This window comes from Onychostruthus taczanowskii, unplaced genomic scaffold (genome assembly GCF_017590055.1).
Source record: "Onychostruthus taczanowskii isolate IOZ18803 unplaced genomic scaffold, ASM1759005v1 scaffold23, whole genome shotgun sequence".
NCBI lineage: Eukaryota > Metazoa > Chordata > Aves > Passeriformes > Passeridae > Onychostruthus > Onychostruthus taczanowskii.
This window is the reverse complement of record NW_024499573.1, coordinates 8,576,673-8,648,761: the sequence shown is the minus strand read 5'-3', so window position 1 is coordinate 8,648,761 and position 72,089 is coordinate 8,576,673. Positions and strand designations below refer to the sequence as shown.

General features: G+C 39.2%; 1 long non-coding RNA gene across 2 annotated transcripts; it reads left to right on the top strand.

Annotated features, from left to right (window-relative positions):
- The first annotated feature begins 39,437 nt into the window (after window positions 1–39,437).
- On the top strand, window positions 39,438–66,651 carry LOC121336370. Of its 2 annotated transcripts, none has more exons than XR_005952734.1 (4): window positions 39,438–39,568; window positions 48,962–49,188; window positions 50,767–50,879; window positions 65,580–66,651. It is a non-coding gene; the product is annotated as an uncharacterized LOC121336370 (long non-coding RNA). The 2 variants fall into 2 exon arrangements; XR_005952733.1 differs by lacking the exon at window positions 65,580–66,651 and adding an exon at window positions 62,009–65,569.
- Window positions 66,652–72,089: the final 5,438 nt, after the last annotated feature.

The following is a 72,089-nucleotide window of genomic DNA, read 5'->3' as shown; positions in this document are numbered from 1 at the left end:
TTTCCCCAGTTGTTCTGCAGTGATTTATCAGGAGGACAAATGGGAATGCTGATTCTGCCCCAGAAGCTGCGCTTTGCACACCTGCTTATTCATAAAATATTCTGCTTGCTTTTCAGGCAGACACAATATAAAAGTATTGGCTGGAGCTGGAAATCCCTGCAAAACCACACTCTTCCCTTCATATTTAAACTCAAGGCAGGCAAAGCCTGTGAATGATAGAGACTGTCTGAGGGTATAACTTTGCTTACAATGGAGGGAGTATGAATCAGCAAAGGACAGGTACCTACTTATGTTTGAGACTGATTTACACAAGCCCATAAATCGTCCAAATGAGGAAAGCTAGAAGTGGAAGTCAGGAATGCCACATGTGCCATGACACATGGAGCAATACTTAAAAAGCGTCTTACAGAATGATTCCAAGCATCAGCACAGCTATCCAGAATAGGAACCTGAGTCAATTAGGGCCACTGAACCCATGCTTACAAACACTGCAAATTGCTCACCATCACACCATGGTGATTATGGAGCTTCAGAAGTAGGTTATTAGCAAGGTTTTCTGACTTAATCCTTCATTTACAAAGTAATGTGTTTGCCTATTGTGAGCTCACCCTCACAGTCTTGGGGCAATAATTAATACTGCCTCTTCCTGAAACACTCACTGGAGGTCAAAGCTCTTGGGGAACCTTCCAAAAATTCCTCTGCCTGGACACTGCTGCCACCCACAGTTTAAGAGACAAAAGATTATAAACCCATATTTTTTTTTCAGCGGCTTTCAGAGCTCTTCCAAGTCTTGATAATTTTTCTGAGCACAGTAATTGCTTCTCCCAGCAGAATTCCTTGGCATTCAGGTTTTTGCACAGGCAATGGGCACACAAGAGTAACCTTCCTAACCCTGATGCTGATGTGGAGTGTAAGTCCATCTTAGCAGCTCAATGCAAATTGTATTTACAGAGCCAGCTGATACACAGCCTATGAAAACACCTTGCTTAAGTTGACATCACATCAATGAGGGAAATTATAGATCAAAAATTAAGAAGTGTGGTTGTATTTAACATAGATTAATATCTGCTGTAGATGAGAAGTTATCTGTACTCCCAGTACAATTTCAAAGCAAATTGAATTCAAGTAGCAGAGGTTTTGCTACTTGAATTCCAGTAAAATTGTTGGAATTTTTGCCACTAGAGCCTTTCAAGACTTCCTCTGTTTTCCTTAAAAGCTTTATAACAAACAGTGTATGAGCTGTTCTCTGGGATATTTCAGTCCCCACGAGGAAACAGTGAACTTTTAAAAACTGTTTGTATCCATTGAAAAATGAGTGCCTTGCACAAGCTGCTACCCATGGGTCTCTGATACAACTGCAGGGACCCTCAGCTGTGGGACAGAGCACACGAGGAAGGGGGAGGAATATTTCTTCCTGAAAGCCTGAGTATGGGAAGAAGTCACAGGAGGCAGATTACACAAGGTCTCAAGGGAAGCTGTAAACCCATGCAGGCAAGTGCCTAAATGCTGTTATTTTGCACAGAAAGTTGAATTCTATTTATTTTTCTTATTCCCATTTTATTGGAGCAAAGTTAAACCTGAAAATGATCAATTGCAGAACAGATCTGCAAGTACAAATAGACAATCCTACTGTTTGTTATTTGTCACAGCATTTGGGCTTCTGTTTTACTTCTCTGAAGTGCTGGAGAAAATGATCTGAAGATGACATGAATCTGTGAAGCATCTTAATAACTGTCACCTTTGCAACATTTTTTCCCGTGTTGCCTCAACAATAATATTGGTGTCATTATTATTGTTGCTTTTAAAAGATTTTTAATATTAATTCTTTGACAGATATTTTGGAATTAAGAAATACAGAAATGCACAAACCAGTATAAAATTTCTTAAAAATTAAGGATTGTAGATGTTGAGTATTATGAGGTCCATTACTGTACCAGTAAGGCTTTTCAGATTTCTTGCCTTCTATATGTTTAATCTTCAATCCTATAAAATCTTTGTATAATGTATAATTATTTTACCTGTGCCTCAGCGTTCTAGGCTGAAAACACGCATCATTATGTGCTTCTTCAATTTCATCTAGATTTAGAATTAAAACAGATTCTTGCTCTAAAGAGCTGCATGCTAAGAGTCTGACCTTATGAGGGTTTTTTTAACTGGATTGTTTAACAATCCAGTAAACAACCAAAAATTGTGAGGTATTGAGTCTACTGTTGCAGGACACTCAGCATAATTTAAAATTATTTTGCATTAATCTTTGGCTTTTCTGCCAGAGATAGGCAAAAACTTGATACTCTTTGTAATTTACCCTATATCATACTTTGCACAGAAGAAATGGAGACTGGGCTGGAAGTGAAACATTTATCCACCTTCCTCCTGGAAATGATCAGTAGGACTATTTTCCTTGTACAGTGAAAAAGTCTGCAAAACTGCTATGTGGAAAAGAGATTGTGACCTACTCCACTGCATGTTTTTGAACTGAATGCAAGCCAGTGATTTCAATAATAAATCATTCAAGAAGGAAAAAAACCCCACAGGGCCTAAACCAAACTGCTGTGTTTGAAGAAAACTTACTCAACATTATGGGTTAGTCAAACACATAATGTGTAAACAGCACAAGGAGTTCCACACATGCTTTACTTCAGAGTCTGCAGACCCCACACTGGCAGCTCACTGCATGTGCAATTCTGCACAGCTGTGGTTCCAGCTCAGAGACCCTCAGAGGATTAGAGCTGGATCCAGCTGATGCAAAGGCACTCTTCACATAAAGGAAGTGAAAAGAGCTGAAGAGCAGTGTGGAATTCACTCAGTATTAGGAGGGAAGAAATCCCAAGAACACAAATTCTGTATTTTTTTTTTTTCACAGAAGATGAAATCCCATAAATTAACTATATAATTCAGATTTATGTTAGTTTAATGTGATATTTGAGATTTTTCATCATGTTTTCTTGCAAAAATACACATGCCTGCTCATTAAGACTTGAATGCTATAACATCATGTCTGTACTAAATAAAATTGCTTATTTTATCTTATTGGCCATCAGAGTTATGTATCAGCATCAAGATCCTAACTTGTGGGAAATCAATTTGCACAATAAATTTCTTGTTTCATAGCAAAGAAAAGAAATTTTTCATGCTTCTAGGAGCTGTCTGTTAGCTGGCAGAAGCAATTCTGCCAGTATTCTTTGTGTTCCTGTGTGGTGTGTTGACCTTGACTAGATACCAGGTGGACACTAGATACCACTGTGGACACTCCCTTCCTCAGCTGGACAGAGGAGAGAAAATATAATGAGAGGCTTGTGAGTTGAAATGAGGACAGGGAGAGATCCCACACCAGTTACTGTCATGGGCACAACAAACTCAGATTGTGGAAATTAGCTTAATTTATTAACAAGCAAATCAGAGCAATGCAATGAGAATGAAAAATAAAACTTAAAACACCTTCCTCTGTGCTTCCCTTCTTCCTGAGCTCAAATTCATTCCCAATTTCTCCACTGCTTCCTCTCCATTGGAAAAGCTCAGCTTTGGCCAGCAGCAGGTCTGTCTTTTTTCTGGCTGACATTGGCCCCTTTGGACAAACGGGAAGCTTCTGGAATCTTCTAACAGAAGCTGCTCCTATAGCCCCTCCATGCTACCAAAACATGGCAAACCCAAGATGTACTACATTTCGTAGTGAAATGCCACTTGAACATATTTATTAAAACAAGACAGCTAAAATTTTTAAATTAAAAAATGAAAGAACATTTTGGTGAACAGAGAGTGAAGAGCTGCTCTTTAAACCAGGATTAGGCCTTGTGAGTGTAGCCTGGTGTTTTGGGGCACTTGTTAGGCAATGTAAATAATCCCAATCCTTGTTATGAAATTGCTGTGTCATTAAACACTTCAATACACAGCCAGCCATCAGAAGATTTTCCAACGCCCCTCCCCACCCTTTTGGAAAGTGTTACAGCACAAACAAAAATGTCATTAGCAGTGGATGAACAGCGCTTGAACTAAAGAGAAAGCCCAATGGAAGACCTGTTTTTTCTCTGGGGAGGTACACACTCATACACAATAGGAAAATCCCTAAACCAAAGAACAGAGAAGCTGTCTTTTTTTGTCAGAGGGGTTCTTTTTGCTGAGATTACAGTACAACAAAGAGAAAGAAAGACCATAGAAAAGGATTCAGGAAAAGACTTCGTGTGAGGAGGGCACCTTGACCCACTCTTACAGAGCAACAAAGAAGAACAAGTGTTTGGACCCCAAATCATCCTGCCATAGCTACAGCAAGGAAACAGAAGTGGAAACAACCTTCAGAGGTTTCTCTACTCTTTGACAGTATGCCTCCAGCTGAGTAAACACTTTAAAGAGTTCCAAGCACAGGGATTTGCTCCTCTGCATTTTGCTATACTACCAGAATTGTAGTATAGCAATTGTACCAGTCCCTGGGATGGATCCCTCTACCAAACAGTAGGCTGTCTGGCATGGGGGTGGCCTTTCTAGCGGGTGGTTTGGATGGAGATTTTTATTTTAGTAATCTTTTATATTGCTATATATTCTGTTTACTCAGGCTGCAGGGTTTAAGAACACCAGAATTTATAATTTTATTAGTAGACGTGTAGTCTTTTCTTTTGAGGGTCCTGAGTGCTTCCCCTAGCTCCCCTCGACATTGTAATGAAGAAGAAGGTTTGTTTAACATGACATGCCAGACGTTCATGAGCAAGTACTTCTTACAAGCAAACTGATCTTCACCTCATTTTTTTCAATATCAACTTAGTATCAATAAAAAATATAGTTAAATCAGAAATATGTGCTCCCACTGATTGTCTCTCTTGATCCCTGTGAGGGTAGCCTTGTAAAGCTTTCAGTGGAAGAAATAATGCAAAGATCTATTTGCACCCTGGGCTAGATGGATGCTCCTGTAAAGAAAAGGCAACATATGATCAATGAATGGCCTCTCTGTATCTTAACAACAGTTTGGATACTGTGTTTTAATAACCCAGCTTGGCCTCTTTCATTCCATATAGTTATTTGTCTAGACTTTGAAGATTCATAGTACTCTTGAGCACTTTTATATAATTTCTAATTATGAAATAAATGACTTCCAGGAGAGTTACCAAAATGGTCATGCCTATTTAAATATGCAAGAAACTTAACTCAGGCATCCCAACACAGCAGGGTCCCTGTGATCAGCTTCAGGAATAATGTGTTCTTGATACCTTACTGGAAATGTTCTCCACCATTATCCAACACCACAGTAAACTTTGCTTGTGGTCCAATGCTGATCTTCCAAAGCTGGTGGACAACCCTTTCACCTCCCACTATCCCACTGTCACTTAGGATCCTGCTGTTCTCCTGCTTCCCCCTAACCACAACCACCCCTTCAACCACTGTCCAAAGTCAGAGTCTGAGGGGAATTTTCCTGGTGGCTCACTGGCAGCATTCTTCTTATCTGTGCTTGAAAAAGTTGCCTTTCATACGGGAAGACTTTGCAGCTTCTGTTGTTTGCTTTAGATCCACAAATACATGGAAATTTCTTCAGAAGAGCCAAATCAGTTAATAAAATTCAGGTGGTAAATGAACAGCTTCACAAATTACTTCAAGTCTCACATCTTTGTTTTAGAACCCTTTCTCTTCCTTGCCAAGCAATTCCTCCTCCATAAGTTTCATTATTTCAGCAGGCCAGAACATAATTAAAAATTGGTTCACCACCAGGATGGATGTTCTTTTACTGGGCAGCTCTTTGAAATCCAAGCTAGAGGCATGTCCATTGACACAGGTACCACCAGAGACTTAAGCCCACAGATGTGACAAATGAAAGAGAAGAGAATGTGTCAGAATGACACACTGGGAAGGAGATTGTCCATTTCTCACAATTTCCCCTATGTTTTATGTTCTAAATTCCTCATTTGCACCACACAGAAAAACTGAAAACTCTACTGTGCCTGTGGTGGGACCTGCTTTCCTTGTGATACATCACTTCACATCCCATAGTGCATTGCATCAAAAGGTGACAAAAGACCTGCACGGTCCTTTACCAGCAAAAGTGCAAATTGTGAGGACATGCAGTGCTGGTACAGACTCTTTGGCCTGTGGTGCTCCCGCAGCTCAATTTTGTTATCGCAGGTGATGAATCACAGAAGCATGCGTGCCAAATTCTATAACACAGAGGAAGCTTAAATTAAATTCAGTTCTCATAATACAAATTAGCTGGAAAGCAATGGCACAGATAATATTTTAAATATTAGTCTGAATCACACCCCAAAACTGACAACAGTTAATTTTAAGGGGACAAACATTTTGTACCTCTGGGAATATGCACAGTGGAGCTAGTGCAATGTCCTTTATTTAAGACTGGTTTCTCACAGCTCACAGCCTGCTATCCTGTTATTTAGATAACTAAATCACAAATGCATGCTCAAAACTCCAATTTAGAACTGACATGGCTGTCTCTGTACACACTGTATCTGTCATGTTTAGCTACTGCTAATGTTTTGCTATCAATATAAATGAATCATCTTCTGAATCACTTCAGATTTTCTCTCAGAGATCTTTTAAGAGCCATTATAATACTGTTATTCTGAATGTCAGCTCTCAATGAACCAGAAGGTCTGATGTTAGTGGTAAGACTCACCAACAGCTGGAACAGACCCCAGATATTACATGGTAATTCAGATTTCCAACAGTCCTCTTTTTATTGCTTTCTCCTTCCTCTGTGACTTCATCTCTTTGCTTTTTCTCCCCAGTATGTCAGATTCATAACACTTTGGGATGGCAAATTTCTCTAGTTAGTGAATCTGCAAAACACTATAGATGCCCACTTTAACATAGATATTGTAATAAGTCTGAAGAGCAAATGTAGCTTCCAATCCCACCTGGATCAGGCACCTTCAGGTTCTTTGAAAACACATCCCAGACGCACTAAAATATTGAAGTTTACCAGTTTAATAGAAACTGGTCAAGAAGCATTTTCATTTGAACTTGCATTCATGTTTTAAGATCATCTCTGATTCCTAACTGTGTCATTCATCAGCATTGATTTCTTACTAGATTCTTCTGAAAGACTGGACCTTTGTCTAATGCTGTTCCTAAGAGAGACATTTAGCATGAAAGAACAAGATTAAATACTTGACAGAATTAATTTCTATCAAAGTATGCATTCTTCCTAGAGTCATATATGTCAAGTACATTTATTTCAATTATACTTTTAAATCCTAACAGAAAATAATGTGAAGTGATTAATTAGTTATATTAGTATTAGAATTAATATAGCAACAGTTTGTGGCTTTTTCAATTTCCAAGGTAGAACAGTACTGCTTTTAGAACACTAGAATTTCCTTTGGGATTAAAAAAATGCTTTTTTTCAACTAATTCCACACTAAAAAAAAAATAAAATGGTGGAGCTCCATCCCAGTGAAGCGCCTTTGATTTTATGCAAAACATAGAAGAAATCTTGCCTAAGGCAACAATCTATGGCATAAATGCAGAATTGCTCAGAAATACAAGACTGCAGCCAAAGAAAGTTAGTGTTTCTAGGATGGTTATGCCCATATGGATTATGTCCAAAGGCCAACCAGGACCAAGGAGTGCCGTGAGCTGCAACCTGCAGCTATCAGGGTTGCTGCTCCTTGGACAGCACTTGACAGCCCGCAGGGCGGCTGGAGGGAGCCAGTGTGGCACACGGTGTGACCCACATCAGTCCCTCCCACTGTGATGGATTCTGTGTCTTTGTCACTGTCTGTGAGGTATCTTTTCAAATGACCGGCTACTCAGACCTCAGCCAGGAACAAAGAGAAAGAGCTCACCAGCTGGTAATGCTCTTTATCCCATCCCTCAGTTCTAAATTTCAGTTTCTGCAAGCTTTACACAGCACATGGTTAGAGGTTTCACTGTGCCTTCCATCACTTTGAATTAACAGTGATAATAATAACGTTTAACCTTGGTAGAGTCCTCTCTGTCTCTGCAATGCTTAACTAACATTAGCTAATCATATTGCAACGGCTGGGCTTATCATTCCTACTCTTTACAGCGCCATGAATAATCTAATAATTATTTCTTTAGCCGATATAAACAGTTTGTCCACTCTTCTGTATTTTCTGTTTTGCTTAAGCTATAAATACCTGATATTAACTAAAGAAATTATGAAGCTTTTCAGGATCACCCTAAACTAAAGCAGATAATTATGTTAATATAATAGATCTGAGAATGAATATAAGCATTTTACTGTATTTTTAAAATACCTATGTCCCTAATTATGAGCATCTGATAAGGATTATATTGTTCAAGAATGAAAATGTGTAAACTACTTTGTCTGGAATCTGTTCATATCAATTATTTAAAAGCACTCTGTATTTATTGCTTCAAACATTAAGTACTGACATACTATGCCAACAGCACCATACTGTAGCATGTATATGTTATGTACATGTAAGAGTAGGCAGAGACTGTGGTTTAAGCAGCTTACAGTTAGTATTCAAACTCTGTTTTATTGTTGAGAAGCACCAGACTGTGTCTTTCCCACACCCTTCTCAATAAATTTATAACTTCATGCCTCAGATAATCAGCAGAGGGTTAGGTTCAAGAAATAAGAATTGCAAACTTATCATGTTTTATCCAAACTTAACTACATATGTAGAATCATCTCTCAGTAGCAAAGAAATTAATTTCCACATTCAGGAGTGATATTAATTTTTTTGACAGATAACTGTTTTTATGTGCTCTCCTTATTCAGTGGAATAGCACTATTGCATTATCTTATGATATCTACCATGTTTTAGGCCATGATTGATTGCCAGTCATATTGAGAATCTCAGCTGAATATAATGCAAACTGCTTGCATTGATGGTGCATCTTCTTTAGGGTCCTGACCTCTGATTTCTATTTTAAGACCCAATTGCTCTGAGTCTGCATCCACAGGCCTCTGTACTTTATAGTCCTTGTATTATCAGTACCCAGCTTTATCCAAGATACAACACAAACTAGACTTCAACCTTATTGGCATCTGACACAGAATCAGTCATCTCTGGCCAGTCTGTAAGAGGTGAGCAGATCCCATCATTATTCCTTTTATTAACACTGTTCTGCGTGCATGGTTCTTTATTTGGGAAAGATGAATCGCTGTTCCAAGAGATCTTACCCTACAAATAAGATGTGCCACATGGAATGATGACAGTAGAATCACTGAGGAAAGAATACATTTTAATATATGAATTTTTTGAAAGATTTTGTGAAGAATTCCCTTTACATTTGTATCTTTTTTTGTCCAACAAATACTATTCAAAAACAAAAGACAAGGTGCTATGGTCAAAATGGGACTAGACCCATTCCTCTTGCAAGCTCTTCTGTAAGAGCAGAAAGGACAGAACTTGCTCAGAAGAAGGTCCTGTAGCACTCTGTCAACAAAATTTTTCTTACCCACCGAAAGAGATACTAAAATGAATAATGACTCATCTCACTAGGCACCAAACTTCTACCCTAGTGGGAGAAGAGTAACATTCACAATGCTACAAGTTGGAAACAGATACTTTGACACAATTACAGGTACTCCAAAAACATAAGTGAACATTTCTCTTGCTTTAGTCTGTGAAAGAGCATCCTCCCTCTGCACCATGGAACAGGGATCTGACAGAAAACCTATTCCAGCCCTACAGGTGCTCCTTGCAGATGTTCCCCTCAGCCACCCCAGTACCTGAGCAGCATCTACTGATACAAACCCTACCTGCAGAAGTCAGACAGATAATTTTTACTTTGAAAGGCAAATCTAGCAATTATCCACCAGGGGAAATGGCAGTTTTGACTGTCCAGCCTGTACATCGTTAATATTTTGCACACCTGTAATCATGGACAACAGGAAGTACTTATTTTCCTAGGTATTCCTAGCTATTATGGTAAAGATGTAGTTTAATCCTTCCAGCCAAAATAGCACAAAGCAAAGTATTTCAGTCCTTGTTACCTGAGTTATCACACTGAGATAATTCAGCACAGCACAAAACCGAGAATATTTTGTTAAAAACAAGTTTTTGTTGAAAACAAAAGCCTAGTAACCGTGAGGGTCAGGAGAAAGCGGCTTCCTGGGAACACCTGGAGGCTGGGAGCACAGGGACCATACGTGACTGCACAGATAGTCGGAGGAGAGGGGGGTTTTTAGTTATGAGCAAAGGAAGAAAGGGTGGCTTTAGAAGGAGTCACCAGCACTCTTGGACAGCTTCTGCCTTGCTGTGTTACAATAGACCTGCAAGTCCTGCAGCTCCTCGCAGAGCCATCCAGGAGCTCCTGACAGGGACGGCAGGCTCTGAGGAACGCAGGGCGGGATGGCAGCCGGGCGGCTCCGGGGCGCGTCACGGCTCTGCCCGCTCCATTTCCTCAGGCTGTCTGGAAGGAATTCCGACTGGCTCAGGGCACGGCTGAACTGTAACTCAGAGGAGCGTGTTCGTCTGTCTGGAAGGGTTTCTGCAGCCGAGGCAGCCCCACACGAGGCGCGGTGTTCCCTCGGCACTACCCTGCCCTGCTTTGCGTGGTGCCCGCGGGAGCCGCGTGTGACGGCGGCGAACAAAGGGATGACTGTGGCAGTGCCGGGAAAGCCGCCTGCTCCCAGCCGGGAGCAGCTACCGCGAATTGGCCCTGGGCTTATTTTGTGTTCTTACATTGCCACCCTCTGACAGCCCGGTGGATTAAATCCCTGCCCTTCCACCGACTGCTGGGGCTTGAGCCTGAACGCAGCGCAGTGAAATGCATTGTTACTGCCACGCTTTGACTTGAATCTTTTAGGTTCTTTAGTAAGTCTTTCTGCATATTTGTCATCTATTGGCATATGAGAAAGATTTGTTTAAAAGCTGATTTGGGGATGTGTAGCAGAGAGGTAATTCAGCTCAGCGCACAAACCTATATCAGACTCCGTGAGTGTCCCAGAGGAATCAGAGATGCGGAATGGTGTTATCCTGTGCCTGATAAATGAAACTAAGGCATTGGCTATGTACATGTCATGCTTTGACTCCAGCCAGCAATGATCAGGCAGCCATTTGATCACTATCCTTGTGCAGAATGTGGGAGAGAATCAGAAGAGTAAAATATGAGAGAACTTGTGGGTTGAGATATAGTTTAGTAGATAAAGAAAAACAAGAACTTCATTCACCACTGTCCATGGGCTGGCAGGTGTTCAGCCATCCCCAGGAAAGCAGGGCTTTATCACGTGGAACAGTTACTTGGGAAGATAAACACCATCACTCTGAGCTCCCTCCTCCCTTCTTCCCTCAGCTTTATATATAATGAACATAATGCCATATGGTCTGGAATATCACTTAAGTCAGTTGGGGTCAGCTGCCCTCGCTGTGTCCCCTCTCAAATTCTTGCACATCCCCAGACTATTCACTGGTGGGGCAATATAAGAAGCAGAAAAGGCCTTGGCCCTGTTCAGCAACAGCAAAAATATCCCTCTGTTGTCACTCTTGTTTTCAGCACAAATCCAAAATACAGCCCTATAGTAGCTACTGTGAAGAAAATTGACTCTATCCCAGCCAAAACCAGCACAACAGAAGAAGCATTTATTGAGGAGCCACAGAAGTGGGAACAACAAAACCTTAAAACAAAACTGCTCAAGTGCATTGTACACAGACACTTTGAACACTAATCCACCTGCAAGAATAGCATCCGCTGCTGCTGTTGAAATTGTTTACCATGTCTTGGGGGATACATTTTGCCATCCTGACCTACCTTCCCACCAAGAGCTTGTCTGTGAAAACATAACATTTGTATCTGTGTGAATGTCAAATTATATAACACCTAAAGGGCACAAAATGCAGGGCACAAAGTAAACACTTACATCTGCTCATATGAAATGTGAAAGGTAATTTTACATAATGATTACTTTCAGCCAGAATTGCTTACATCTGAGAGAGCACTGCATGAAGGATAACTGAAAAGCAAAAAAGCTATGCATATGTTTTTGAAATAGGAAGGATTATGTATGCTGTGTATGGCATCTTACTTGGTACCTTCTTAAATCATTGTATCAGTAGAAGAGAGGCATGGATAAACTGAAAAGAGCACAGCAGAGGTTTACCAAAACAGTTAGAGGCACAGAACATGGTGTACAATGAGAAGCTGGAGGAACTGGTTGGACAATGCCCCAAGCAATCTGGTCTAGTTTTGATGTTAGCCCTTCTACCTTTCAAAGTTAGACCAGACAACTTACAGAGGTTCTTGCCAACTTACATGTTTCTGTGGCTAGGGTGTACTTTCATGGGCATGTGGACCATGTTGTTCCACCTTGTGCATCTTGGGTTTACTTCACAGTTTAAGTCCCTCCCTATCTCAGACAAAAGTGGTGCTGTGAGGCAGGTCCCTGTTTCAGCACCAGGAAAAAAGAGGAGCATAAAACCCACCAAAAAATACTTACTGCAAATAGGGAGTGTTGGTCATAAGACAGAGGGCTCTTTGCTAGTTTTTCTGTCAGGTTATTTCACCAAAATGGGAAGTTTTACATGCACATTCTTCTGTCTAGAAAAGAGAAATTATGCAACTTTTTTAGTGGCCACAGAAAAAGGCAACAAAAATACCTCTTTTTAAAGAGACATTTTTAATAATCTATTCCTTATCACAATACAAGGCTAAGGTCCACAAAATACATTACATATTACAACTTTCACTTGGATGTTTCCTTAACTTTGAGGTGAATTTTTGCACAGTACCCATAACGGATACAACAAAGAAATAAATATTCTCCCAAATAACTGTTGAGGTTTGGGGGTTGTGGGATTTTTTAAAAATTTGTTTGTTGTGTTTGCGTTTTTTTCTTTAATTGTTCCTCTTCTGTGGCTTTGTTATACCTTTGGAAAGAACACCTGAAGCATTAAAAAAGCATTCCTGGACAGAGTTTATATGAAACTTGAAAATAAATGGCAACCTTTTAAAAAAGTATAGAATATGATTGTGAGAATGAATAGGAAGTGGAACCGTCCAGTAATAAAGGATAAATAAATGAAACTACTAAAAATAGCTTGATTTTCTTTGTTTATAAGAACAGGTGTTTCTGTTTATTCAAGGGAATAATGACTAGATTTTTTACACAATGTTTATTGCCACAATATTTAACTACAGCTCAGAAAATCCTCAATAACAGTTCCATTTATTTACGCATCTAACTTTACATTTCTTTCTAAAAATTTTTGTATACTGCAAAGCTTTTTAAGCATATTGTCAGAAAAAAACAGATGCTGAGACACCAAAATTGCAATAAATTCTATAGTTAATAAGAAAAGTTTTGACTGAAATGAGAAATAAATTTTACATCTTGAAGCACCTATTAAGGGAATAAAATAACCCTTCTAATTAAGAAATGCCAATGAATGAGAAAAATTCAAATAATAACAGAATAATTCAGTATAATCATATTAAACATTTTAATGAATAATTTTCAAGAAAAATCAAAATTAATTTATTTGAAAACTATGTAGAATTAGAAAATACTAGTAAGAAAGTTCTTAGTGACTATCTTAAACATTAGAATATGAAATATTATTCACATATCATATCCAAAATGCTTAGCTTCAGTATCAGCTTTCTTTGTAGCTAAAACTCAGCATCTGATTTTCTGCCACCTGTAGCTGAAAGATTAAATAGTTCTCCATTTCTCAGCTTGAAATAAACATAGATGTATGAGGAAGAGCATATTATTCAGCAAAAAGTAGTGCAAAGGATATTTGTGTTATGGTAAACATGGCTGAAGGAAAACCTAGTGAGGTTAGAGAGCATTATGCTGAACTGATAGTCATGAATTAAGATACTTCTCTCTCTTGCGTTGTCTACAGCTGACAAGACACAAGAAGAGAGGAGACAAGGAGTGATTTAGCTTCTTCTCCTCTAAAAAAGTCAACAGTGAAGAAGAAAAGCTTGAGAAAACACAGGGAGGTGGGAGGAAATAGTTTCACTTTGCTTTTGTTTCTGACTACCCAAACCTATTTTAATTTGGACGAAATTAAATTCATTTTCCCCAGGCTGATTTCATTTTGTCCATGATGATAACTGCCAACTGGTCTTCCTGTCCTTGCCTTGCCACATGCTTTTCATCCTCTTCTCTGCTCTTGTCCTGTTGCAGATGGAAATAAGAGGGTGGATGAGTGGGTGTCTGACCACCATTCAAGGTCAACCCCTTGCAATTACAGAGGACAGCAAAGTAGTACAAGAATAGTAAGCAATAAAAGACACTGATCTAATCAGGACTAGGGTGCTAGTGACACATTCATTCAAATAACATCTTCTGATATTAGTCTTTAGTACTAAAGAAATTACTTCTGAGTACAATAAATATAATAAATGCATCATTTAAGTATTATAAAATGCAGCATTCTGGAGACACAAAGAGAAAATAAAAGGTTTCTAGATCAATAGCAAAATGATACTCATAACCAGAACAGAAAAAGTTGCATGTCCAATGTGATTATTTGTATTATTGTTTTCTGACATCCTATGATTTTTACTGTATAGTTTTAATGATGTATTGACTAGAGAAGTGAGAACTATATTTGCCATGTTCCATCATGGAATTATTTTTTTCCTTTTTTGTTTTGTGAAACAAAGTTGTCTAATTTTGTTGTCTTTCCTAAGCATTCATCCAGAAAGCATTCATCATAGCAAAAATTTCTCTTGTCCAAAATTTCTCTTGCTTTGGAAAGCTATGAGCTCAGGAAAGCAGAAGGTAACAGTGGAAACTGTTTTGCAACTGTAACTACAGTGGCCTAAATGAATGCCTGCTCTTATGTGCAATGATGTCCCAGGTGAATACTTGTGCTTTAGAAAGTATCATTGTGCTCAAATCCCAGGCAGCTGAACAAAATGTCCTCGGTGTTTTCATGGCAGACAGCACATAGTCTCTGTGTTGTTCTGAAATGAGAGTGAGTAGGTGTACACCAGGGTGCTCACATGGTTTCCTGTTTGGGGAGGTATTTGTCTGATGTTCATTTTAACATTCTGCTTTGGGTAATTTTTCTTCTAAATTCTCCAAAGCACATAATTAAGGAAGAGGGTTAACTGGTTCATTTAATTGAGTTTAAAACTCTTTATAAAGTGAGTGCCAGCTACCAAGAAAACATTTGGAAAAGCTTCAGTTTTATCCTTACTTTCCGGAGTGGGCATTCTTCCAGCCACTGAATCAAGAGGCAGAAAAACCTTCTTAGAAAACCTTATCAAGTGAACACACATTCTTCTGTTCCCACATCAGTGTCTCCCAGATGCCTTGAAGCACCAGTTTCAACAGCTTCCAACATTGCCCCCAAAACTGTCAGTCTTTTGATGATGTTAGGAGGAGGAGCACTGTTATCGAACCTATGGTGTTCCAGCCAGGGCTACAGGATCCCGCCACATCATGCCCTACACAAGCACAAGAAGAAGGTCCTGCTCTACAAGAGCTACAATCCAAGAATGATAAGAGCAAAATTATTTCCCTCAGAGGGCTTAACTGAAACAATGTTTAAAAAACTGGAAGGACAGACGTATATTTTTTCTGTGTTGTACATCACCTTAGGAAAGCACATGCAACTCTTCCCCTCTAACGGGTGGAAGGGGTTCACAGCCTCCAGCTGTGACATGAGGACATGTCCTGTAGGTGTGCTGATCTCCTTCCACTGAGCACACTCTTGGTAAATTCACAGATGATACTAAATTGGGCACTGATCTGCTGGAGACTCTGCAGAGGGATTTGAACAGGGTGGGTTGGTGAGCCAAGGCCAATGGTATGAGGTTCAACAAGACCAAGTGTGAGGTTCTGCACTTCAATCACAATAACCCCATGCAGAGCTACAACCTGGGGGAAGAGTGGCTGGAAATCGTCCCACTGGAAAAGGACTTGGGGGTGCTGGTTGACAGTAGCTGAAGATGAGTCAGCATCTGCCCAGGTGGCCAACAAGGCCAATGGCATCCTGGCTTTTTTCAAAAATAGTGTGGCCAGCAGAACTAAGGAAATTATTGGCTACCTGTACTCAGCACCAGTGAGGCTTCACTTTGAGTGCCGTGCTTAGTTCCAGGCCCCTCAATTCAGGAAGGAAATTGAGGTGCTGGAGCAAGTCTAGAGAAGGGCAACAGAGCTGGTGAAGGGTCTGGAGTACAAGCCTGATGAGGAGTGGCTGAGGAAGTTGGGATTGATTAGCCTGGAGAAAAGGAGGCTCAGTGAGAGTTTATCACTCTCTATGAGTATCTGAAAGAAGGTTGTAGCCAGGTGGTGGTAGGTCTCTTCTCCCAAGAAACAAGTGATAGGGTGAGGGGAAAGGGCCTCAAGCTGCATCAGTGTAGTTTAATGTCGCATATAAGGAAGAATTTCTTCACTGAAAGTGTTGTCAGGCATTGGAACAGGCTGTCTGGGGAGGTGGTGGAGTCACCATCCCTGGGTATGTCCAACAACTGGATGTGGCACTTAGTGCTCTGGTCAAGTTGTCTGGGTGGTGGTTGGTCAAAGTTTGGACTCAATGACCTTGGAGAACTTTTGCAGCCTAGATGATTCTGTGATTCTGTGTGATTCGGTGATTCCATTATGTTTTTTCTCACAATTACCAATTTCTTACACCATCCCAGCTGAACCCATGTCCAATCTGGGGCAAGTTTTGAATGGCACGTCTGCCTGAGAACGTGCAGCAGCATAGGCAGTGGACTTCAGGAGCAGGAATGGCAGCGCTGACCTTACGTAACCTGAGCAGACCTTCACTTCTTGTGTTCTCTGCTGGAATGAGTAAGCGTGGCATTGGCATGAGCAATCCTCAGAGTTAACCAATGGCACACATGGAAGGAGAGGGAGGATTCAGAAGTAAACAAATATTTAGGCAATGGAGCTTTTTAAAGTTCAAGATGCTTTGCTTATACTATGTCTCAATGGGAAAGGAGAATTCAGCTGAGACTTGAAGGAGATTAGACAGATAAAAGTTGAAAAAGGAACAGGAAAATTATGTCAAATCCAAGCAAATAGGACAAAGCAACAAACTGTCAGACAGAAACAGAAGACCAGCAATTATCAGCATAAAAAATAACAAATAGGTAGTCAAAAACCAGAAACAAGGGAAAAAAAAACAACATTCACACAGGCAGACTGAGTTCAACTTCCATTATTTTTATCTAATTCTAGTGTCCCTATTAATCGGATTACAGCTAAACCACTGTTCGAAGAAACACCATGAGGAGCATCAGGGCTCAGCTCACTCCAGGTTGTTCTATCACAAAGTTTGTTCCAGGGTGGGAAATGTGCAAACTCATTTCCCATGAAAACATAGCAATTCCACTCTGTGTGAAAATATCAGGAATCTATCTGGATGCATAAGTCTCTTTCCTCCAGCAAAATTTTCCATGAGAGAGAGTAAACCAGCTCCACATTTTTCAGCAGTATACCCACTAGGTTCTTCCTATTGATACACATATTTTGAACATCATATAGAATGTGAGAAATTATATTTATTTCACTTACAGTATCAAAATGTAATTCCTCTGACCTGTTCAAGTTTCATAAAGGGATTTGTGTGACCTATATCTAACATCTGTTTTGGGCTTCAAATGGACATTTTTATCCTTGGAAACCTCTAGCTTAAAGACTTGTGTTTCAACACCAGCTGGAAAAATAGCAAGCTCAAATACTGAAACACACAGTTCAGTTTGGAAATTAAATTACTGATACTGGTCACAGTGTGGATGGAGAACTATGAATATGCACCCATTCATGTTAGGATTGCCTACAATACAAAAATTTATGGGCAATGATGACAATAATTTTCCTACTAGTTGGTTTATGTTGCAAAAGTTCTAGAAAAAGGGTTTGGTTTTTTTTTCCAAAATATTGTCTGAAAACCAACTTATTTTTTTGGCTACATCCATGTGCTCCTTAATGCAATCTTTATTAGTGAAGAGAAATATATTTTACCTCTCCCAGTGTGGGGGAAACAGAAAAATTAAAGTAAGAAGCAGCTTCCTCCCCCAAAAGGCTGTAAAATAATTATTTTGCAGAACAAGTTCCTTGCAGAACAAGAACAGTGCTGTTCAGATGAGACATCAGAGCCAACACAGCAGACTTTCCTGGCATGAGCAAGGGGAGGGTACACATGGTGCTTGCACAGTCCATAAAGTGGTTGCATAGCAATTCCTTTGGTTATTGGGGTGATAATGTTAACTAGAAATATCAAATGGCATTTTTAACTGGCAAAACAGTTTTCAGTCCAAACCATGGCTAACAGCTTGCACTATTTCTACCTTCTAGGTAACCTCCTTTTTCTTATCATCTTTTTTTCTTTTTTTTGTCGTCTCAAAACTTGTCCAGAAAGTCAGGGAGAAACACACCATTTAACATGAGAGAGGTCCATGCCTGTAGAGTTACACTCTCTTGAATAAAAATTAAAAAAAAAGGTATTGAGTCATTCCCAATGGAAAAAATGGTGCAAACTTTGTGCCATGGTAGTGTGTTCAATTTTTAAGGGTTTCTACAAGCATTGCAATAGGGCTTTTGTGAACATCGTTAGAAACTTGAATAACAGTCTTACACCCATAATTCAGCAATTGACATTTCCCTATGTTTAATAATGATTTAAGCCAACAGAGTTTATTGGGGACAAAAGGAGAACATGATAACATAGTGGCTCCAGGAAAGAACAAGATGACAGCACGCAAGATTGCCATTTTCTACCCCAATATCTCAGTTTGCTCCCCACAGCCACAGCCAAGGTAGCTAACTGCTATCTTCCCCTCATTCCGTGTCTAGGTTGACAAGATTCCCTGTGGATCATTTTATAGGGCTCCATGGGTGATTTCTGCAGAAGTGGCACAAATTCAGTGATACAACAGTGCAGTGGCTGCATCGCAGTTGCTCTGCTCTGGCCTGCTGCTGTTCCCGTTCAGGCCCTGAACTTCTGGACACATCTCCCACACATCTCCCACCAAGGTGTCAGATGTTTTTCAGAATAGAATTAAAGGTCCTTAGTAAGCCCTCTGCCTCCAGCAGAAACACTTCCTAGTCACATGTCATTTTCTTCCTCATAAGCCATCTCCAGCCACCCAGGGCCTCCCATACCCTGGGTATGTTTGCCTGTACACTTTTAAACATGAATACCAACCTTATATTCACTTCAACAGTAACATTTCATAGCTTATTTTTAAACAGAAAATTTATAAACTGTTACATAACTGACATGTAGCAGAGGCCTGGCCCATCCAGTAATTCCCTCTTTTACAAAAGCAGATACATTCATCAGCTTGGCAGGAAGCTTTGTACCTCTCCAGGCATTCTGGGCTGCTTTCTCCTACTTCAATGTTGGGTATTAAGAGTAAGCTCATCCTCTTTATGGCTTCAGACCACCGGGTCTACAGACATGGCAGCTTTAGCCCTCCAAGATAAATTTTAGGAAGTAACATAAACAAGTGATTCCATTCATACCTATGTGCTCTGCAAGTGACAGGGGTGAAGGCTGTCCAGAGGCAGAGAAAGTACATGGATGACAGTCTTGCTCCCACGCAGGAGCAAACCAAACTTTGTCCCCTGTAAAGTAGCTGCTAACATGAGAAAAAATCCAGCAGTTTCAGAAACTGTTACTGAAACTGATTAGTACTTCTTAACCTCCTTTACATGGTGAGGGCAGAAAATAAGGACTAAAGTAGTAAACAGTCCTACCTTCCACCCCGCCCCCAGCCTGCAGCAGAGTGAACAGAGGGATTACAAGGGAGAAATGGAAAGTCCAGGTCTCCCCGGGCCACTGACTTAGCGGTTGTCTGTGTGATTGTGGTTTCCAATACAGAATCAAAACAGTTTCTAGTAGCAACTAGTTGTAAACATTTGAGAACCTGATGGTAATGAACTCACTCTCCAACTAACAAACAATAGAGTCATCAAGTACTACAATTTCAGTCCTGTAAATATAACACCAGTGAATATTGGTGAGCTGCTTCAATCTAAACACCTCACTCTGGGCTAATACCATTCTTTAGAAAACAAACACATGCAGATGGGATTTGTTGTCAGAATAGGATCAGGATTATAAATGAGTGAGGTCATTCCCAATAATGCTGCTGTTGTAGGAGCAGGTCCTTGGTAGTTGCTGGGAACAGCATGTTGTTTATTATCAGATAAACAGATAACATTGGTCTCCCTGTGTTTCAAGAAAAGAGGGCACACAGCATTTAGTGAAAGAGTTATGTAGATTACTTTTCAAACCTATAAGGGAAATGTCTCTCCTTTTACAATGAATTTGCATAATAAGCACAATTCTTTGCCAAAGAGTGACAAATACAAATCTGTTGTGACACAGGGCTTCTGCTTCATTCACCTTGTTATAATTTCAGGAAACTGAGCCTTGTTACACATGGAAGCAGTGGAGCACAGCAAGGCAAAGTTACCTCCCAAGGAAACACATCTGTCAGGATCAGTGGCAAAAGCAGACTCCCACTTGTCCAGAGTCTTGTGGCACACTCCCTCTATTTATTACATTACAGTGTGGAAATTCTTTGATAACATTTAAAGATAACAGGAAGAAGCAAGAATACTTGCTTTTTTTCTTAGCTAATGATGTACAATGAAATATTTTCCTTTTTTCAAGACAAATATAAAAGTAGAAAAACACCTCATAGAAAATATCAGAACTAGGTTTTCAACTAGATCAAGAGGAATCATGTTCTCTGAGCCCAGGAGTGCATACAAGTTTCATATTTACCTCTTCATCCAGTTCACTTGACCAATTTTTCTTATTTCTTAAATACATTTCATAATAAGAAGGTATGTTTTCAAACAGAAGGGTTAAGCTGAAACCAAAAGAAGTTTGTGTCCATGATAAAAATGTGCTGTATAAATATGGGGAACAAAAGACCCTGTCCCAAAACATATGGTAGATCACAAGTCTGTGCTGAGACCTGTATCCTTTGTGATCAGTAACCCAGGCAGATACTTTATTATATACCTATCTGTTGGGAGCTTCGAAAATTAGCCCAATTATTCCTGGGTTCACCTGACCTGATTTAATGAATGAGTCAATCAAAGCCAGGTGATATAGGGGAGCAAATGTTTTCATTGTGTGCCTCTCTTCCCACCTGCTGTTGAGGGAGCCAAGGTGATTCTGTTTCTAACTTTATGTCCCATACTGTACCCAGATGTTTTTGAGATGTAACTGTGCCCAAATGTCCAAATTACACATACTGGATTCTGACTCCAGCAGATTGTCATACAGGAAACTTCAGCAGAAACAAGATTGCATCAAGATTTTAAGGGAGGGTGTAAAATGTATTTGGATTCACTGGGGAGAGGAGCTTTAGCTGAGTTTTCCCATTAACAGGATCCTCCAGATACTCAATTTCTTTCTCACAATTTACCTGGAGACATCTATGATAAAAAGATGTATTGGCTAGTAGCATCATGCACATCAAAGGGTCAAACTGCCTGTTTTTGTGCCTGTCCAGGCTTTCTGCTGCAAAGGACTGTAAAAAAGCTAGTTTTTTCTAGGAGGTACAGTGATGAACTCTGCCCAGGCCTCTTGAAAACTCATACAACATACTTCAAATGGGTGCAGCACATTCTCCCATCCCATTCCATGTCTGGCTGTATCTGCTACAGAATGTCTTCATCTTTCCTCACATCCAAATATGTCCAAGAGTGGCTTCAGTGGATGCAGCTATCAGCTCTCTTTAAAGAATGATGGAAAATGAAGGTTTCTGAACAATCCTGTTGCTTCCAAAATTGTACAAGGGCACACTGTAAAGCTGGCTGATCTTGATATTACGAATGCCAGTGGAGCATAAAGATTTTTCTGCTACCTTCAAGGGGAGTAATTGTTGAACTCAGACTGAGAGAGGGAGGCAAAGCCAGAGAGACACAGAGACAAGAGCTCATTTAAGGAATGACTGACAAAGAGATTGAAGGGAAGCTGGGAAGTTCTGTCAAAAGATTCTTCTGTGAAATAGGACCTTACCTGCTTTTAACTCATAATGCCAACAGATTTACAGATCATATATAAATTCTCTCCTGGATAGGTGCAGAGCCAATTCCATGCTAACTATCTTGAGAAATTAGTATTCTGACCCTTTGATAGGCATGAGTTCTGGCTGGGGGAGGAAAAGAAAAGGCAGGACAGACAGACAGCTGTCAGGACATCAACAAAAGTGGGCTTACTGCCTTGGAAGAGGACAGACAGCCTTATTTCCCATCACTAGCCCACAGCTAACAAAAGCCTGCACCTTCTAAGACTAGTGTGAGTCAATGGGGATTTTGAGGTTTGGCTGCCAGCACAGCATGTAGCCAGCACTCAGGTTGTTTTGCTGTTCTCTGGAAATGCATCACTCTCCGAAATTCCATCCTTTGACCAAGGCTAGTCTCAGCCTTGGTGCTGTGTACTCTGTCTCCGTACATATCTTTTTTTAGTAACATTTAACTTAAGCTGTTTGATTTGTTAAAGTGAAATCAGATCTATCTTGTTACAGCCCATAGAAGTGAGAAGGGACCTAGAAGAAAATCCAGTCTAGATCTGCAGAAAGAAGTCATTCTGCACTGCTATAAAAGGTATGGTGAACACAGGGCATGCAAAAATAAAGTGATCTTAGAAAGGTTTTTGTTGGAAGGGACGTTACAGAATATCCAGTTCTAATCCTCCTGCCATGGACAGGGAGGTAGACCAGGTAAAAATATCAAAGAATTATATTATTATATATTTTGACAAACGCTTTAAGTGGTTGGGTGTCATGGTGATCAATTTGAACATTAAAAAATATTCATTCTCTGGTGTCAAGATTATTCAACCACTGGCTGAAAAAGTCTTCTACTACTAAAATTAATTTAGTTCAAAATTAGTGCAGGGGTTTTAGAGCCACCACAATAAAAAACAAACATCAGTTAATAACACCTGCAAAATGAGGATTTGTCCTGCAGAAAGACTGAAAAAGAGAATTCCTTTTACATGGGGAATTAAGCACAACTATATTAAATCATAAATTCACCAATAAAAGGCAATTTAGGCAGAATTATTGAGGAGGAATGGGGAGAGAGGAATGCCCAAAGCTGCTGAGAGCAGGAATTCCCTTCCATTTTATCTGCTGCACACTATCCCATGCAGCAGAATTCATCTGCTACACAGATGACATGTCCTGCATGGATTCCTGTATTCCAGTGGCCATAGATGCACCCAGCCAGCAGAGCTCAGAGGTGACTTTCTCTGTCCCAGCCACAGCTAGGATATATAGATCTCTAGAATTTTTTTTTCTGATGTAATAAAAGACGATGTAACGAATGAAGATAAAACTAGATGTTATATTTACTTTAAATATGACATACATAAGGCCAATGAAACCATAATTCATTAAATACAAATTCTGCAGTGATCTGTAATGGTAAATGCCTCAAGCTATGCCCTGGATATTATGTGCAATTCCTGAGTAATCCACTTCTAGAATCCAACCATTTACTCATAGAGTGTAGGGAAAATTCAGACCTGGAGGACAGGTGTGTGGGGTAAGAAGAATTAAATGCTGGAACTTTGCTGTTAAAGGTCAAGAGTGTTAGCAATGTAGTACTAATGCATCTTACACCTTTGTCTGAATTTTTTTATCATCTAATTTTCTATTGTATTTTACAGTGACAAATTTCTTTTATTTGTAAGATTTCGGTGCTGTCATATGTGCATGTTTTCCTGTGTATGTGTGATTGTTAACTTGAAGTCAGCTTGTAGGAAAACAGGAGTGGTCACTCAGTTCTGAGCTCCATGATAGGTTCAAACCCCACAGAAAATTACTACCTTGCAAGATGAGGCACATTTATGCAACAACAGCACCATTGTCTCATCACGTATTATTTTAACTCACTAGAAAAGGGTCATATGCTTGCTCTCTGGCTGACCCTTTGGATAAAGATTATGCACTGTGGACAAAAATTATATACAAATACATGCGTATATATATGTGTGTATGTGTATATATATACAAATTTTTATTATTATTTTCATATGTACTACACATTCAGAAGAAACTTAGGCCATAGTGGTTTTATAGCAGGTCTGTTACTGGATTATCCCCTGATTCAGTGCATTTGAAATAATATAAATGTCACAGTATTGTCAGAAGTCCTGACAAAAGCATCAATTTTAAATTATGGAAATTATTGGAGGTCAAACTATTTAAAATGGACACAGTGAATCATTCAAATATATTGAATTGTGTGACAGGATGGGGAGAAAGGAATATGATCACAGATTTTTTTTTCCAAGTATTTTGCCAGACTGATCTTCTTGCAATACAGGCAAAGGTTAATATGGCTTTATCTCAAATCTTGTTTCAAAATTGGGAAATTTCATGAGTTTTTTGCCTGAGGACACACTTAGAAGTGTCCTCCTAACTGTTTAACTAACAGCTTAGAGTTGAGTCAGTTTTGTCACAAATGTAAGTTTGCAAGACCAAAACATTGAAAAAGAAAATACAAATGACATTTGATGACTCTGGATAACACACCAACCTTTCCTCACACAGGGTTTCCTAGCATTTACTTCAGTGGCCCATTTTTTCTGTCAGAAATATATGAGATTTACTGGTACATTTAAATTTCTTTCAATTTCTCTGCAAAAGAAATGCAATTCTATGAGATGCTGAGAAAGTTATAATTCTGATGAAAAGATTTCCCTCCCTTACCTTTCTTTTAACTTTTTATATTTGACAGCCAAGTTGTGAAAGATCAATTGTAGACCTTTGGGCTCAATTATGCCATCAGATAAGGATTATATCTCTAAGATTCTCTAGCTAATTTATACACAAGAGATGCTTAAATTGGTTCTCTTGTGTAACTTAACATGCACTGAAAGTTCTGCCATTGGGAAGAACGTCAATCAAATCAAGAAGATCCACGCAGAAAGCAAGAACAGATGGTAGGTGATGAGTGCTGATTTTGGAAAACAGAGGAAATAATATAAAAGAGAGGGTTTTTTCCTACTAAGCAAGCTACTTTTTTCTGTTTGTCAGTGTTTGATATGTAAGCACTTTTCCCTGTTAGATATATCCTTTAAAACTGAGGGGTTAAATGCAGTTTCTTAATCAATCATTCAGCAGTAACTAGATTACAGATTAAAATGACTATGACAATTGTACATATGGGGAAGTATGTGTTACTGAAATCTGCAAGAACAGAGGTAGCTTTCCCATGTCATTCTCAGGGCATTACTGCCAGTAATCCTCAAAATTGGGAGTGTCAAGTATTATTCAAGCAAAATACAATATAAATCAATTTGAAGTGAGAAGTGCATTCTGTAAACAGTTTCTACTTCTCTAGAACTTCACATGATTTTCAGTTTTAGGATTATAGATTTGTGAATTTTCTTCAGACACTGCAATAATTATGAAAAATCTCAAAATTTTGTATAGATCATGATGTGTGGATATTACATGATAATACTCTGCTATGAATGAGAGATATCAGAAAGAAATGCTCTTTATTGTCCAACAAGTCTTTTTTTTCAGTCTCTTCCTCTTTCTTCTCCAAACAACAAAGGAGAGAGTCCTAGGGCCAATAATAAAGCTGGAAGCTACATGATCTGATCTCCATTCTTAATTGCTATGCAAATTTTTTCTTGATTATTTGTACATGTTGCTTGCTATGGCCCAAATTTCCTTTAAGCCAATATCTGCCATACTGACTTTCACTCTAAATCTCTCCTTGACAGTGGCACACCTTGTGAGGAAGGTGTTGCAGAAGTGTAAAGACAGCCCAAGAACCCCAGAGTGAAGCTTCAGGTGTCAGCTCCTACAGGCTAACAGATCAACACTGTGCTGCCAGACAGATTGCTTAAATCTCAGGAAAGAGTCGTATGAATGTTTCAATATTACTTACCCATAAGATGTAGGAAAAGAAGAAGCTGTTATGAATAGCCATAATGTCATGGATATTTCAAACTTCACACTGCCCGTGGAAAAAAATCTCAACTATTTCTGAAAACGAGATATCATAAAAGCATCCTCTCAGTAGAAAGTTTGTCTTTGAAAAATAATAGGCTGTGAACAAACATTTAAGGAGTTTTGGAACATTGTGTTTGTATTTCTACCAAATATTTAGAAAATGTCTGAGAAGCACTACAAACTGGCTTAAACAAATTCAGGCAAATTTTGACAGAGTCAGAAATCAATAATGTTCTTCCAATATTTGAAAAGAATACGGAGGGTGTATTAGCCGTGGATTGATTTGAAGTGGAATTGTTAAGTGGTTAATTGGAGATTCAGCAAAGAATTTAAGGTTAGAAATGTAAGCAAGAACAGTTAGTGCATTTGTTTCTGTGTCTGCCTGACCCAAAAGTCTTGTTATATTTTCTGGAAACATTTTAAATCTAGCTAGAAAAAGTAACTGAGTTCTTACTGTAACTCTGGATTCTTCTGAGCTAATTGACTTAGTACCTGAACATCTGACTTAAAAAACCATTTGCTGTACATGGCACTGGCAAGGTCTGTGCTTGAGAGACTAAAAGCATTGGCTAACTGAGAAATCTTAGAACAGTCAGTGTGAAGTTATTGATGAGTAGGAAATTTTCTAGCAAAATCCTCCAGATATTACTTTTTGGTCCTGTGCCCTTTTACCAGTGATGTAAACAGGGATCAATTGCCTTTTCTGGCCTATCTAGAAGACACAATATTTGAAAGGGTAATATATAATTAGGATGACAAATCACTTAAAAGAATAGTTTCAATCACGTGCCGTGAAAGTCACAAACAAGCAAAATGTGTTTTAATTTGACCTGTAATCAGTTCATTATGGGAAGGGGTGGTCTCACCATGTCTTGAAGTGGTCACTTTAAGCATTTTTATGGATTTCATTTGGTTTTTTCAGAAAATCTTTAAGGACTGTGAATTCAAACATTTATGCAGCAAGGTCATGACAATTTGCCTTGGAAATATCTAATTATGGGAAACTGTGAGTCCATCTTTTTGGGGAGAAAGCAAAACCTGCAGTGCTTTTCAGGTTCTCATAATTCCTGAAGCTCTGTAGTATGAAAATGCCTGTGACACATCTATGCTAAAACATCCTGGAGAAATTGTGTTTCCTAAGATAGTTAGAGGTACTGTGGTTTTGCCACTTGATGGATGAGCAGCAGCTGGCCTTGCCAGCCACAGAGGAAAAGCTGAGGAAGAAAGATCCATAAAGGATGTGATGCAATCAGAATAAGTTCACTCTCAGATGTCAGGTTTTGCAGCCTCATGGAACTCTGCAGAACAAACTATTCACCTCATTTCAGGTTAGGAGCTGATTTCCACAGTTTAGGTTTGCAAGGCTGTAACAGAAAGGGTCTGTGGGAACAGCAGAAATGCTGTGGGTAATGTGAGAGGCCAGCAGACACCTCTGGCATGGTGTGGGATGCAGCCTCCAGGAGCACTGGGAGATTGTCCCTCGGTGCCAGGGCTGAGGGCAGCACTGCCTTCTCATGGAATCAGACAAAGAGCAGACACGGTTCTGTCTGGCCTCCAGCTCTGTACAACCATTCCACAGCCTGCCATAGCCGTTCTGGGTTCCAGGCTTTCTTCTGGTCTTTCCTGCTTTCCCCCCTAAAGACGATAACTGGTGGATTGTGTAAAGCACATCCAGACAAAAATTAGCTAAAAATAGCATTGGATCCAACCTGTTTTCAGAAACCCAGGTACTTGGTTGAAACGAGAGAAAAAAAGTAAAAGCAACTGGAAAAATATTTTCCTCCTGAAGTCTCTTTCAGCTAATTTGTTTGCATGTAGTAATAGCAGATAAAAATTCAGGCTGAAGTGTAGCTTTGAAGCTGGCAGCATCTCTCAGGTTTATTTTTTTTCCCCTAGCAGTATCAGAGACTTTGATTTGGAATGTACACAACAAAGGTATAATCTTTCAGATTCAGATTAAAGAAAAACAAAACCACGATTCTTGTCATGTGAAGCCGTAATATTGTCCAGGCTTTTGCTTTTGTATCATCCAGAGCTGGTCACCCGGGATACAAATTATAAAGCTCCGAATCCTACAGCCAATCACTGTGCCTTTTAGGGGGGTGTTGCTTTCACGTGCTGAAGTGTGTGCACCAGTTCATAGCAGCTAAGAAAAGCTCCTTTCTGCTTGCCATAAACTGAGCTGACTCAAGTCACTACAGTAAGGTGGTTGTTTAAAGTGGGTTTCTCCAAATGTGGCATCTTGCTCAACATCTGCTTCTAGTTAACTTCTCAGGTTTATGTGTAAATTGTTGTGTTGAATCCATATTAAATTTCAAAACAGGACTGACTATAAAGCTAGAAGTTCACCTTATTTGTGCAAAGAAAATGACTACAGAACAAATGTTATCGGCCAGTTCATGCTTGGAGAATTAGGTGCGATCACATGGCAATTTTTGTTCTAAATCTGATGCTTGTAATTTTTGCTAGAAATGCTCATTTAAGCATCCTTTGTAACCATGCCTAAGGGTGCATTGGGATCAGCTTTCCCTGAGATCTGTTATGCACCATGTTATACAAAGTAAGTTTTCATGTACTGTGTCTGTAACTTCTTTTCTGATAGAATCAGAAACCAGCATTTTTATGGAATTTAAATCTAAAGCATAGTGATTTATTTCAAATTTTTATGTAGTTAACCATAGTATATTTTTACTGGAAAATCACATTATGTATCATAGTTTGACAACTTTTAGTTAAACAAACAGAATATAGCCTTTTAATGTACAGTCTCATCCCACTTCTGTACTGGCTGTTGAGCAGTTTTTACCAATCTCAGCATTATGACACCTCATCCAGACAGCTCATCACTTTTGTTCAAGTGGACTGACCTTAACCTAATGAAGCATCAGATACTCAGCTGCAATTAAACCAGCCCCTCCAGAAGATATTACAAGATATTTTTCCTAAAAGAATTCAAAAACATGTTCTCACAAATTTCATATCCATATAATTGACTTACAGAACCCACAATCTACTTTTTATTTTATTTAAACTTGCAATGTTTCTTCAATTTCTTAATCTGCCCATTTTGGGGCATTTGGTCATGTTTGTTTCAGCAATGAAACAATATGCTTTGTGCAGAAGCAGCAGAACAGGACAAATAAGTTTGCATCTTTTGCCTATGCATATGTCCAGCAGCTGCAGTGAAGAATTACTTCCTGCTTCTGTGGTTCCTCCTTCCTTCTGAATACAGGGATTTCTGTATATGTCTGAATTTTTTCTCAGCTGGCCACTGGTTTTTTTCCAGTAGCTGCTTTTTTGCCCAGTTTTTCTGTATTATACTTCTGGCCCGAAAATTTACATCTTGCCTCACCAATTGCTTATTAATTCTTAAATTCACCCATCAGTGAAAAAATATCTGAAGGTTATAAGCAAGAATGATGCAGGCACTTGTCAGTGGTGGCTAGTGACAGGAACAGAGGCAATGGGCACAAACTGGAACAGAGAAGGTGCCATTTGAGCACAGGAACACTTGTGTGCTGTGCATGTGACCAAGCACTGGCACGATTGCCCAGGGAGGTTGAAGTTTCTCACCTTACAGACAGCCAAAGATAGGCAGAGTTCTGGGAAGCTGACTGTAGGTGGTCAGGCTTCTTCCCCAAAGGGAATCAATGAGGATTTTCATCACTGGAAATTAAAACAACTATCAATCAGTGGATTCCTTAAGGGATGTGGAAGCAGAGGTTGTTAAAACCATGAATAAAAGTGAAACTGTAGGTGAGCATAAGGGGATTGTGGGATGAGTGGGATCCCACAATGAAAGGAATGAAAGGATTTCACTCCTTTCACTGAGGCCCTTGCCATCCATAACACTTTTCTGAGGGAGATCCCACCACAGCCAGCAGTGCACCAACAAACCTCAGGTGTGTGGAAAACACGTGATCAGACTGGCACATCTCAGAAATATCTAATTAAAATTAGGTCAAGCTTTATTTATAGGACTGACAGTTCTTGAAGACTAAGTGAGTCTTTCCTGCTCTAAGCCCATAATATAATCTCAAAGAAGTGAAGTGTCTTTATAATGTTCTTGAAATAAATATGGCTTTTTTCCTGTCTGCAAGTTTCAGTTTTTCTAAGCAAATTGTCTTACCCCAGCCCTCATCACTGAGACTGCATTTTCTCTGTCATTTCCTTTGATGGATGTTGAACTTTCTAATACAAGAAAAATTGTTTGATTCCTAGCAAGTCCTATTTTAAAAACACAAGCAAAACATTATTTTATATTGATAGTTCAATCTCACTAGGATTTCAAGCTGCTTAAATGTTCTGTAAATATTTTGATTTATATCTTGCCTAGAATACTAATAAAACTGATAATGTGGTAGTATCTGACTATAACATATTATAAGCAAAATTGTGTAAATATGGCAATGCATACTAAAACCAAAAAAAAAATCAATATTAGCTCTTTTCTTTAGAACAATCACCCACTGGTATATAATAGCTGTCTAGTGCAAGGAAAACTGAACTTGTGATTCAACTGAAAAACTAGTTAATCTGCAAAATTTTCAGTCTCAAAAATGTGTGTACTACATTACCATCTTCTAGACCTCTGAAGTAGGTCACTCATTATATATTACAGAGGCTCGTCTGCTTCCATACTTGGAAACTTCCTGCTCTTTGAAAAACAAACCTTAAAAATTCTGAAATGCTCAAAAACTTTTACATGGTAGATGAACATTGCCAGACTGTTTAGTGCTAATGACTTCACTGGAAATATCAGCATGAAAAATGCTTCACAAGGTAGATTTTCAATAATCCTTAGTATCAGACAGGTCTTTCAGTTGCAAGCAGAAACTTACTTGTTAATTAATTATGTTACTAAGAACATGGTGTTTTGTTGGCACTCGCTCCTACTGAATTTTTTTTAAAAAGGTCTTGCAAGAAGTGTCTTCATAAAATACGTGGCTGATCTGCTGAGTAGAAATAGACAGCTACAGTAGACTGTACTATAAGAAATGTCTGTGTCTGGGTTTGTTTGGTTTTATTTTACTTCCAGACCATTACTATGAGAAAGCAGCAGCTTGAGCCTAATACAATTGCTCTGGTGGTTTTTATAGAGCTCTTACCATTATTGAAATTGGACTTGCTATTTCCCCCAAGCATATGCCTGAATACTGAAAGATCTGTGCATTGGAGTGGAATCTAAAAAGGGGTAGAACAATATTTAAAATGTTGCATAGAATAGGAGAATTTTTTTGCCTTCTCCTATAATAATGTAAGGTCAGTCAAGAGACAAGTATATTTTTTGTTCTTCCTGCAGGTGAAACCAGGTGTGGATGCAGCTTGGGCTACAGTGAACAATCCTGACAGAATGTTTAAGTTTTTGGAATCTGTGGTTACTCACTTCTGGAATAACATCATAGAATTAAATCTGATTCTCCAACTTTTATGGAAGAATGACACCAGTGTATGAGCTCCAGAATGTCTGCAAGTGCAGGAAGTGTCAGATCATCTTGTTCTTCAGACTATAAACAAAAATCACTATGTCTGAGAGTAACTTAAAAATAGAAAAGGCCTCTACATAATTGTAGGCTTTTACAACTGACAAAATATTGTTCATTTTAATTAGCCTCTCTCCTACACTGTCGCCTGAAAATATTCTATCTGAGACCTTAGTCATCTGCCTAAAAAGAAGCAAAATATTAAACCTACAATTTCACATTATGGAGGTAACCTTCTACAAAAACATATTGAACCAGTGCATAACATTGCAAAATATTTTGCTGGCAAGGAGTACCTATTTGTCCACAGTATTTTCATGTGGAATAACCTGAAATTTGAGGTAAAAAAATGTTCTCAGATAAATACCCTATGATGGAACAGAATATAAATCTGGTCTGTAAACTGATCAAGGTCTTTACTGTATCACCAGGTTAAAACACAAGTCTTAATTAAGGTACACTACTCACTACTGTATTATTTAGAATGCAGCACAAGATGGGCAGGACACAGTTTATGGTTCTTTCAGGAGTTCATGAGATGGTGTAATAACCAGAGAGTATAGCATAATTTAAATATTTGGCTTATAGATTTTGTTTGCATACTCTGTGGGTTTTTTAGTTCATTGTCCAAAGGAAAAGAAAATCAGAAAAAGTAAATAGCGCAGGGAAAAAATCTTTCCATTTTCTATTGCTTCTGTACTGCACATCACAGCTACAATTACACATTAAGTATTCTGTTTAATCTAGTCTATATGTGTCAATCAGAAAGGCTTTCACCATTTCCTTAGGGAAAATTCTCCATAGGCTCGTAGATTTTGCTGTCACAGAGGTTATCCAGAGAGTTAACTTTTGTCCTTCCTTAACTCCACGCAGTTACTCATGTTTCTGCTCTCCTTCAGCCTCCTTAAGTGATTCCTGCCCTTTACTGAGAAAGCCTTTAGAAATTTGCAGAGAGCTAAACATCTCCTCCTTCCTCCTGCTAGTGAGGATTTTCTGCTATCAGTGATGCTTCTGAAAGCAGCCTTTTCAAAAATAGATTTGCAATAGGTTGGAGATTAAATTGCATGCTGTTGTATCAGCACACCTGTGACCCTCAGCTAGTCTTGCATCCTATTGTGCCAGATGCTGTATGGACGTGAAGGTGGATGTGAAGCCAGAGCCAGGGACTTTTCACAACCAGCTGATACTTTACTAAAATGACTTGTCACGCCTAGATCTTTATTCCCTGGATTATTACCCCCTTCATGAAGTGAAGGAGACCACAACAGACAAGTTATACCTTCAATATGGATCATTGCTGAGGGAAGCTTCATCACTCCTGAGAGAAACAGGAAAGGAAGGACAAGTGAGGGAACCCAGGGCTCTTGGGCACGCCCATAAACTCTGGGGTTGAAGTTATCACCTCATGTGGTTTGGGTGGGCTTGTTGTTTTGGTTTGGGTTGGGGTTTTTTGTTAATAAGAATTAGAATCTTTGCTGATAAAGCTTGATTTTCAATGAAAAAAGATGGTCAAAAAGTCCTCCCATGCTGAATTCCCCCATCTATCCACAGAGTGGGTTCCAGCCCAGAGCATGCAAACTGCTGTTAGTAATTCAAAAAGTGTGATAATGCCATAGACAATGGGTGGGAGGGTGGAAGGGTATGATCCCAGGTTCCAAAACCTGTGTTGCAGGTTTGCGCCAGCCTCAGTGGAAGAGAGGTTAAAGGAGCTGCCCCATCACGTCCTTCTGGGGCAATGGGGAGCACAAAATGAACCTGTGGGAGCTGGTGAACCCAAGAGCACCATAGGCACCCAGCCAGTGGGTCACACCAGCCCTTGGGAGGCTGTCTCTGCACTTCTTTTTCTCTTGGGTCTTCTCCTTTCTGTTGCCTCGTTCAATCCTGTCCTGCTTTCCCATGTAAGGAACAGGTGGCTGTTTGCTTCTTTCCTTGTCTTGGTCTTGCCTCAAGCACACAGAGGTTTGCTACCCCCCATGTAAATGTCCAATTTTATTTGCTATTCCCTTTCCTGCAGTTGTTCAGCCCCTGTGTAACACAACATCTCCCAGGACTTGCTCTAACCAGCATTGCTGAGAGATTTCAAGACAACATAAAGCCTTTGAGAAGTCTGAGATCACAGTCAAATGAGAAAGGGTGAGCTCTACTGTCCAAGCCTTAGCTGGACCCTTTGAAACTCTCACACCTACAGACCATCTAGTTACAAAAGCAGAGGAAAAGTGTCTGACCACGGTCCTTATATGACTAGCTAACTTTTTTTCATTATAAATTATTATTCCTCATGGGATCCATTATGATTTAATTAGCAAATAGGTTTTGGGATTTTTCCCCCTGTTAATACCATGTCTCACTATGTCAATTGAAAAGAAAATTTGACTTCAATCACACAATATAGAGCTGTTAAAAATTTCTATGCAAACCTTTGTGGGAGAAAAAGTCTTGAGGGGGTAGGTAATACTATGACAGTAAATTATAAATTTATGTTCAAAAACAGCACAGAAACCAAATAAATAGTCTGTATTCTTTTTGTGACACATTTTTGTGTATAATTTTTATGACATAGTTTTGAAATCTGGTAGCAGCATTACTTTTAGTGGTTTGGGTTGGGTTTTTTTCTTCCAGCTTTCTTTTTCTTGTTCTAATTATCCAAAAGAGAACCAGGAAAAACTTTTCATAATTTCCTCTTAAATGGACTAATAGAAGGGTTTACCTCAGTGCAAATTGCCTACTTGCACCACTTTAATCTGACACACTGTTGACAATATTTTTTAAAGCCAGCTGAGGGAATGGAATAGGTACATTTCTTTGCAGCAGTGAGTCAGTGGAAAGAGACACAGTGACTCCAGAGGAAAAAACTGACATGTTTCATTGCCTTTTGAGCAGGTATCAGCATCTTGTGGAGACTACAAACTTGATAGCTCACCTCCACATTAACCAGGTACAGAACTCTTTTTAGAAGCAAGCTGATCATTTTTCAGTGTGAGGGTCTTTTCTCTTAGCTTTACAGTCACTTCTTATTTCTCATGATTGAACAGAACACCTCTGAACTTATAACACCTGAAAGATGACAGTAATATGTCTTCTGCAAATTATATACTTTGGATATCTGTGCACGTCCTGTTTTAAAAGGAAATGTTCACAAAAACAAATCATAGGAATTTTCTGGTTTAAATAAAATCCTCCATCTTCAGGATACCAAGGAAAGTGCTGAGGTGAATCCATGGCTTCCCCAGAGCACTGCAATGATGAATGAAAACATGCTGTAAAGCTCGATATATTATCTAAGCTCCCTGCCTTCACTCCGTGGAAGGTTATATTTCTACTCCCAGTCCAAGAGATATTAATAATTTTATTACCTGTGCATATGCAAAATCACACTGGTAGTCAATGCAAACATAAATTTCCCCACGTGTTTTCTAGCATGTGAAGCTCTGCTCATATCCATGTGCAGCCAAAAAATTTTTTTGATAAAGGGGTAATAATTTTAAATCAAAACCAGAAATTAATCCATCTGTTTCATATTTCCAGTCTACCAAGTGGCAACTGTCCTTATTCACAAGGAGAGGAGCATTCCAGTGGCATTATACTCTGTGTCATGGACAAGATCTTTTTCCCCACTGTGGTTTTCCCTGAAATCTGTAAAAGATGCTGAGAAAAAATTATAAATGTGCTATTATGAAAAACTTAATTTATTGAACAGCTAAAAAGTACTTCTGTAATTAAAACTAGATATATTCATATCTACATATTTTAGTGTGAGAAGTATGCTTTGACTAGTATTTCTTATCAGACAAAGGGAATCCTAGTTTGACCCTCAGTCCAACATTCCCATGCTTTCATTGCTTACAGCAGGCCTTTGAAATTCATCGAGAAGAAAACCCCGAAGATGAATACCTGTAGTGTCTCTCATGAAATTCCATTTGTCTATGTCCCAGGTACATGCGTGGTGTCAGTCCCATCTGTCAGCGAAGCCATGGCAGCATGCCAAAATAACAACTGAACAGGAATGCTTGGACACACAACAAAATAACCAGAAGCACCTGCTACATCAGGAGCTCTGTGCAGAAAACCTCCCTGAGTAAAGAGCAGGGAGGGAAATCGAAACCACCTTCTCTTCCTTGCAGTCTCCCTCAGATGTGTTGCATGGCCTCAGGGTCTCACTCTCAGCTCTGAAGGAACCATGAAACCATGAAAGACTTTTCCCACCTTCTCCATATAAGCAGAGACCCAAAGCAGGATTTTTCAAATATTTCACAAAGCCAGTACAAGCCCCAAATATATCTTCTCTTGCTAAGATATTCCTTCAGACAGCTGCAGTAGTTATTCAGAGTTCAGGCTAACTGTGGATGCTCAGAGCTTGATAATACTGATAACATTTGATAATAACATTGCCACATATGCTCACAACAGAATTATTTCCAACCCATGTGAGACCTAGGAGATGTATCTAACAACATTAAAATAAAACTGTGACACTTGTTGAATAGTCAAAAATCTGTCAGCTAAAAAAGGACAAAATTAAGATTGTCTGGCATTTTACTTCAGTCCTCTTGTACTTATAGCTGAGACAATCCTTCATGGCATGGCATGGTGAGTTCAGGAGTCTTCAGGAGTCTCTGTCCTTCTACTGCGCAGGTGAGACAGTGCAAAGGTCATCTGAGATTGGGATGAACCATAGCTGGTTACCAAATGTTTCCCTGGCACATTTCTTCCAGAAGGCTGGAAGGATTCTCCAGGAGGAAATGGTCACTTTTGTGGCTCCTGCAGATACTGCCATACAGAAGAGCTCAGTGTCTGGAGATCTACAAGCAGGCATGTGGGAAGCTGGTCTGGCAGGGGCTTCACAAGGACCTCTTGCTGAAAAAACACCAGAAACAGTTGTTATTGTTGTTAGTTGTTAGGATAAAATAGCACATTCCCATAGTAAATTGCTGCAGAAGGAAGAAAACCTTAAAGAGGGTTGGGGGATATGTTGAATTATGCAGTTCATTTAAACAATTTTTTTCCTGCAGATACATTTGGAGTTGATTAACGTATACAGAGATATTTGGCGCCCTGACTGCAGTGAATTTCCCTTCAAGCAAAGTAACAGTTCTTTTACTTCTTTTCATTCCCTGAGTTCCACCAGATATAAGAAAACAAAGTGTACCTGGAGCATGAAAAGGGCCCCTATGTCCTAAAACAGTGTAAAAGCCCACTTCATTAGCACACATCATTAAGCATTTCATACAGAAAGGCACCATCTGCTCCTGAAAATTCTGGGACCTCAGCACAGAAGGTACTGATTGCCCTCAGCAAAGAGGGAGAGCACTTTTGACTGAGCCTGCTAGACTTGGAACTGGGGGTATTTTGCCAAAATTAGGGTTTTTCTTTGTTGTACTGACCACTTCTCCCCTGATCTTGCTGGATATCAAGAGCAGTGTCCAGTTCCTTCCCACTTGTTGCTGGGTTCCTGAGGATGGAAATTTATGGACTAGTTGGACAGTAGTATTCAAAATTCATCAACTATGAGTACCCATTTCCCCCCCTGTAATCTCACAGCATCAGGCAGATGCATCCTTACACCTCCATACAGAGGCTTACTCCAAAGCAAACTCTGGGCTTAATTCTGGCACTGGTTTCCATTCACAGTTCCTGATTGTGACCCCAAGAGCAAGAAGGGCAGGGCCAATGTCACAAATTGGGTCTTCAGTGCCCCAGCTCTGTCCTGTGTCCACATCATTGTGGCCACATCAGCAGGTAAAATATGCTGCAGCCTTCAGGATCACACTGCTCATAAACTGTGAGCTCACCCTGAGAGTTCCTCAGAACTGACTGTCAGACCAAAGAGCTGCAGCTGAGGGACGTGGCTACTGCCATGGTTTTGTGCTGAATGAGTAAATGTCTGGTTTTTCAGGGAAATGATTGCACAAAACAAGTTTCATTACTGAGAAGAAAAGACATTCATGAAGACTTTGCGTTTCCTTAATGGCCAAGAAACCCATTATAATTAAGGATAAACCATAGTTAATAAAGATGTCAATCGACTTATTTGGAATATTTGTATCATATTTAAATATCTGTAAGCTTATATCAGATCCATAGTATATACTGGTAGTGCGCACTACAGAATTCTGGTAGTTTTCCCTGTAATTTTGTAAAAAAATAGTGTAATATTTTTAGGAAATTCCCCCCAAAAAAGAAAAATCCTAATAAAATACATACTGTTATGTTTAATGATGTACATTACTGGAATAATACTGATTTCAAAACTAAAATCAGTATTTGAAACCTGTAAATCTTTTATTCAAACAAAACAAGATAGTCTTAATGAAAAAAATTCTAAATTTATGAAAATAATTTTCCTATCTGTTGTACAATCATGCTAGAATTATTCATTTTCACAACAAACTAAATATTTTATCAAAGATGTGATACTATTTGAAAACTAAGCGATATTATGTCTAATGCCATGAAAATTACCATCTCTGAAAATGACCATCTTATCACAATTGATAAAATTATCAACTAGGGGTTGCATATCTGGCAATGTCATCTAACCAACAGTCTTTTCCTATTTTCCAAATGTGATAATGTGATAAGTTTTTTCATGGTTATCAGCCTAATTGTCCCTGTGCTTTGTTCTCTTTTTTAATGCAAGACCAAAAAATAGATAAAACCTCTCAGCAGGTCTTTTATTCTACCCTTCATTTGCCCAATTACTTGTTAGAAACTCTGGGACTTATCTGAAATGCAGAGAATGTTTTTTTCCTACATCATTAGTGTGAAACTGGATTATATCCCTCAGAAATGCTTCACTTTTATTGCTTTTTAAAAATCATTTTTGTAGGCTGAATTATTTCCATTTGTAATTCTGGAAGTACTTACTGACCACCAAATTACTGACATCCCTTTCTTCTGAGTACTTTTGCCCGCCTAACATCTGATTGCAATGATTCTAGCACTGTTAGGCATTTTATTCATAACAGAGTGTTTTATTCATAACAGTTCTTTATAAAATTGTGGGGCCATGTTTCACAATGTAATATTCATTTTTCTTATGTGTCTTTACTTATTATATATTAATACATTTGTGAAAAAAAAAGGTTCATAAACTTTTCCTGCAAAAATAAGTTTCTTCAAGACATTTGGTATGTTGCTGTAGTGCATAGTCATTCCTCATCATTCCTAGTAAAGAGAGAATTAGCATTCCTTCAATCACTTATCTTTATAAGAATTAAAATTCTTTCCAGGATATTTAGTTCTTACGCATTTTATCACAGCACGTTTATGTTATAAACATGCACTTTCTTGTTAGGAATTACATTAATTTTCCAGTTAGTTATCAAAGCAAATTACTTCTAAATTTATAGCACTCTGACATAGATTTACAGAATTAGAGCATAAATCTTCCTTGCTATCTTCAAAAACAGAGGATGTTACGTGCCTTTGCCCACTCACAGTATGTAACCAGATGTGCTTGTTCTCTTAAGAAAAAAAATTATTCTCTCCTTATCTAAATCATATGTGTCTGTGATTTGATGAATATGTTCCTTCAATTGCTTCATCACCTTCCTAACAAAGTTATTTTCTAACAGGGAAGACAAGGCACTGGCAATATTGAACTTATTGTTTCTCCCCAAATTTATACTGCATACGTGAAGCGACCTTGAATTAGAGTCTAAAGCAGCACTGGTGCTTCCTCAGAAGTACAGAACTAAGGAAGTTAATTAGTTTAGCCATGAGGATAAAGAGGATTCTACAGGGCCAGTCTAGTGCAGGAATAACACTCTTTATTATTTTAGTATCAAGATGTCTTTCTCTTGATTTCCCATTTCTCTCACAAGGCTGATTTGATACTTGCTGATGATTCATTATTATTTTTCTCTTGCTGAAAGCAAAGAAAACTCTCTCACTCCAGAACAAAACAGAATTCAAGCAAAACACTTCTCCAGCACTTCTGAGTCTCAGTTGCTCTTTTTGCTGCAGTGCATCTCTGGCACTATGCTCACAGTCATGCCTCTGCTCTATTACTAATTTTAGCCTTTGGATACTTCAGCTGTGAGCCATAGCCTCTTTTTAACCACAAATTACTTTCTGGGTTCCTATGGGCCTGTTCATGTTCATGTTTTTCTCTTCTGACTCTCCTTTCTCCCAAAGGGGAGTGAACCTCTACTATCCTTTCATGCAATGGCCTTTCTTACTTGATAATTGTTTTCTTCTTTTCCCACCTCCATTTCAGCCTATTTTCTCTCCTCATTAATGTAAGTACTGACTTTTTTCCTTAAGAACATTTTTTCTAAAAATACCCTCCAGCGGATAGAATTGACTAGAGTTTTGACTGAAAATTTTCCCTATTAAAATTGAATTGGTAAACTCAGTAAAAAAATTAGAAAGACAGAGAGAGAAAAGAGAGAGGATACAGAAAGCAAAATATGAGACATGTTATTTAACATTTTCTGGGAAAAATTTCTATGCTTATCTTAGAAATGTCTTTCGGAGAAGATTTATGCATGATATGAAGTCAAAGAAGAATGAGGAGTTATTTCACATACTGTAATGGTTATCTCCAATATTGATATTAAATGTCAATATTGATTACCAATATTGGTCATCATATGGCCATCTCATACTAACCCATAAACTTTTTTTTACATTTCTATTTTCTTTTTTTTTTATTTTCTATTGGGGTTTTTTTCATAAAAATATCTGGTACATTTCTGATTAGTGCTATAATAATACCTATTATTGTGATTATATGAAAGCAAGGTTTATAAATAAATTATTCTAAAGACCTAACTCCAGCAACTGTAGATATAATGTTTTGAAAAATGGAAGCAAGTCAAATATTTGACAAGAAGTTAATCAACTGGAATCTCTATGGGAAGATTTACTGTTCTATTGTATGGAAGTACAGCCACACAAGCACCCATACATACATGTGTGAGTAGGTGTCTATACACACTCTGAATATCTAGAATATTTAAATTCCAAACAAAAGATAGAAGCCTCTTGATCTGTCATCTCAGTAAGCTCAGAGCTTAATGAGTGAAGCATGAGAAGCAATGCAGAAAGTAATTACTCAGAAGAGGAAATCAAGTACCATTTCCCTTCCTGATGTAACCAAAGATAAACTGGCAAATGTCACAAAACTTTACTAATGTATTAGGATAATTTGCTGCTCTTGAAGCATCATTATACTAGTGAGTCAAGGGGCATTCTAACATTAAAGCACATAATTTAATATAAAAGCTAAACTTTGCAGAGACTTAGCTTCCAACCAATTGTGGCAGTGTTAGCTTTATAGTTGGGCTTGATGGTCTTAAGGGTGTTTTTCAGTCAAAATGATTCAGTGATTCTATTAGAGGTAAATAACTAAAATGGCATATCTGACATATTCAGAGAAGACTTGAGTGGTGAGCTAGCCAACAATTTTTCATTAAGGTTATTTTCATTAAAACAGAAAATATCTGTTCCATGAAATTGAGATTTTCTAGTGGCTGTCTTCATTTTTCTCTTCTGTTACTGATGAGAGCTGCAGCTACCCATGCCACAGTCCCCTGCATTTCATTTTGGGGAAAGCTGTAAAGCTAACAGAGCTCCCTGAATGGGCATCAGCAGAGAGGAGCAGAATGGCAAGCATTTCACATTTAGGTGCTGGTAACTCCAGCTGGTAACCCCAGCTAATATTTTCACTTATGGAAAGGAAGAGGAAAGTGAGCAGTACTTTCTGGGCAGGCAGAGAGTTACCAAGCCAAGACTCTGCAAATACTTTTTAAATTTTTTTTTTTAATTAAAAAAAATCTCCTTCTGTTGAAATAAAGTAAAAAAAAAAAAAAAGGGGTTTTTTTTTAATTAAAAAAAAACCCCTTTTTTTTTTTTTTTACTTTATTTCAACAGAAGGAGATTTTTTTTAATTAAAAAAAAACCCCTTTTTTTTTTTTTTTACTTTATTTCAACAGAAGGAGATTTTTTTTAATTAAAAAAAAACCCCTTTTTTTTTTTTTTTACTTTATTTCAACAGAAGGAGATTTTTTTTAATTAAAAAAAAACCCCTTCTGTTGAAAAAAAAAAAAAAAAAAAGTGATGTTGGAAACTGGAGGAGGGAGGGAGGTCTGTTCATCATACTTTTTACCCCCAGTTCTGGAGGCCAATATATTCCAAACTTTTTTACTAAGCCAAATGGATTTCTATTTTCCAAATATCTAGCTATTTGGTCAGATTTCCAACCACGTGCCAAACATACCTCATATATTTACATGGGGTTTCACTAGAGAAAGATTTGCATGGTTCACAAAAACCAGCCCCTTTCTGCTCCCACTGGGCCTTCCAGAAATCGTGTCCCACGCAGTCAGGGTGCTGCTCTCCATCCCCCCTGCCCAGCCCACTCTGCTCATTCCCACCTCCAGGAGGACCCGATCCTTCTCTTCTCACTCTCCCCACGCTCATGTGGCCCAGTCCTCACATTCCTTCATTCCACTGATCTTTCCTAGGCATTTACTTGTGTTTCCCAGATATCACTGTTCTTTACTGATAGAGAAAGGGTTACTCACTTTTTCCCTTTTGATTTCTAAGGAAATATCAGTGGTTAGATGGAAGCCAGAAATGAGTATGTGGTTTATATGACTTTTATAACTGACTTTTCTTTATATACCAGTACCATTTCAGTGTTTCATACAGTGTTAAATTTTTATTATACTGAAAACTGTAATGCATTTTTTAATATTTGTTTTATTTTATTTTCTCAATATGTATATGAACTTTTTTTTTTTTTTGTCGGATCATTAGCTGTCAGAATTTTTTTATTCTTTCACAAATATAGTTTATTTTTTAAATCATATTTTTGTAAAAGAATTAACAATGATGGGAACACTGAGGGGAATTTATAAAACTGTTTGGGCAAAATAAATAAGGGGGCTTGCTGTGGTTTTCCACAAATAACATTTGGTGTAGTATCCACTGGAACTTGAGCTGAAAAATGCCTTCCCTCAAAGTAGCTGCTGTGCTTTCCTCTCAGTGAAGGAAGAAAAGATCACCAGCTGCCAGAATCAATCTACTACACAGTAGCAAGTAAATGTTTCAGCACAAAGATGTTATTTATTTAGTTTGTCACCAGGCATGTAGAAGAAAATAAGATTGTCAGGAGTAGTTAGCATGGATTCACCAAGGAGGAAGCATGCTTGACCAATCTGAGAGCCTTCCATGATGACTTGGCAGGATGGGTCAGTGTGGGGAGAGCAGTGGATGTTGTCTACCTTGACTTCAGCAAGGCTTTTGACACTGTCTCACACAACATCTTTGCAGGTGAGCTTAGGAAGTGTGGGTTAGATGGACAGTGAAGTAGATCAAGGACTGCCTGAATGACAGAGCTCAGAGGATTGAGATCAGTGGAAGAGAATCCAGTTGGAGGCCTGCAGTTTATGGCATTCCCCAGGAATCAATAGTGGGTCCACTTTTACTCTACTTGTTTGGCAATGACCTGGATGAAGGGATAGAATGTACCCTCAGCAGGCTTGAAGATGATGTGAGACTGGGGAGAGTGGCTGATCCATCTGAATGCTGTGCTGCCATCCAGTGGGACCTTGGTAGGCTGGAGAACTGGGCAGAGACAAAATGAGGTTTAACTCATAGGAAGTGTAGGGTCCTGCACCCGGGGAGAGATAACCCCAAGTACCAGCTGGGGGATGACCTGCCAGAGAGCAGCTCTGCTGAGAAGGATCTGGGAGTCTTGGTGGATAACAAACTCTTTGTGAGCCAGCAGTGTGCTCTTGCTGCAGGAGGGCCAGTGATATCCTGGAGGCATTGGGAAGAGTGTGGCCAGCAGGTCAAGGAAGGTGATTCCACCCTCTACTCAGCCCTGGTGGCCACACCTGGAGTGCTGTGTCCCATTCTGGGCTCCTGAGTACAAGACAAGGAGCTACTGGAGAGGTCCAGTAAAGGCCACAAAGATCATGGAGGAGTCTGGAGTATCTCTCTTATGGGGAGAGATTTCAGGAGCTGGGCTTGCTTAGTCTATATAAAACTGAGAGGGAATCTCCTTAATGCATATAATATCTCAAAGGCAGGCACCAAGACAATGGTGCCAGACTCTTTTCAGTGCTGCCCAGTCACAGGACAAGGAGCAACGGTCATAAACTAAAACACAAGAAGTTTTGCCTCAACACAAAGGTCTTCTTTATGTTGAGGGTGGCAGAGCACTGGAAAAGGCTGACCAGGGATATCACGAAGTCTCCCTCTCTGGAGACATTCAAAACTCACCTGGGTGTGTGACCTGCTCCAGGTGACCCTGCTGTGGCAGGGGGTTAGACTGGGTGACCCGCAGAGGTCCTCTCCAATCCTAACAATTCTGTGATTTTTTTATAGTTATTAACACAAACTTATACTGTGATGACAGAGAAAGAACTAGTAGAATTTCAGAGTGAAATAGTATTTCTACAATTGATGAGCAAGATATCAGTCAAAGAGCTTGACATTAAATGATTTTCCCCAAAGCCGAAACAAACACAAGGTCAGTTATGTTGATTCAATGGATGGGTGACAACATATTAGTTTACAACAACTCAGCTCTGTTTGGCTTTGAGCCCTGGTCTTCCACTTACAGACTCTGTGTTTCCACCTGTCCCACTCACTGTAGTATTAACTCTTCAGTGATGCTATTAATATTTGCTATTAATATATGCTATTAATATTTTACTATGTAAACCTGCCACCCACTATATTGGGACAAACCAGTGTGTACTGGTGGAGAACATCAGTAGCTGTCACATTTTATAAGTTTCAAATTTATTATAAAGTGGGGCATTATTAGTTTATTCTATATGTATAAAATCACTAATTCAGAAAAACCAGTTATGTGCCTTAGTAATGCACTTAATGTGCATTAGAAAAACCACTAATGTGCATTACTGTGTGTTTACCACCATGGGCCCAAACACATACAAATAACTGCATCAATGTGCAAAAATAAACATTATGTCTTGAATTTTTTATGGAAATACAAAATTTTTATTCCATGTGTTTTATGTCATAATACCATCCTCAGAGAATCTGTTTCTTACAGATTTTAGTCATTCAGTTGAAGCTTAGAAAGCCTCATCAAAGCCTGTAAACTAATGAGTACACTCTTAAATAAGGCCAAACCAAACAAACATTGGCTTTTGCAGGGGGTGTAAATATATTCAGAAAATAATTATGCTTGACACTGTTGGAGTTTGACCTCCTGGAGCCCCCAAAGCAATCATGTACATGACAGAACAAGGGAATTCTGACATAATCTCATGAATATAACAGTTTAATAAATTATAACTTGTACAGTGAGCCACAGCACATGGGATTTAGCTGCCCTAAAAGGAAGAGGAGACCACCAGGTAGGTTCACCTATCCTGAGCAAATTACTTCCTAATCCATCTCATCTGATACTACTGTTATCATGTTAACTGCCACAGTCACATTCCAAGAAAAAGACAACTTCAAGCATGGATCTGTATTTAAAATATCTTGTCCATTAGCCCAGAAAGTAAAAAAGAGATACCAAAACAACTTTTGTAAAATCTTTATGTCCTGTATTTGCAATGTTAACGCAGTCTGTCATTAGAGCACACAGGGACCAGTGACTAATGCACATGAAGCTACTGTGAATTAGCTGAAGTGTTGTCATTATTTTTGCTCATAGATGTGAATACCAGGCGTTCTGATGCTGTTCCTCAGAGTGCAAATATTGGCACACCCTGCTCAAATACAACCACAGAAAGAAAACACAAGAGAAAGAAAAATACTTCCAAGTGCAGATGCCGTATCATCTCTTAAAGTATTTACAATTAACATGTTCACACCCAGCATGACCATAATTACAACATACACAGAAATTCCATGCCTCCTCTGCAGCAACACATTTGTGTGTATGACCACTAACAAAAAGGCACCTGTTTTTTACTTGCTGTTACATTGACTTTACTGCCCTCTCCCTTGACTTTCACATTTTCCCAGTTTACAAGATCTTTTTGGTATCTTGGAGCAATGGCTCAACATGGTAGGAAACATTGGATAGCTCTTATTATTATTCACTAAGACGTGAAAGAATGTCTTTAATTCTTGGTTTACTCTTCAAACCAAACAGTACCTGCAGTACTAAACAGTCACTTGACTGTCAGCTTCTTCTTGATACATAAGAAGCTGGAATAAATATCGTGTATTTGCAAAGACTATGGATGTCTTAACTGATTGAGTGGGAGGACGGGACAGCTGGCTTGCAAATATAGTGCAAAATATGTGAACACAAGAAAAAAGAAGTATACATTGTCCTAACAAAATCAAGATAGCTCCTGTGGATTCCTAAGTACGTCTGTATCTGAACACACTCTATTATTTTTTACACAGATATATAAAATCTATCAGTTCTCATACATTTTAGAGTTTGGTGAAATCCAGCTCCGTGCCAGGAGCCAGTTATAAGATCAATGCACCTTTGAAGTAGTGCCTAGGTTTGTGTTGACCTTTGATAAGAGGATAAATTTCACTCTGTGTCATTAGTGCTGCCCACAAACATAAAAGGGGTATGTTTGCCTTGCCTTAACATCTTTGATATTTACCCACTGCTTTGCTTGAGATATCAGGTATAAAGATGACCCTATCTTTCCTGACTATGCTGAAAAGGAGAGATATTTGTATTTAAAATAAGGTTCAAACCCAGGCCGGAAAGATAGTGCCAGCTTTTGCTGAACTTTTCCCTAGCATAGTGCAAGAAGCCAGCAGAGGTGAGCTGATGCAACTTTGCTGTAATAAAAGACTTCAAAACCAGACGTGATTTGTCAACCCAGAGGCCAAAACTTAGCCCAAGAGAAAAGGTTATGATACCACAGAGATCAGACATTGCCCAGTGACCGTGATACCCCACCAAGAGCAGAGGAAAAGATCAAAGCCAGCAGTTTTCCAACCATCTGAGGGCATGAGGCACAGTGGGTGAAGGCTAGCCCTGTCCATGGGTGCAAACCTCACCATCCTGCCCTGGTCAGCCCACTGAAGCAGGGGGTTGAATTTGGCTATGACCACTTTGGGCTAACACTGCTTCCCCTGACACTCACATCAAGTCCTTGACAGGGGGAGGAGGGGGCTGAGCTTAGGAGGTGGGCTACAAAACAAAACACACTTTAAACACAAACTCTTCTGCTATCCAAAGGATACCTGGAAGTACTACCAGGCAGCTTGGCTGCTCTCCAAAGCAGGTAGGTGCCATCCCTTAATCTCAGCCCTGCCACTTCTCCTCTCCACACCTGCTCACAGCCAAAGGGCTGCCCAAGGCTGCCCAGCTGCCTGATGTGCTGCAGGCAACGCTGGCTGCCAGCAGGACAGGAGTGACCAAGGCCAGCTCTGCTTGTCAATAAAACAGGCCTTGACCCATCCTTTCAGCCTGGTGTGATTGGGGCTTCTGCATGTGACTGAAAGACACATAGACAGAGAGTGAAAAATTAATCTGATTTGGGGAAATTGGTTCAAATTAGGTTTGTGATCCTTAAGAAGGTGGGTAGAGGCTAAGGTTCAAATTCCCAGTGTCTCACACACTAACACAGACCATGATCTTCTTTAGTGTGGAGTCTTTTTTGACAGAAAATTAAATACAGGAATATAAAGGTACAAATATATATATTTCATAATGCGATTCCTTAAAAATAATTTGCTGATAAAACAAGATTTCTTCTACAAACAAAGTGTCATATTGGTTGTCAGTTCTCTATTAATTTATCAGTTCTCAATTTCAAAAAAAAAAGGGCTATGCAGGGCCTATGTCCCCAGGAGTTCCTCTGGCAAATGGGTCCCTTAGAATCTGGAAGACTGCCCAATTACAATTTAAAGAAATTTACAGCAAGGATGACTGACTACAGACAGTAGTCTCTAACAGCATCAGGAAAATAGAAATAAAGGCTGTGAGAGTATGATTTTGTGTGTCAGAGCACTTTGTTTTCTCATATTAGTGAAGTGAGGACAATTTTTCTTGTTAAGTTTTGCAGTGAGTGGAATCAAGGTCCTATTTGCTTTTTTTTTTCTTTCTTCTTTTCTTCTCTCTCTCTTTTACTGAGTGCAGACTCTCTACTAGCATGAAAAACTTACATTGTTTATTATGGACTCTTTTTAGACTTACATGTGGTAACAAAAAGGGGCCCTTAACTTAAAATTCTGCTATGGGCAGAATGAGGAGAAAATACAACATTGCTTTTAGCTCTGGGCTTGGGCAGGGAAGGGGTGGATGTCTTCTTCCCCTGGGAACTAAAAGGAGCTGCCAGAGAGCTGTTGCACTGGAAATTCCACCCAGAGCAGAATTGTTTAGATCAGAAAGGACCTCTAATAACACTGAGTCCCAGCCATTAACCCAGCACTAACTCCACCACTAAACACTGTCCCTAAGTGCCACATCTACATGTCTATTAAATATCCCCAGGGATGTGATTCCAACACTTCCCTGTTCCAACACTTGATCACTATTTCAGTGGAGAAATTTTTGCTAATATATGATGTAAATCTCCACTGGTGCAACTTGTCATCCTGTCATGTATTACATGTGAGCAAAATTCAGCCTCCGCCTGGCTACAGCCTCCTTTCAGGTAGTTGTAGAGTTAAGGGCAGGTAAGCAATAAGGTCACCCCTGAGCCTCCTTCCCTCCAGGCTGAACACCCCGAGCTCCCTCAGCTGCTCCTCAAAAGATTTGTGCTCCTGCCCTTCTCTGGACACACTCCAGCATCCCAGTGTCTTTCTTGTAGAGAGGGGACAGAACAGAACACAGGGTTTGAGGTGTGGCCTCACCGGTGCTGAGTACCAAGGGACAAAAATTGCCCTGGTCCTGCTGGCCACACTATTTTTCACCAAAGGAACTGTGCACCTCTCCAAGTCGTGATCAGTTAGTTTCTCCAGGAGAATGCTTTGGGAGACAGCTTCAAAGGCTTTAATAAAGTGCAGGTAAACCCTCTTCCAAGGGTCAATTTATCACAGAAGTACCATACCTAAAGGGGGCTTACTAGGAAATTGGGGAGGGACTTGTGGGGTCTAGGAGGGTCATGTAGTGATAGGACGAGGACAAATGGCCTTAAAATGAAGGAAGGTAGGTTTGGATTCGACATTAGGAAGAAATTCTTTACTGTAAGAGTAGTGAGACACTGGACTGGTTTGTCCTGAGACGTTGTGGACTCCCTATCCCTGGAGGTGTTCAGGGCCAGGCTGGACAGGGCTCTGAGCTCCTGGTCTAGTGGAAAGTGTTCTTGCTCATGGAAGGGGAGTTGGAACTAGATGATTTTTAAGGTCCTTTCCAACCCAAACTACTCAGTAATTTTATAATATCAGAGATCAGGATCAGAAGATCAGATCAAGAGTTAAAAACATTTTCAGGAGCTAAGGACTTTTCCTAGCTCTCTTTCTAGTTTCTGGGAGTTGTCCATAGAAAGAGGTTGTACCATTGTGCCTGGAACAAGGATTGTTCACTCATGCAATTCCATTTCCATCCCATGGCCATCATAAGTATTCCAATCCAGTATTGAGCTGGTGCAGGAGTGGCCAAATGATTCAGAAACATCTATCATTATAATCAAGTCCATTTGCTCTTTTTTATTGCAAATATCTCCTGCCTGACTCACCTTCTAGTGTGTTTGAACCTCACTGTTTTAACTTTGCAGCTTCCAATCTGACCTTCTGCCTCAACAGCATGGCTATGAGTCAGTGCACTGCCCAGACATGCACTGGCAGCTTCTGGTTACCAGGATGAGAGAAAACAAGGCAGTCCAGGTCATGGTGTACAGGCAGGAACCCTTACCACCCTAAACTGCATGGTCTCACCCATGAAGAGAATGGCCTTTGGCCTGCGCTATCCTATGAAAGGCTTCGAGGTATTATCCGAGGCAGGGTAAGTATGCCAAAACTGTAACATGGGGCTAATTTCAATGGTCACAGAAAAAGTTCATTTTCACATAGCTAGATCCCATAAATCCTCACAATCACTCACTTAAAAAATTTATTTGATTTAGGACTGCTGCCATGATTTCTCAGTCAGGGAGAAATTATGTAGAGCAGCTAATAAGCTGACCAAGTAGATAAATGAATAAATAGATACGTTCACACTCTTCTCAAGTAATAATAGTGCAACAAAGCATAATACTCATTAGAAATATCTGAGCTATCTACAGGTCAAAGAAAAACAGGTCTTCTCTTCAGGTTAATAATAACATTATTAGAACTTATCAACGTCTTAAACATTGATCATAAAAATATGACACTAACATTATTTCTGGAAAAGGACACTACATTTTATGTAAAGAATTCTGTAGCATTATCTCTTTCCTCTTACATTTTCAATTATTTGCTCTCTAATTCTACCCTCCACCAAGTTCAAGAACCTGACAGGATTCTGTACGTGATTAAAGAAATGATAGCTTGAATTGCTCTGAGTATCTTCATTGGCATCAGATCAAAATAATTTCAGATCAGTGTCAATTCCCAAGCAATATCGTCATGATGATCTCACTGCCTTGCAGGAGAATCTAAAGGCCAGCCCTCAGTGGAAAGTGTCATTTGCTACCTCTGGCAAAGAGGAAGACCTTGCAGCCAGGTCCAGCCCTCAGTGGAATGTGTCATTTGCTTCCTCTAGCTTACCTGCCACCTTTCACCCTGTACCATGCAGGTACACCCTGTACCATGAAGGCTTCTTCATCTCTTTCAGGACAATAAGCCCCCTGAGTCATATATGACAGAAATAGGCCGTGGGTTATTCTTATGTTGGAAAATGGGTTATTCTTATAAAAGTGAATCCAAATATTTCTGACACACTTTGGATACATACTAGCTAAGGCACCAAACATACTGTTTTTATGATATTGGCAAAATACATAATTAGAATTGTGCATGTCCATGTTTAATTGATTGATACTAATTTCCTTTACAAAAACAACATTAAGAAAATTATTTTTTGGAGGAATTGGATGAAGTGTGTCATAATATTTAATGATTGTACTTGTTCCAGTGTTTGAATTAATGACATGTCACCTTACTGAAAGATGGATTTATGAGTGATTTAGCTTCAGCTCACTTCCTCTGTTTATCATCTTTCACCACAATGGGAAATATGCCTTTCAAACAATTCCAAAATAAGAGAAAAAATAAAATTGATGATGACAGTTTCCCAGTATAATTGTCCTGAATGTTTAACATTTTGACATCTGCATTATTAAACCAAATTGCTTCATTTTCATTCAGTGACTACAAGTGGAATTGCAAATCTTGCAAATGTCAGTGAACAGCATGCACAGGAAACCTCTGCTTCTTTGTAATGTACAAAATGTGTCCTTGGGCAGATTAACCGTACCATGGACATTGGCTGATTCAGCACCACAAAAACACAGCTGTGCTGCTTCTTCAGCTGTCTTGGGTCTGGTATTAGTGTTATGGCTTTCATATCATTACCTGTCTGAACTAATAATCTGTCCAGAACTTTACTTGGCTTCAGGAAGGGTGGGCAGACTTCATGTCCTTCCCAGAACAAGAAGTCCAGAAGAAAACAAGGTGCAGAGAACCAATGACCTCCAGTTTTAGTTACTACAGGTGAGCTTTGGTTTATTAATTTATTAACAGGAGTTAGGCTTGTAATCCTTGTGGGTCCCTTCAGGATTCTATGATTCCATGGTTATGCTTTGTATTAGACTTCAAGGATTTGATGTTAGAGTGGAAGCTGCTGGAAGCAAAAGAAGGTGACAGTGTTGGTACCATGTTGTTCAGGGTGCACTAACTCAGGTGGCGAGCAAGTCTAGTGCAGAGCCTGACCTGGAAACTGATGCTGCACTTAGCTCTGGAATTGGAAGCACTGAGAAACATGGGCATGTGTAACGCCACAAACATGGCTCTGTATATTTATAGCTTTACAGTAGCTTTACAGGAACACAAAATCAACAAACAATTCAGTTTAGAAGGAACACCTGGAAACCTTTTGATCCAAGCACCTTCTCTAAGCTGGGCCTATTTTGAAGACAGTTCAGGTTGCTGAAAGGCAGACATTGCATTGAACCAGTCAACACTGGTGATGTCCAGAATTTTCCAATTTCTAGATGTTCAAGATTATTTATATTGAATAAATCAGGAAAACCACAGAATAAGTTCACTCTATCCTTCAGTCTTATCACTGACAGACTGTTTCATGTTAAAATATAATCAGCCCAGCTCTAACTTTCCTTATTCCTATGGAAGTCGGTAACAGATTCAATAAGTCAGTAGTACTTCCATAATGTGAAATGGGTATAAGTAAAAAGAAAATCAAAGCCAGATATTTTTACAGCAGTGATTTTATGGGAAAAGGCTTCTGCTCTATGGCTTTTTTCCTCAGTCTTCTTCCCTAAGGCAGAATCCAGTTTCCACTCTATAGCTCTCCAAGCCAAGGGAGGTGGAAAGCAGTCTGCAGCAGTGTGTATTGATCCTTCCTGAATGAAGAAGCTTTACGATAACTTCATTCCTCTTGCTTCATTTTACTTTATCTGTCACCTGGTCAGGCCTGGGGAACACTTACTGAACATCCAGGTTTTCAATGTATTCAGGGAGAAGGTGTGCTGGTTCTTTTAGGATGCAGCTTTCCATACTATAGAGATCTCAAAACTTATAAGGATGTTCTGTCATAGAATAAACTACCTTTATTTTTAACTACCTTATGCTACCATATAGAATAAACTACCTTTGTATAAGCACCTACACAAAGACATAACTGAATTCTAGGTTTGTGCAAAGTAGATTCAAGAGAAAGATTAAATCTCTAGTTAAAAAAAACCCAATGTAGCTTGATACAGTTAATTAGAAAGTAAATAAAACATTTACTAAACGATAGTTATGTGTAAGTATATGTAAGTATAGCTCATTTAGATAACCCTCAGTAAAAGAGCTGGGAGCTGGAAGCAGTCTTACCACAGCAGCATGGGGTACCCCTAAATGGAGCTTACTCCTTGCAGCAGCAACACAGGCTGTTCCTGTCCTCCTTACAAAACAGAATGCAGACAAAACATCCACTTGCATTCTTAAGTTTTTTGATCAAGACAGATTTATGAGGTGTGTAGATTAATCGTAAAGTTTTTGCATCATGATAATGCAATCCAGCCCTCATAAAATGAAAGCTATATATAAAAGTAGTCCAAAATGCCCTCATAGTTAATTAAGGAGAGACCTTAAAAAAAAAAAAAAAAAAAAAAGGCAAAATACCAATAACTTCAATGGTGCAAGCAGTACTCTTCAAACTCCAGTTCGTATCGCAGGCATTGAGATGAGGAAATCTGTTACGTCTGAGTCTGTATGCATTTATTATTTTGTTGTCAAAGAAGTTTTGAGATCCTTCAGAGTCTGGTTTTGGCTCTCTTTTTGTTGCCTCACAAGTTATAGCAGCCAGGAAAACCTCTGGCTGTCTTCTGGACCAGGGGTTTTCCAGATACTTGTTGAGGTTAAGAATTAGTTTTGCATGGATTTGGCCTAGAGAAAAGTGTTCAAGAGAACAGAATTTAAATATGCTAGAATCCCCAAAGCAAAGATAATCAGAAGCTAAGAAAATGTTGTAGTTTAAATACAGAATTTGAAAAATCCAGTGAGAGATGTCAGACACATCACAAAGTCTCTCTGTCTCCATTCTCCAGCTGTAAAATAGAGATAATATTTCTCCTCTAATTCTCCAGGAGGTTATAGCATAAATTCATTAACATTTTCAAGGCATTCAGATGTTGTGTGAATATCTGAGACCAAAAGAGGGAACTGTTGTTGGTGAATGAAGGCCTTATAACTTGTTATATAGATATAAGTCTTGATCCCTTTTATATTTCCCATGGAAATTTAAACTTAATTCTGGAAAAGAATGCAAGGACAGAAAATGGGTTCTTTGAGGACTAAAGCCAGGGATCATTAATATCTCTAAGGGTGAAAAAGACTAATAACCTCTTAATATTTGCAATCTCAGTTCCTATCCCTGTTCACATTCATATTACTTCTCCCTTTTCTGTCGCTCTTCTATTCCCTTTATTTATTATGAGTGGTAAAAGAACATTTCTATGTAGTATAATATCATGTTATTTTAATGAGACTGTCTGAAATTTACTCTTATTATTAATAAGGAAAGATAAGCAGTGAAATCTTGGCCTCATTGAGACCAGTGGGGTTTTTTTCTGTTGATCTCAGTGAAACCAGAACTTCATGCAGGAATCGATGCTGACACCTTAGACCTCGTGACAGCTTTGATATATCTTTGAGTGAAAGTGCATTGACTTTGTTGCAGATCCTAATAGGAAAACATGATTTCAATATCACTCTTTTGAGGGTTTATTTTCTACCCAAGAGAAATAATCGGTACCCAGAATAACAGTTCATTCAGCAGGAGAGTGGTCTCAAACACACTTGTATTCTGATTCCCTCAGTGCTTGAATCATAGATGAAGGCAAATTTGAGGTGACCTTTTGGTCTCTTTCCTTCTATGGTTGCATGACTGCTCATAGGCAAATAGTAGAACATATTAAGAACAAGGAGTATTGTCTGACTGGAAGAAAACATCTCAATGCAGCTATGAAAGGTCTGCCTAGTCTTATTAAATAATTCTTTAAAAACCTCAGAGATGTTTGTATTTTGTCTGAAGTGCTGGTTTATCAAAACATATGACAGTCTGTAAGATATAAACAGAATCCACCATAAAGAATAAGTATTTGCATAAGACATTTAGAAGGTCAACAACCAAAGGAAAAGAGGTATAACAGCAAGACAGTGAAACAGAAAAACAGTGAATAAAAGGTATTAACAACTTTCCTTTCATATCTTCTTTCCTTTTTGCTTCTGTATCCAATAATACACTTCAAGTAATGACTTATAAACAAGTAAATAATTGTTTACTCTGATGGCATTCTTTACAAGGAGCTAAATGTGTGGTCCACATCTCAAAGGGCAAGCTGATCATTGTTCTGCTTTTGATGGATGCTCATTTCCCAGCAGCTATTTGTTAGGAAAATTATTGAAATGCAGACATCCTTGAAACTTGTTAGAATTAAAATGTCTCCAATCTTCGAGTACCTGTTGAATCAACTTGGAGAGAAGTAGAACTCTTAGAGTTGTGACTGACACAAATCAAAAATTAAAAGTATTGATTTTGTGACTATGTATTATTTACAAAATAAGAATGATATCAGGAGTTTTCATAATTGCAAAAATACCAATTACATTCACATGAAAGAGTGTTATAGTACATTTGATGTTCAATTTGATCTTTTCAGCACTGTAGATACCTAGGGCCCAAGGTATTTGTTGTCATTCCTTAAAAATGTTCCAGTTGAAGGACACAATTGTCACCTTACTGAACTCTTCTCTGTGCCTTGCAGGTTTTCTTCCTGATTTCAATGTAAAATTCTTTTTCCAATACAAATGCATAAAAACCTAGGCCCTTTTTATTACATCCAACTTTGAAAACACATGAAAGAGTATGATCAGCCTTTACAAATAAATACGTCAGTTTTGTCTTTATTTGTCGACCACCAGAGATCTAGTGAAAATATTGTAATTTTTTTTAATGGTAGGATACTTCTTTGGTTTCTTATTACTCAGATTAATTCAGGAGAAAATAATTTCCCACCTTTCTTCTTTTTAACATAAGTGCATCTTTAAATTCCTAGTGGTTTTGGGGACTTGATTTGCCATCATTGATGATTATGAAATGAACTAAATCCTGTCAGTACAAACACAAGAGGAAAATTTAAAGGGTACCAAAGAAGATTTTTCATTTATTAATTAGAAAGGGATTGCTGCGAGATTTGTCCCTGCTGGTGAAAGCCTGAGATTTTCACTCTATTTTGACAGTTTTCCAGTGAGTAAGTTTTGTAAGGCTTACTCACAAGTACTAGATGACCCCAGAAAAACTGAAAATCAGTTATGACATTCAAATCAGAACACAAAGTTCCTATGGATCTGTGCCCAGAAGCTGCTCCTGTGGATACCCAGGCGTGTTTTGGTCTGGGGACCAAACAGTTGCCCAAGTTCTGTAATAACACAGTAATTCCTTGTTACACTGTAAAGCACAGTCACCGTGTTTTTGTGTACCAAAAGTCTTGTTGCTACCTCACCATTTTGTAGTTTTGCCATAAAGAATTTAGTGTTTATTAACCACTCTGCTCTGCTAACTGCTGCCACTATCCCACTCTTCTGTCCTTTGCCTTTAATTTACTTAATTGGCCTTCATAAGAAAAGAAGTGATGATGACTAGGATGAAAATATAACAACTCATGAAGAGGCAAAAAGAACATATGCACTAAAAGATGTATGTTAAGAGTTCAATGTTTTGTGAATTGATGAGCAATTCACAAAAGACACATGTCAAATGTTCAATATTTTGTGAATTGATGAGCAATTGTAGAATGGTGGCCTGCTCTAAGAAAGACTGGAAGAACCACCTGGGCACCACAAGACTCAGTCCCAACTTGCAAAGTGAGGTACCAATCAAAACCTCATAGCAGTATGTAGATCATATCCTGAGCTGTGGTTTAAAAGTCAAATGAGCATTTTAATTAGCATCTCAGCTGCTGAGAAGTCAGCTTCTCTCCCAGCTGATTGATCAACCTGAGGATCTTGCTTCTGCCTCCCTGCCCCATCAATTTAGCTTGTGTACCTTCCATGACTCACTAAGGATGACCTCTCAGCAGTGGGCTTGTAGCACCAGCAAGTACGCTTGAGAGACCAAAACTGCTCCACGTCCTTCTTGCTAAAGCATGGTTACCTATCCGCTGAGAGAGACTAGAGGGGAAAATACCTTCTCTATGTTTCATGAGAACTCCTCCAGCATAATTTTACAGGCGAGAGTCACCAGGAAAAATATATTGGCAGGAGTTAAAGCAGAATCAGCTTCTGTCTGTCCTTTTCTCCCTCCTGCCCCTACACATGGTTGTCTTTTCCTTGGTAGACACACAAGCCAACAAGGAGTTCTGCTGTGCCCCAGCCAGGGCTATGATCTAGGTGAGCCAGAGAATAGATCTGCAGGGTATAAGAGAGGTTGTACAGCCTTAACTCCCTTAAGCCATCTGTAGAAACTCTTCACATCTACAGCATGAACTGGGCAGGAGGGGAGAGCAGAGAGAAGTATAGAAAGGCATTGACAGCAGTCTTATAATTTTTATTTTTATTGGAGAACAGTTTGGCCGATCCCAAATGGTAGGAACACCAGAAGGAAGGGTTTAGCAAGTTTATAAAATCTGTCAATACAAAATAAAACTATACCTGGCAAGGAAGAGTGAAATTCCACATCCATACTTAAATTCAGTGTCATTTCAGCTTGCTATGGCAGACATTGTCTGGGAAACAATAGGACACCTTAGCATCTTTACAGCAGATAGCTTAAAGCCAGTGAAGGATTCATTTATTTCAACTGGTATTTACAAAGAATTATGCAGAGGCAAGTGAGATACTTGTCAGGGAGGCAGCACTTGGAGTGATGGTGCAGTGGGGGTAGACCCTTGTGATTTTTAAAAACAATTTAGACAGCTAAGAGCAGCAGGTGTTCAGTGCTAGTGAGCAGACATGTTAGATCGCACTGCAAGAAAATAAAATACACATCTGTGAGGCAAGGTCAAAGCAGACTGACAGCACACATATGCCCAGTGCTGGTCCCAGCTCTTCCATCAGCTTAGCCAGGATTCAACCCTAGAGAATTCAGCAATTGTATCTTGTGACAGTGGGGCACTACACTTGACCTATTTAACATCACAAAATAGATACAAATTGTATCTTTAGGAAATCCTCCCTTTTGCTATTGACAAAGATCAAAACATGACTTCTGGGTCGCATGTAAAAAACTCTAAACAGAACCTTAGACCAGTTAACACCAACATGAGCCAGCTGCTATTGCACTGTTTGAAAGAAGTAAACAAAAGCCACTTCTTGTTACTTTTTCATAAGGTTTTAAATAAGCAACCATTTAAAACACAATATTTTACACTGAAAAAGCAAGAGAGCCATGTTTCATTAATAGCATTACTTTTTGTAGTCAAAAAGTAATGACCAAATAGATCAAAGATACGGCTCTTTATTGATTAGTCCTCAGTGTGTGTTTAATCAGTGACTGTCCTCTTCCAGGTAGGCTGACAGTAAATTAACAGAGACGCTCATCTGTTCTTGGAAATACCACGTTGCTGGACATCAGAAGGTTCTCTAACTGTTTTTAGTGAATTCACGTGACCATAGTCTAAATTGTCGGCACACAGAGGATTAAAGATGTGTTAGTTAACAACCAATGAACAAGCAAACAAAAACTATTTGCATTATATTATGATACTCTGGTCCTTGATAGTCACCTCAGCCTTTTCTTTTTTTTTTTTACAGTTATTTTCCATAGCTGATGAAAACAAAGCATACCTTCAATTGAATTTATTAGGCTCTATTTTGTTTCAGCTATTTTTGATGCATAGGGAGACCAAGAAGGGATTGTAAATGCTCAGTCAGAAAAAAAAAAAAATAAAAGCCAGTCTGAGTCCCTTTTAAAAAGCTTTACTCTTAACAAGGTGTTCTCCATTTCCACAAGTTTTGAAGACAGGTGCAGCCTCTATTTCCAAAGGCAACGTAGCTGATCCACCGAAAATGTTCACCCCAGTTTCATCAACCTGTGTTACTTTTCTGATACCAGAAAGAAACTTTGACTACACTGGCCATCAGCAATCAGACTACAGGTAAACACTTTCCCACAAAGAGCAGAAAAGCCCTCTCTCCACTTGACAGCGTGCCCAGGACTCGTGTTCCAGGAGTCAGGCTTTCACTGCTGCATGGCACAGAGGCAGGTGGGCAGTACGGCCGAGGCTGGAGGGGCACAGTAGCCTGAGCTGTGTACCCTGCAGCTCTCTGGGTGCCTGGCTCTCCCTTTACTCTTGCTAAGCTTATGCTCATCTTCCTGCCTGAGATAAGTCCAGACTTTATGAGGTTCATATTTACATTTATACCACTAGTCAAGCTGCAACTGGTGCTCTTATAGTGGTAAGGGAGATTATGGGTGGCACAGTCTCTTGTTCTCCCATAGATGTAGAAAATACAATTTTCTATGAGCTGAAGGACAGGCCACAAGCCCATTTTACCTGCTCTTAGCCATCCTGCATGCTCTCAGCTGATGCAGCCTCACAAACTAACTGGAATTATATCATGTGTTGGCCATCAGCTGTGCTCTGCTTGTATTTCAACTGCACATATTTGCAACTGAGGTATTTTTCCCCCAAACTTTACAGAGTAGTTTTCTTTTGTAAACTCTCTTCCCACGTTTTAAATGGGAAGTGCCTCAAACTAGAAGGAAGTTTTGTAAAGGTTCCATCCAGTGAGGTCTTAGAGTTTCAAGTTCCAGTGAATAAGGCAGGGTCTTTGTGACTTTGTCTTTGAGGGACAGAAATAGGAGGGAGGGGAGGTTGCACATAAATGAGGTAAAAATGCAATCTTTATTTGAAAACTTATTTGGTGCTTTTGAGACAAGAGCATTTTTTAATGTCCCTAGGAGATTTCTATCTTCAGGACATATTACTGCTGCAGCAGTCTGCTCACCAGCTAGTCCCTGGAGGATATGGCAACTGCTTAAACAAGAAACACCACCCAAACCATCCAGCACCTCCTGGATTTGCACACAGCTTAATCAAGAGAGTGTGGGCTAATTTTTCTGCTGTGATAGGGATATCTACAGCACAGGGACTGATACCACTCCTGCTCTTGCCACAGTTACACAAGGGAAGGGTACTTGAACATTTCATAGCCTGACAAAGGTCTGCCAAGGGGGAGGGTATTACTCCCTGCTTTGCAGCTCAAGACCTAGGACAGAGACCATGTGGAATGACCTGCATGATGGAAAATCTGAATCTGAGCAGGGATTCAACCTTTCATACCAGGCTAGCCTCGTGTTTTTGAGGGGGCTTTTTTCTTGCATGGTTGGACAGTAACATGGAATGCCATAATTCAGACATAAAAAACCAGGAAAAGGTGATTAAAACACATCGCATAATGACATCATTATATTCTGATTGACAAAATCCTTCCTTGGGGAAAGAGTATTACCTGGCTGTTACTCAGAGAAGAAAATGAAAGGGACTGTCATACTGACCCTGCCACACTGAGTGGTTTTCAGGAAACACTAAATGTAATGTAATCATTTCTAGGGCAGTGTTTTGGCTCAGAGCATAGGAAGATGAGAAAATCTGAAATTGAAAAACCAACACTTCAAATGACATAAAACAGTCAGTTGAATTTGCATCAGTCAAGGTGACAGTACAATTAATAATATAGGTAGCACTTCATTTGAAAATGAAAGGAATTGTGGATGTATGATTAGCAAAATACCTGTAAATCCTGTTTGAATAGAGGAGGGAGCTATGTTTTGTCTTATAAATCAGGATTTTAGTTGCTGTGGTAATGTTCCTTGTATAACTTGTCTACATAAATGAAACTCAAGCCCTGTTGTCTCAAGCCACAGAGGATTATAGAATAATGAAAAACAAAACTAAACCGAAGGAACCTAGTCAACTGAAGACTTAAAACTAAAATTTTAAGTAAAAGTTAAACAAAAAGTTACACAAACAGACTAACTCTTTTTGATGTTCTCATTTCACTAAGGAAAACAAACTTTGGAAACACTTTACAACTGAAAAACACAGCACTGATGTTAAAACAATCCTGTGCAGCTGTGTCTGTTTCCTGCACCTGCCTCTGGCACCTTGGGTAGATGTCAGAAAAAACATAGAGGTGCTGACTAACAGCTGGTGGAGAAGACAGCTGTGGATGCTCATGAACAAAGGCTGAGGTGGAGTATTATAAGATAACTGGGCAGATTTGAGGTCAGATATTAGATCAATCCAACAATAATCAATGAACACATAGTAATTTTAATTCTTATAAATCTTCAAGGCAGTTGAAATTCATCTATGCTCAGTTTTCTGGAAAAACCAAAACACACTTTCATAGTTTACTAAATAGAACTACACCATGGCCAATGTTTCACTGGCTTTATCACTACATGCAAAATGTTGTACAAACAGATTGAGTGAATAATAAAGCAACAAGCCTGGACTGAGCATAACTGCTACCCCACAGTAAACAACCCTGGTCTAATCATCAAATATTATGAAGCCCTGGGAACAGCTTTTGGAAGATTCAAATTGCACTTTTTCCAAGAGGCTGAAGCTGTTGGTTGTGGCAGGGCACTACTTCAGGGTCCTAAGGGAAATCCATTTGCTTCCCAATGCTCACATCTTTCTAGTTAAAGAGGGGCCAAAAAAAGCAGCAGCAAGTGGACAAATATCAGGATTGTGTAATCTAGGACCTTATTTTTTTCCCTCTTCAGGAAATAACTAGAGAAATTAATAATGTATGGAACCCATAAGACAATGTCTTATTTCTCTTGGTAGAGGGCATGGATTTAACTGCCCCTTACTGTAGTAGGATTTCACAGGCCAAGTCTAACCACAGAGCTATGCTGACATGTAACTGAATCTTTAAAAGAAAAGGAAAATCCCTCTACAGCACCCCTTTGTAAAATGCAAAATTTGCTGTCCTCATAGTGCTTACCCAGAATGCCTGGGGTACACTGATCTGATTTTGCTATTAATCATTGAGTTATCACTCCACCTGATCACCTACCTCTCTGACTAATTGCATCTGGGAGGCCAGCAACTGCAAGGCAGAGAAGTTTGTGTCTATTTATCTCATACTTGCACCTGACAAGTAGTTTAAACATGGGCTCCTTCCACTCCTGACCTAACATGGTATAATATGCCTTGCCACAGGAATTGCATCAAGAAGCTGGCTTCCTTCAGTATGAGTTAGTACTGTTGTATATGCTTTTTCCTCCTTTGAATGCAAAATTCTCTAGGTGTCCCTTGACGCTGGGTTCACCCGGTGGCTCTGTCCAATGGCTCATGCAGATTTCCCAAGAGGAGCTGTACACACAGGCAATGCTTGAACCCACGGTTGAGCAGTTCTCAGCTATTTCCAGGTGGACTTCAGACTATTGATTTTTTGTCTGCAACTTAGAGACAACTTTAGCTGCCACACAGGGAATAAAGTGGAGGCAGAAAAGCTCAGGCAATCCTTCTCTCCTCCCCCATCATTTAAATTGGATACATAGTATGGAAGAGACCCCTGGAGCAGAGCATAACCCAAATTGACTGAATGGAAGAAATTAGTATGCTGCAACATCTCACTGAGAGCTGGAGATACTGGCAGTGGAGCCAAAAAGAAGAGCTGTCTAGCAGAATTGCCTCCATCTTTGGAGGCAATAAAACATATACTATACCCCCAGGTCCAGCAGAGACTGGTCTGGTTGCTTGTTGAGGGGGGACGTGGGTGGCATTTCAGAGCTTGCTGTATGGAGACTTTTTTCATCTATTTTTGAGGATGTTGAGGGAAGTATGAGCTAAAGGCAAAAGACTGTGGGGGAAAATATTTGTAGAAAATATTTTGTAGGAGCTTACAGGATTTTTTTTAAAAATTCATGTGGCGAGCAAGCAGAGACTTATTTAAGTGTCAAAGCTGCATTATCAAAATGTTAGTAGGTAAACATATTAATAAAAATGCTGTGAAATGAAGTATCATCTAAATTTCTTTTAACATAGAAGAGATGTTATTAATGATCCCTCCCTCAACCCGCTGCCAATATGCCTCAGGGCTCAAAACTGCACATAACTCTGAACTCCAGAACTCATCCCATTTGTCCTTGCTTCCAGACTGCCAGAGTGCAAGTCGGTTCATGGTCAACTGAAGGCAGTACTGGAGACAGCTGACACATCCAAAAGAATCAGAAATGACACCTGATCTTCACCCATCATTGACAAAGGATTACCAGCCAACACAAATATGTGCTGTGACTTCTGTTATCAAGTGGTTTGTAAACAACCATGTATTACAGGCAGGATTTCAAGAGAGATCAGTGTTGCCCTATCCAGAAGGAAAAACACAAAAGTGTGCTTACATGAACTCATGCAAATTCAGTGCTCATGGCATACGGAGAGTAGAATTATCTGGCCATCTACTGAAGGATCTGGGATCTGATGGAAGGATTTGGGATCAGTTTCCTACAGAGAAGAGATATCTAAGGAAATAATGAAGATTAAATTGAAGCATGTCATTTTGTGTAAGAGTGTCTGGTTTAAAACTGTTATTTATTGGGAACACTTTCTGTGTGAAACAAGTTTAGAGACACTATGTTTCAATCCCTCAAACTGGCTTCATGTAGACAATTTTCATATGGCAAAATTATTCCACAGATCAGTCAGAATTCATGTCATTCTGACTTTAAAGGTAACCTCTGGATTATTCTGTCCAAAATAGGGCTATTTTAATTTATACAAACAGAGAAAAAGGGAAGGGCTGTTCTTTGGACAAGGAGGCTCTCTGTGTGTGCCTCTGACATCAGAGCCCAGAAAATAATATTCCCCCAAACTGGTAACCCTAATTTCTCCCTCACACCATACTGGCCCACAGTCCCTTCTGTCCCAAGCCTTAAATTTCCCAGTCCTTCCTGCCTAAAAGCTCTTTAAAATGCCTTCTGTGTTGAGGCTCCCCTTCCACATTGTCCCTTTCCAAGGCCTCCGCTGTTTCAAATCACCTTTCTCCCCTACAAAAGCTACTCATCTTCCTCCCCATCTCTCCTTGCTTAGATTTACTTTATCTCTGACAATTATTTTCCTATAACTTTCACTAACCCTGTTACTCCAGAGGCAGTCCTTGCAATCCCCAAACCTCTAAAACAGAGAAATAAGGCCTTCCTAATCCCTTTCGAAGCCCAGCCTTTCTTTCCCACCTCTCACCTTTCTTCTCCAAACCCTTTACGAACATTTCCTCAGACCTTTAGTTCCTCTTCTGTTCCCAATTCCCATTTCCTCTCTGCAGTCCCTGTGCTCCACATCCTTAGTGCTCCCAGCCTGGTTCCCAGCTCCTGAGTGGTGCCATTCATTTGTAATTGTATATAGAGTTTGTGTATTACCCCTGCTGACTGCCAAGGGACAGTGCAGCCTTCTCATCCACCCTCACCTCCAGCAGAGTCCTTTCCTTCCTTATGTTGTCCTCAGAGAGACTCTTTGGAGATGCTGGCACACACTTGGAGCCAGCTGCATTGGTTCCATCAGACATAAAGGAAACTTCTAGCAGCTTCTCACAGGAGCCAGCCCTGCAGCCACCCAGCTACCAAAAACTTGCCATGCAAAGCCCAGACAAAAGTAATTATTCAAGAAAAATGCGCATCAAATTTCATTTCCCTCCTCAAACTGTGAGAATTCAAACTCATTTCTCCTCCTGCTTTGTGCTCTCCTTTTCCTTTTGTTAGTCTTCTTTTTCCTGTGACTATTTCAACTTCAGCTCAAGAAGATACAACAAAATAAACAGAATAACCTGTATCTGAAGAGGTCTGATGCTCAATCAAGAAATTAAAGATTTGACATTGAACTTTCTCAGTCTAGCCAAGAAAAGCCTAGAGAAAAAAATTCATGATTTTTCCAAGTATTAGAAAAAGCTACTGTATACTACTAAATTCCATACTACTCAGGAATTTAAAAACACTGTTTCCCTTAAAAAATATTGATAACTGTGTTTTTCAAGCAGTATGCTCTTGTGCATTTTTTCTATGAATGTTCTGAGAATATATTCCAACTTAAAGAGAGACTTAAGGGAAAATTCCTATTTCTGAAACCTGATCAAGTGTTGAACCAGCTGCTGAACTTCTCATACTAGGGCGATTTGAGACGGGCTGCAGAGAACTGAATTCTCACAATAGTAATGTTAAACATCAAACAGGGAGACCCCTGGTGAGTTTAGGTGTCTATATTGGATTAGCTGCAGCTGAGCAGGGGATTTCAGGATAGTAATTACTCTCAGCTACACCCAAGTTTATCCAGAACTTTCTCAACCTTGAGTCCTTTTGCCGATATGACCTTGTTTTGACTTTTTTTTTTCCTTTTGGTGCTCCAAAATCGCTTCCAGATCATTCTCAGAAACACAGGAGTTTGAAGTGGTTTTCTGCTTTTTTTCCTCCATACTTGGACACAAGATAATGGTTATATGACCTCAGAAAGCTTTATGGGAGGGATTATGAGATGTTGTCATAGCAAATTACCAGCTCCTGGTCAACATTGGTGTTGGCTCCTCACAAAAGCAAGAAACTCACGAGACAAGAAAAGCCTCTCCAGCTGAAGGGAGAAAGGAGACTCCCCTGCCAGAAAACTTTTCTTTAGTGCAGAGAGGATCACCAGCTGGCCTGGCTCTGTCTATTGTCCTTTGTTAGGGTAGCACATGAGGACAGTGCAACTTTCTCTCCATGTGCCCAGGGGCTGGGATTCCCTCATGTCCTCAGGCTGGGACCTCTAGCCTCTCTCTACAGAGCTGTTTCAGATGGGATGTGGTTTTGACAGCTGGACTGACAACTGTCCTTTGGGAAGTGACTCAAATGAAGCATGTCAAAGTTGTCATGCAAAGGGTGACAAGTGTCAGATAACCATTGTCATTTATTTCTGTAGTTATGTTTTTTACAGTTTACACAATATTTTGATTGTGAAATATCATCTAATTGCATACTTCCTAGTGGGAAAAATTGTAATTTTTTCTCATTTTTATTCCATGTGTTAGAATGTCTTTCCCATATTCTTTTCTTACACCTCCAAGCTTTGCTGTAGTAATTTAATAATTGAGTAACTAGCACTGAAAACAGTAGAACAATTTATTCTAACTGTCATGTCCGCTTTAGGGGGCTTACCTCAGGGGCAGATTTGGCTCTCCCATTTAAAGTTTTAAACTCAGTTTTTCAGTTTAGAGCAGCTCCCATACTGTCTAGCAAACTTCTGAAATAAACCTGCAAGCCTTTTAAAAATCTGTTTTGCCTAAATGGCACTTTTTAACCAAGTGTGAGTAAAGAAACATTACACTGGGCTGTACCACTGGAGTCCCTATTTCTCTAATCTGCTTAAAGCCTAAAGAAAACTATTAAATTGAACCTCTATGAAATAGAAACAAAAAATTTCAGCAACAATTATCACTCACTTCTGTATTGCTTTCAAAAATAAATAAGGAAATATCTACCAGAACCATGACATGGTGCAAAGAAGTTTTCCATTTGTTGCCTCCCCAAACAGGATTCTGTTGCTTTTCTAGTAAAAGTTAAATTAAATGTTCTATAAATCCCTGCAAATTGTTTGCTTTCATTTCAATACAAGAAAATATCTATAGCACGAGTCATGAGAATAGGCCTTCTGTGCAGTGATCACTTCAGACAACACTCAGATCACTCACCTTTTGCTTCTGATTCAGGAAATGATGACATGAGCTCCTTGCTGCCTATCTGATTCCCGTGCATGTGACAGTCTGACTAAAGTGCTTGGTGCAAAGATGTGCCAAGGCTCATCAGCAGTTTCTACACAAATTGCAGTCCTATCCAGAAATACCTGTCCTCACACCTGCCATTCATTCAGCTGAGCTCTGGGGTCAGAGGAACCGGGCCATCCACAGAAACCATTTAGCAGGTGAGTAAATTTGGTCATTTCAAACTAGCCTGTGCTTTGCCACACAGAAGATTCAAAGACTACCAACAGAACTGGAGAATTAAAGCTGGTTTATCAAGCATCCCCCTATTTTACTACATGGCAGCCAAAGGTCTGCCCTGATGTATTGGTTATTTGCACTGTGAAACTTATGTGGTGCCAATAGCTCTGCTGGTAATTAAAATTTTCCTTGTATTGATCCTGGAGTCTCCTATTTTGAGTTAGTGGCAGCCAGACACTGGGCCAGCAGGGTGGTGAAATGGGGGCAGGAATAGGAAGGCTGTAGACAGAGTATCATCATGAACTGAGTGTGTCGTTATGTGCAAAGCATGACCACACATGCAAAATGCTGATTCCATCCAAACCCATAAAGCCTGACTTTAAGCTGATTTAGCTCCGTCTTTTCTGCTCCTTGTTGAGTCATCACAAGGTTTTCTTGTCCAGGATTAGACATAATCCTTCTGTGACATCACCCTTTACACCCACTAATGTATAAAGTGAGGGCTGGACCCTGGCCACAATAGCTCCCACAGATTTGTAAGTCATAGCATACATGAGACAGCTTTTTCCTGCCTGTGTTATAAAGTATCAGGTTTCTTTTTTCTTTTTCTAATTCCTGCACAACATCTTGATGTAATTTGCTCTACTTTGACATTTTTTATAAAGTGAAATATAGCACAACCCAACATTTACAAAAATCACAACTATTTGTATTTTCTACAAAATATTTGCATTTCAGCTATAACCTCGAAGTTAAAAAGAAATTGGTTTTTTCGCATCTTACCATGGGGTTTATCTACCTTAATTCTAACATCTAGAAGTCTGCCACTTCATGTAGAGGCCCTTTATTCTTCCTCTGTTCATGCTTCCATTGCTCATTTTCTCATTTTACACTGTTCTTTTTCTGTGACTGCTTCCATATCTCCATAAATTCTCTTATTTTAAGATTTTCTCATTCCTCTGTTCTGGCTCTACCATCTTTCTTTCTTTCTTTCTTTCTTTCTTTCTTTCTTTCTTTCTTTCTTTCTTTCTTTCTTTCTTTCTTTCTTTCTTTCTTTCTTTCTTTCTTTCTTTCTTTCTTTCTTTCTTTCTTTCTTTCTCTTTCTTTTTTCTATCTCTTTGATCTTCTTCCTCCTCCATTTCCCTCTTCTCTGATGTACCAGTTGCCTTATTATACCTTTGTCACATTCTTACTTCTTCCTGTGTCTTCTGTGTGTCAGTTTTCCACTCTGATGTCTTCTCACTCTCACTGCCCTCATTCCCTCATTTCAACCTGCCTCTTCTAAGTCCCTATGTCTCTTACCATTTCTTTCTGCTCTTGCTCTATCACTTGAATTTGCTTGGGTTTTTGGATGGCTTTTTTTCTTCTTTGTTCCTTCCCATTCAATAAGTGATTCTCCAGTGTTATAGGTTTTACCAATTCTATGTGAGCCCAAAGAAGAAAATTACCTGTTCTCCAAATTTCAGCTACCCAAAGCTCCTGAAAGGACATCTTGAATGGTGCCGCAGCTCTTCGGCTTCACTAGGCCAATACTTCACTAGGTCAAAATAGAAGTTTGAGTTTAGGTGGAAGGATATTCCTTCCTTGTTTCTGGTCTTCAGATCAGGAAAACCTTGTGTAATCTCCCACCTGTGCACCCAGGTTTTCTTTGGAAGGAGTGCTTATTGTGCTCCACATTGTGCTTCAGTCTGGACAGTGGACAAGGACTGCATCCATTCAGCAGAATACATGGACACAGCAGGATTTCCAGTTTCCCCAGGCTGGGGGATAGGAGGGTGCACCTGTAGACCTCAGGTAAGTTGTGCTTTGATTTTCTCTGAGATGTACAATAAATTCTGCTTGTTTCCCACCATACTGTCCATGTACTAGGCAGTATACAGGACAAAGAAGATATCACAGCTCTTGCTTGAAAGTATTCAGGTGTTTAAAAAGGCAGTTGTCTGAAGAATAGGAAGGGGAGAAGCAAGTGGTACTATAGGTTATGTGTGTCTGAAATTGAGCAATTTTCCTTTTTGAATGGGCCAAACAAATTAAGAAGCAGTTCTGTCAATCCTGGAAAGACTGGAAGTCTGCAAAACCTGAAAGTCTAGAGCAACATTGGCTTTGCATTTTACTGCTGCAAAAAACAATGCAGCAATACAGGGGTTTCAGCTCCTCGGGCCACTTTCCACTCTCTTCCTACATTTGGAAGCTCTAACTGCTCTATCCATTTAACAGTCAGTCTTCTATCAGTAGGGAAAATACTCTTGGTTTTATTTGCTGCAGCCATATGTGAGAAAGAGTATAGTCTCACTTCCAGCAACCATTAGGAGCTGATGCCTGTGTTGGTTTCAGCATTCTCCACCAGCAAAGAGAACTGAGCTTTTCTGCCAAGGCCTGTTCTTGCTAACTTCTAGATTATTGCAACCTACAGGAAGAAACTGATTCTTAAAAACAATCAAAAAGCATTTTGTCATCCCAGTAGAGTTTTAAAATAATTTTCTTAAGCCAGTTATGCATATCACCCAAAAGCAATAAGACATGGATAGACATAGATCCTAAAATATATTTAGATTCCTAAATCCCATTTACTTTTGCAAAAATTTCACATGAACTGGAAAGGACCCAGTCTGCCCAATTTTTAGCAATGGGTAAAGGAAGGGCTTAAGGGATGTCTGAGACATGAAAATTTCCAGTCATTGGAACAGGATCAATTCAACTTATCCAGGGAAAAACCAATGAAAGAAGAATTGTCGTGCAAAGAAAGAATCAAAGAAGAGTCTCAGGCTAGAAAAGAGAGTATGTGGCATGGCAAAACTTACTATTTTCATATTACATAAAAAGACAAGGTAGCATTAGAAGGGGACAAACAGAAGAAAATGCCAAACTGCAGATCGTGCACTAGCGGTCAGTAAGAATTTCTTCTCAAGACAATCTTCTATCTTTCACCCTGTCAGCCCTTGCACAGAGATTGCAAACACAGTCTACAATGCTTAGGGTTGATGAGCTTCCAGACAGCCTGAGGAGTGATCTGTAGATTGTCTAAATGACACTGGAGACTTCTTAACTGAAAGGCCTCAGCACCACTGAAAGACCTCACACCACAGTGTGACCACTTTGAACTAAAAAAACTCTCAAAATTGATCAGACAACTGACAGCTCTGAACGTGCAGACAGATCTAAAGAGGCAGGGCAGCTCCCAACAGCAACCAGCACACCCAGAAAAAAGGCAGCCAGGAAAGCTTGGAACCAGAGTGCTGGTGATCCTGTATTACTTCCAAGTATCTCAGGTGGATGATGTGCCGCACCTTTCAATCACAGCTTTGATACTCCTCTGGGCAGATAAAGGCACTTCTTTGGACAAAAGAATGAGAACATTCCTTTTGCTGTTTGATTTTATTATTGAAATACTACTGGATTTCGTCTGAATTTCTCATGTAAATACGTATAGCTGTGCTCAGCAAATTCCTTTTTGCAGTCCTTCAAAAAGAGCCCTCGTTTATGCCTAGGCTTCTCAAGAATGGTGATAATGCAGCTGATTAAGTAATAGCAATACCGAAGCAAATTCTTTTGGAATTACTTTACTTTGGAGTCTACTGCTACTCCTCAGCATGTCTCTCCTAAAGAGTTATTTGGACTTTCACTCAATTAACTTAGCATCCCCTGAAGTGAGTAAGCATCCAGATGGTCTCTTCTTTTGAGGTGGCTAAGATATTTTTACTGGGAGGGGGATGCAATTTCTTTCAGACTGCATCTGTGAGACATTTAGGAATTTATATTAGTACTCACAAAATAAAGATGCCTCTCCTGAAAAATCATCCTGCTCTTTTATGACAGTCTGTTTTAATTGGCTGCCTACCTAGTGTAGCTGTCTTCTTGGCCCACACTTCTGCCTGATCTGGGCGGAGATGTCAAAAATGGAAGAAGAAAATTAATTATTTAAACCTTCATGTAAAAAAGCACCCAGTTCTTTCTGTCATTACACTGATTTTGCATTAGTTTGTAAAGTTTGCCATTTATATTAGTGCATTTTATGAAATCACTTTTAAATGACAGCACTGTGAGATGTCAAACAAGCATTAGGAGGTTGCTCAAACTTAAAGATGGCTCTTTATTCTGATATTTGGATTTAGCACTAAACCTTTTTGAAACTTGATGTATTTGAATTCATGGCAAAGCTGATTCTGCATCACAGAATTCAGATCTGAATCAGAACCCTCAGTATCTGCTGAAACTGCAAACTCAGTAACTATTGAAAAGCATTGCTCATGCTGTTCTACAGGACCTTCTGAACCAAGCTGTCAACAATTTCTTTTTATTTTTTTTGTAATTGAAAACAGCCTCAAATATGGTTCCATCCTTTATTTTATTTTGTGGTTTTTTTATTTTTAAAAATTTTGGGGAGAGGACGTTAACTGAGATTGACAAAATTCCTAAAAAATCCTAAAATGCTCTACAACAGTTTTTAGCATATTTTAAAATACCACATAATTTCCCACAAAACAGTTAAATTTACACTGATATTTATGAATGTCGGATAATTCTTGAAAATGTGTGTGTAAAACTCAATTAATTCTGGTTTTCTGCCAAAAACTTGATGTCACTTTTTGTTACCCTAACCCAAATTTAAAAATTATTGTTTGAATAATTTAAAATAGGTTTTGGTTTGTATATTTTAAAATGTGAACTGTTTCAGTAGAGATTGACAACAGAGAATTAAGAAGTGGAAATGCTTTTAAAAAGTTTCCAGGGATATAATATTCTTTTAGTTAAATAATATTCTTTTTCAAACTATCTTAGTTTACCAGCCCCTCCAACCTCTATTTCTGGGTAACATCACTTTACTATCACCTTGGTACTAATGGAAAGATTTACAAAAGTGCTCTGATTCATCATTTAGAATATTTGTCAAACTCCAGTACAGCCCCCATATCTTGCACTGAAACCTGCACCAAATTTGCACCAAACAATCTTTCTACATTCTTATTTCTCTGTTCTTTTTTTTTTTTTTTTTTTTAACTTTATTCATCTCTTTACCTGTACTCAGGCTTCTTACCCATGTTCACAGAGGCTTTAAGAGCTGTTTCCTGACTGTTCTGGTTATTGTGGCTGCCTTTGTATATGTATTAGGACAGAATATTTTGTTTGAATGCAGAAGTTTCATCATCAATGTGAAGAGTGGCACACTGACTTCCTCCACCTTTCTAATTGTAATGATACCATGATTGCCAATTTGAGAATCACAGGGACTATTTTGAAAATATAACCCTCTGCTGAAAATAAACCTGACATTTTTTTGCTAATTGCAATACAGAAACACAGGAATAGATCAAGCATTCTATCTCATTTTTCAGTTGCATAGCATTTTCTCCCACACTGCAATTTTCCTAGGTAATAATATCACCCTCACTTTGAAAGGGAGAGAAATATTTATAAATGTGTCAGAGCCCTAGAAGACAATTCTTTATTGAAAGCTAAAATTTGCTCAAGTAAGAACTTCAGTCATCAAATTTTCTGTGCCTTCTGCTACAGCACACTATTATTAAACTTTACCAGTGAGTATGAAAAACGTGACACAGTAACCAGTTGCATAAACCGTACAGATGCTTCTGATGAAAGAGCTAATCACAAGCCCTGCTAGAGTGTGCTGAAGTGAGGGTATCAGGATCCCCATCACTGATATAAAACCCTTCTTGCCATGTGGCATGTGATTGTAACCTTTGCTGTAGTTTTCTGAGTGGATAACTGGTAAATGGCGGCCCATACACGATGGCAGCAGGACCCTGTCTTCACAGAATCTGTGAGACGGGGAAGATCTGCTACACCCCAAGTCTCAGAGGACACTCTGAATACCTACAGTGTTGCTAAGATGGATGTAGCCATGATATTTTTTGAAAAATCCTTTGCTAGGATTTTTCCCTCCTGAGGAGCTGGGAGCCTCAGGAAAGGAATGTTAACAATAACTATCTGCTGCTGTGGAATGCAGCAGGTGCATCTTCCATTGGTCCATGTGGATTCTTTTCAACTGATGACCAATCACAGCCACCTGTATCAAGGCTGAGAGCAGTCACAATATTTTGTTATTCTATTCTGTTCTTGTTCTTTGTAGCCTTCTGATGATCTTTTCTCTCTGTTCTTTTAGTATAGTTTTTATGTAGTATTTTAATATAATATATATCATAGTATAATAAACCATCCTACTGAGAAACATGGAGTCAAGCCTCGCGTCTCCACACATGGGGAGTTCCCAACAGATGGATATAGGTGGAATTCAATATTCACTCCCAAAGGAGAGAGGGA